At 42.2% G+C, this 72089-nt stretch overlaps 2 protein-coding genes across 6 annotated transcripts; one reads left to right on the top strand and one right to left on the bottom strand.

Moving 5' to 3' along the window:
• Nucleotides 1-2719: 2719 nt before the first annotated feature.
• LOC147605639 (uncharacterized) lies at nucleotides 2720-22250 on the bottom strand. 5 transcript variants are annotated; one of them, XM_086793346.1, is made up of 7 exons: nucleotides 21850-22250; nucleotides 21705-21766; nucleotides 21407-21623; nucleotides 10555-10626; nucleotides 10113-10217; nucleotides 3307-3492; nucleotides 2720-3164 (listed from the first exon to the last, which is right to left on the bottom strand). In XM_086793346.1, the coding sequence occupies exons 1-6, from the start codon at nucleotides 22198-22200 to the stop codon at nucleotides 3310-3312; spliced, it is 990 nt and encodes a 329-aa protein (XP_086649472.1). In that variant the 5' UTR covers nucleotides 22201-22250; the 3' UTR covers nucleotides 2720-3164; nucleotides 3307-3309. The 5 variants fall into 5 exon arrangements, with proteins under 5 accessions (XP_086649472.1, XP_086649475.1, XP_086649476.1 ...); XM_086793349.1 differs by lacking the exon at nucleotides 10555-10626; XM_086793350.1 differs by lacking the exon at nucleotides 10113-10217.
• A 1252-nt stretch (nucleotides 22251-23502) lies between these two features.
• On the top strand, nucleotides 23503-25328 carry LOC147605640 (uncharacterized). Its single transcript, XM_086793633.1, has 8 exons — nucleotides 23503-23991; nucleotides 24079-24207; nucleotides 24291-24377; nucleotides 24508-24630; nucleotides 24731-24793; nucleotides 24894-25045; nucleotides 25140-25272; nucleotides 25314-25328. The coding sequence occupies exons 1-8, from the start codon at nucleotides 23503-23505 to the stop codon at nucleotides 25326-25328; spliced, it is 1191 nt and encodes a 396-aa protein (XP_086649759.1).
• The last annotated feature ends 46761 nt before the right edge of the window (nucleotides 25329-72089 follow it).

Genomic DNA, 72089 nt, shown 5'->3' on the forward strand with positions numbered 1-72089 from the left:
CAAATGATATGTGGTGTACTGGTATGACAACCCCTTTTCTCATGGAGGGTCTTATCCACCTTATCCCGAAAGGTGGGACAAGACCAATATCAAAAAGTGGAGGCCCATAACTTTGCTTAGGTTTGCTTGCAAAATCTTAGCAAAGGCAGGTGAGTATGAGGCTTCAACCTGTTCTTCAGAGAGCTATTCATGATACACAGAATGGCTTCCCTCCAAGGAAGGATTATTTTTAATAACTTTTAACTCTAGGAAGCTGTGGAGTGGGCCAAATCCAACCAACAACCCATTGTGATTATCTTGCTAGACTTGAAGAAGCTTATGATAGATTGCATTGGGACTTCTTGGAAGGCACGATGGCATGGATGTGTTTCTCCCAAGAGTGAATGAGAGGGGTCTCTTGCATGTATAGGGAGGCCCACAACACAGTTTGACTTATGGGGGGCATGGTGAGCGCTTTCAGATCTATCGTTCCATGAGGCAAGGATTCCCCTTAGCTCCACTACTTTACCTTATAGCAGCGGAGGCTATGAGCAGTTTCTCAGGGTTACCCCATGGATTTCAAACCTCAAGCTACCTCTTCGCACACAAAGAAAGAGTTACTGGACTCAAAGTCACCATATGATACTGCTATGTTTTTGGAGGCTTCACATGCATGCTTTCCGCTCTGCCTAGGAGATGTTTAGTTTGGCAACAACAGGCGCCACCATCAATTGGCACAAATTAGCAAGATTCTGGATTAGTGACTCTCCATTGACAGATTGAGATTTGGATGTGAGGTTTACTTGGATTGAGAGAGGATGCACTACCAGATACCTTGGCTGTCAAGTTGGCATTGACATCTCACCTACACAACATTTCGCTCATGTGCTCATGAGCATTAAAAGCAAACTTCAACATTAGACTAGCACAAAGCTTGATTGGCCTCTAGAACCTTGGTAGCTAACCAAGTGTTGCTGGGGCAACTGCCTAGTCAGCCACGTCATGCTGGGTTTTTCATAAGCGATGCATTGGTCAGCTTCGTTTTCCTTTAGTTTGGATTAGATAGCACTATACACACCAAGGCAAGAGTGGCATGCCTTACCATTATTATGCCTAAGCAAGATGGAGAATTAAACATAAGTGACCCGCAAGTGTAGTGTAAGGCTTTACTTTGTAAGCTAGTAGTCAGAGAATTTCTTCTTGACAGCACTGAGCCTTGGAAGAACTTTCTTTTGCATCAATTACAAGGTGCACTCCGATTAGGGGAAGTTATTGGATACAACCCACGATTTATCGTCTTGGATGCAGAGCACCAACCACCTTATTCGCCCTTGGTGAGATCTTTTTTGCAAGCCTCAGATTGCATGAGGAGCTTCTTGCTTAATATTCCCTCGCAGTCAATTGAGGAGGCTTATAGGCAACCCATTGTGTGGAATGACTTGATCTTGGATGAATATAGTAGAACTCTTGGAGCACCCATGCATATCCAATGGGCTACCAGGGCAACTCTTCTCCCCTTGTGTTGGATTGGAAGAGGCTCATGAGTCTCACGGAGGATGAGAGAATGCTTTGCCCCAACACTTGAGAGGCACTAGTCAGAGGATTATGCAGATGAACGCAACCATACCTAACCACTAGATCACACCGAACTTCGTAAAAGGACCTTATTCACTTATGGTTTGGAGTATTTTCAAGGACAAAGGTACCTCTTCAAGTCATGTGCCTTCCCACTTTGGGTGAGGATGACATACCGGTCTTTTATTCCATTCAAGATACATGGCTCTTCGAGAGAAGGCTTGCACATGATATCATTGAGGGTCCGACTAGCGAGAGTGGTGAGCAAAGCGGGGAAGCACATCTATATTGATCCCCTTCAAGCGATGATTACGGACTCTTGCGGCCTCTAGTTATATGATGGGTGCCCTATCAGAGACCTACACTAGGACCCCGATGAGCGGGAGTGGAGAGATGCTTTTAACCCCATGAAAAACGTGCCCTTCTTTACAAAATGCCAATCACTTGGTACTAGGACAAATCCAAAGAGTCCCTACTTTTAGACTGCTTTGGGAGGCTTATGGGATCACCCTTAACATTTAAAGAGCTTTTTGGTGGAGGTTGTGGCACTCTATACACTGTGTGGGACGCCAGACACTTGCTTCTGGGATAAGGCCACCAGATTGGTTGAGATTTCCCCCTTGCTTGGTCTGAAATCTCCCTTGTAAAAAAATTTCTTGATTAATATAATTCTCTTTTCCGGAAAAAAAAAGGGATGAATCATCCACATCTACGTTCTTATGTCATGTGATTGTCTAACAATGCTTACTCGAGAGTAATATATCAAGTCATCTTCCACCTAGGGACTGCAATGAGGTCACACCGCCAACCCATTCTCCCCATGTAAAAGCAAGCATTATGAAACAAATGCTGAGAAACATAAAACATGGTCCTAAGAAACTGTATTCGTCCTTACTTGGCACTAATTATCAAGTGAATCGTTCAACACGGGCTGTGCAAGCATGTGCGTCTTGGAAGGGGTCAAAGATATGAGTTTAGTTAGTTTATTTGTCAACGTTTGGAACGGGTCAGAGACGTAACTTTAATTGTTTTATTTGTCAAGAGTGGATCAATTTACAGAAGTGACGACTAAATCCTGTCACTACGGAAAAATTATATGATTAACTCCTGATTAATTCCTGTCTGACTACGGCATATGGTCCGCTCTAGGTGGTTGAACAAAGCAAAAAAAAAATTCAATACCTTTGCATATCATCAAATATATATATTCCCCTTGTACTTTTTTTCCCCCGGAAACAAGATCCTTTTATCCCCTTGGTACTTATTATACATCATATGACCAAAATGACAATGATCCCGTGTTACTGGAAAAGAGCACACTCAGTGCTGTTCCCATTCCCAATTACCTTTGCCTCAGTCCTTCCCTTGACATGAGGGTGTACATATACAAGCCTCCACAGCTTGCCCACTTCTTCTTGGTAGCTGGTCTAGAATAGGACTGTGAGCTCATCTTTTCATTCTCAAAGACCCTCCCATGTCAGCTTCTCTACTGCATCCATACACCATCGTCGTACACTTCTCCAAGTTCTACTGCTGCCACTCTCCACTCCATAAGAAATTTGCAAGCACTTTCTTAATTTTCCGATCTCCATCTTGCCATCATGTCAATGCTATTTGTGAGCACAAAGAGATATATCAAAGCGTAAAGCTAGAGAATTGTCAAATTAGTTATAGCATGCATGAAAATGTTTGCTTAGATGGCTGCTGTGTACAGACATGCAGGTTTTGTATGGTGGCATGACAATAATAGACCTTTTATTTTGGAGAAGACCTCAGCTTGAGAAAGTTTTCCATACGTTCCACCATAACTGGAGGCCAGCGTCTAATTCTGCGGAGCCAATCTGCATCTCTGTACATAGCACAACTGTCAAATACTTGACCTGCATTGATATTCTCACATGTAAAGCGCCACTGGTCTTCAGCAGCTTGCTCCAAGCCCTAAAATAACACCACACATTAAAGTCAAATCCACAAACTGACATGATCACAAACTTTCCACAGTAATGTTCCAGGTCTATCATGCTTGGCAAATCAACTGCTCTGAGCAACCTTCAGTACCCAAAAAAGTTCAAAAGTGGGAGATTTCAAGGCCCTAGATGCGAAGTAAACTGACTCACTCAAAACCTCTTCTTTCCTAGTTCTTTCATCTTGAATGCACCTTCACAGCTTTGTTTACATTTTGAAGCCAGAAAACAGATTTTAATGATGGCACACCTGGGGTCTTCAAACCAAAATGTAGGCATCAGGACGTTAAATGCCTGGCAATAACTTGGCTTGGCAAGAATTTTCGGGTGTGAAGCAAAAAAACATCTGTCACTCTACTACTACATGTGGTTGCTTAAAGCCAATGCCCCTGCATGGCATCTCAGTATGTTTTCAAGTGTTAAAAAATCAACCCCACATACTATCAAATATTGAATAAGCATATTGGCTTAACTTTCAGCATCTTTCCCAGGACTGTACTCTCGGGGTGTTGTGAAGGGAATTCTGAGAAAACCAAGATAAGGGGGATGGAACCCCATGGTGCAAGGTCTCCATAGACCACACCCAAGGAGCATTTTTAAAAGTGATACTCCCCTATCCTGCAGGGGAAGCGTGATCTCCTAAATGATTCTTAGAATCAAATCACCCATAGAGTGATCGTCCTGGACAACCTCTATTCTTGATTCCTAGAAGCAACGTCTTCTTCTCCATCTATGCAAGGCACAGCCGCTGATCTAGCTCTCTAGAGTAGAATTGTCCAGGAACTTACTTGCCTAGCGTGGTGCGATCGATTAATTTGGTTGGAAAGTTACCCGACTAACCGGATCCACCCGTCCATAGGATAGCGCCGTCAAAGCGTTCCATCCTTCCACTTTCTACCCAACTCACCCATCATTTTTGTTTTCTAATTGGTCCTACCACACTGTGTGACATATATAGACAAGTTTATTAATTAGAGATCTTACACGGTGTTCATTAAAATAGCCCCTTAACTTAAAACAATGATACAACAATATTAGAAAACAAAGAACTTAATAAACAAATAATTACAAAGGTTCAAATCCACCGACTATAGCCAAATCCAAGCTCTCTTATTCTATGTTTTATTTTGCCAATTATCTAGAATTCGGCCTTCCAATCTCCATAGACTAGGCAATCCCTCCTTATTGTTGATAGCCGGCGAGAACTCAAGCTGGCATGTCACCCTCTCAAGCTCTGTCGCTTGATCCTACCGCTCCTCGAAAGAATGTCTACGCGCTAGGATGGGCTTATTTAGCGTACTAGCCCGGGCTCGCAAAACTAGGCAGTATCCATAGTTCCCACCAAACTGGCGAGTTCCAACTTCCCAATGGTACGAGGGATACCTTGGACCGACTCCAAGTCTCGCTAACGTCGCCGCCCGACTACACAAGCACAGGAACGGGGTTAGCATCAAGGCGGGGAGAAGATATACATGTACTTTAATTTAAGCAAGATAGCAACATAATAATTCAATCCAACCTTATAAGATACGAGAAACCACATTATCTTATCGAGAAAGCAACAACTCCACAGGAGATTAGATATTTTAAAAACAAGGGAGAAAAAAATAGCATCCTTTATCTTTCTTAATTAATGCTAACATCAAGCCCGAACACATGTAAATTGCCCAAAAAATCAAGAATGTACAAGCTTTGGAAATGGGGGATTATCCAGTACAGAGGACCAAGTGTTCATATCATGGTCCATGCACTCGAGACGGTTTCTTGGACACAAAAATGGGTTTTGGAGCTCAAGTGTCAAGTGGAAAGTATGTATGGCGAACTCTTGAGGATTTGGGGGAGATCAAGCAATGAAACAGGTTTCTACATGGTGCTTACATGTATTTCTCATGTGGTGGAACACAAAGAGATCATGTCCTAAATTTTAGGAAAAGTTGATATTTTTGGCAATCTCCGATGGAATTTTCATTCGTGTCATTACCTCCGGAATCCGACGGAGATTGAGTATTCCCAAAGTGCCGATGTGAAATTAGCTATCATTTGGGATATTTTTAGAGCTAAAGATTGTGAAATTTTTGGCCTTTGGATTTTGGACATGTGGTAGAAAAGAGAATAAAAGTGAGACAAGTGTCCTCACACTTGTCAATTCAGCTCTACACATAGCATTGTAGCATTTTCTTGCTTATTTGAACATGAGAGAGTTATCTCTTGGACGAGTTTGAGCTTCAAGCAGGTTTTTGGAGGCTGAAAACTCTGATTTTTCTCCATTTCTCTTCGTTTCTAAGCCCACCATAGCCATATCCAGCTTGGGGAAGATGATTTTCACTACTCTACACCATCTTGCACACCCGAGATGGCTGTTTTTCAGCAAAACAATCCTAAAGCTTGCGGAAATTTCTGGTTTTATGTGATATACAAGCTATTATACTCGTTTATGCGCTCATGGATGAGCCATATGGCCTAGTTTACATGTTTTGGCGCTCATGGATGCGACATACAGGCTGTTATACAGGTTTATGAGCTCATGAATGAGCCACATGGGCTGGTTTACAGGTTTATGAGTTCATGGATGAGCCATATGGGCTGTCATACAAGTTCATGCACGTATGGAAGAGCCATGTGGGCTGTTATACATGTTTGTGCGCCTATGGAAGGACATGTTGGATAGCCATATTGGATGAAGGACAGGTTTATGATTGTATATGGATATTCCGGCATCTCCCATGGGGAGAGTAAGGCCCTCGAAGCTTGTACATGTTATATTTCTCCTTGGATAATGAAATACTCCAGGGAGGGGGAGGGGGAGGGGGAGGGGGAGGGGGAGGGGGAGGGGGGAGGCCCATTCCGGCCTCTATGTGGTGTCAGTTGTGCAACTTTTATTTTCAACTTTGTGGATTGTTTAATGGATGTGATTAAATGCCAAAATGTTTAATTGTGCCCATGGTCAAGCGATGCACACCCACTCCCGTGCTTCCCGGGCGAGTTACAATGTAGGTCACCAGTGACCATCCTTGAGCAAAAGGAGGCCAAGAAAGCCATGGAAGCTTGAAAAGCTATGATTGTGATGAGTAATGATTAATTGTGATTTGTATACTTACAAAGTTATCCTTTATACCAAGCCCCATGTTCATACTCACTTAAGTCTTTGGCCCCACACTTGGCCTTGGCCCAAGCCCATTATCCATGGTCTTGTCCTTTTTATTTGGCCCATAGCCTATATGATTATTATATTTACATGTGTCTGGGCTCCCACATCATTACATTTTTTTGTCCTTGCTGCTTGCCAACAACAAGTCGGATAGTTGGTGGGCACGTAGAGAGCCTATGAAAAGGCTAGGTTAGAAAGTAGAAGACCATCTAACCCCCTTTTGAGGCAGGTCAAGAGTTAGGGCTTTTAGGTCTTAGTTTACCTCTTTTGGAAAGCCAAAAGCCACAGAGATTTGTACAGTCATATGGACTGTTTTATGTACTATATAATATACTGAAAATACTATTTGAAGATCATGAAGCGTGGACTCGTGCAATTTGGGCATGTTGCTTCCTTAGCTCTAAAGAAGAAAGGTCCATTAAAGATCATAAAGAAGCTCAATGATGTAGTCTTCAAGCTAGAGTTATCGAGCCATTAAAGGATGCATCCAGTGTTCCATTCGAGCTGTCACAAACCCCTATATTCTAGGGACACGCGGATGCGTGTCAGGCCTAGAAACATGCGGATGCATGTATGTATTATACCTGGGCATGTGTATGGATCATATGAGTGGATGCATATAAGTCCAAGGACATGGCAGGACATTTGTGGACTTTCGGGCGGTGCCCGTGTGGATTCCGGCCATGCACACATGGTGTGTTATGATGGCAGGCGGAATATTTTCAAGTACAAGAATGATGATAGGTGGTTCTCCAAGTTTACATGTGCACAATGCATAAATGATGCATGCTGGGCCTAAAACTGTGGGCTTATGGGTTTTGCAGGTGGTAAGTGCGTCCACACTCAATTTACAGCTTACTTCATTTACTACCAAGGTTTATTGGTTTGCAGGTCCACACTCATTAATAAGTGGCCGGACAACTTATAATGCGTTCGCATTTGGTTGGACCAAAATTAATGAAGTCCGGACAGCTTATGGCCATTTCCCATTTGGTTGGACCTAAACTTATAGAAACAAGACAAATGGAGCACTATGGGCTGGACACCTACCTGGACACCTTATGGGGACACATGTCAGCCAGCATATGTACCCACCAGGCCCTTGAGGTGGCACTGGAAAAAGGCGCCTCCCTCAAGAGGCCCTTTTGGGCTGTTTTATTCATTATTCAACATAGTGAAGAGCTAGTTGGAGCTTTGGGAGTTGCTACAGGGCTGGTTGCTTGCTTCCCGGACTCACACAAGCTTGGACAACGATCCCCACACTCCTAAAGGGCTGGTTGGTAAATTTCAGACCTGCAATTTCTGGTTATTGCGAGTTTTGGGCTGGTTACAGGTGTCCAAAGTCAACTTGGACAGTACAGGACAGCTCTAGGGACCTCCACAAGGCTGTAGGACCCTTTCCAGGTGGATTTCTCGCGACAGAAAGTTGCTGTTTTGGACTGGTTATTGCACAAAACAGGCCGGACAGCAATGGAATATGTGAGCATGGATGTGTCTCAAGGATTCCTGGTATAGCAGGTGCTTAGGGCAAGCATTGGGGACACTTGCTCGCGGAGAACACAGGTTTCTGGATCAGTTTCTCGCGTGGAAACAGGGCCTAAAGATCCATTTACAACATGTGCAGGGCGGAGTACCTGTGAGGATTGTGATACTCTTGTGCAGGGCGGATGTACCTGTGAAGAGGCTTGTGTAGGGCGGATGTACCTGTGTGTAGGGTGGATGTACCTACAGTTCTCTTGTTTGAAATGTATTCATTCATAATGTATTTGGAAGAATCAGGTGCAGGCTGGTGGTGAATCCCCAGGCACCCGTAATCTTGTACTTTGCAGACTCTTTTGGTAATATAACCTAAAGGGGGGGGGGGGGTCAGCCTATCATTGGCCCCTTTATGTGGTGTACTGTCATTTTCAGCTTTGTGGTTGTAATGCTCAAGTGTTAAGTGCTCAGAATCTTGTTCACATTTATACGATTCCAATACACGCGTCTGCCTCCCGTTACACGAGCCACCTTGTGGAGTAGCGTGGACCAGAGGTGCGTGCTTCGCCGGATAAGCATGAACCCGAGTCGGTGGATGAGGAGATCTTGGTGTAGGGGCAGGCCGTTTTGCACTAGCACAAGCATGGTTCTCAAAGGAAACAACTGCAGTATCTCCTCAACTTTAAGGGCTATCCAATCCAGCAGGCCGTCTAATCAGTTCACGGATGAGTCTCACCCATTATTAAGAGCTTATCACGAGGACATGCAACTGAAAACAGCCGCCATGCAAGTGGGGAAGAACGTGACACACCTAAGGGTCTTCAGGTCACACATTCCAGGTGACCACCACTTGACCGATGTCCAAGAGCAGCAAGGTGTCATGTAGATGCAGTCGATCACCAGCAACACCAGTGCATGTGCCACGTGACAGTGCAAGTGCCATGAGGCAGTCAGCCACCTGGGGCAGCAATCAGCCAGCAGTAAACAGGTCGTGGGCAGGTGCTCACTAGGCTGACAGCAGGGCAGCAAGCCAACCTGCATATAGGGATCCTATGTAAGCATGCGTAGGATTTCAGCATTCTCCTCTGGTATTCCTTCAAGCGATCAAGCCTAGCAGAGCATTTCTCTGGAGTACTGGAGTACAGACTGGCCAAGAAGGAGCTACAGCAAGGGTAATTGTGGTCAACATTCGGTCACATAATGTACTTGGAAATTTGTAACATTTTCTTTGTGCATAATACAACACAGTAATTTAGGGCTATTGTGTGTGGCAGTGTTTAAGTTCCGCTGCTCTCTTCTCTCTCTATCCTGAAAACCCTAGCACAGAGGCACAAGGGTTCCCCAGCATAAGTGCATTTTATGATTCCAAACTTTTGAAGTTTTGCATAAATGCTAGATATTTTCTCATACCAATTAAATTTACAGGGTCAGGGAATGCTTCATTAATGCTTAGTTCCCATTGAAGGTCTACTGCATGTTGGATGGCAGCATCTTCAAGTGCCCCTAGAAATCAGACAATTGTGACCACAAAAAAAATCCTCATTTTGGTAATTCTCTACATTACCTATTATTACTCATCCCAGTGCAATTGTCTGCCAAACTGATCACCTTTTGTGGTTTGACCATGCATGTTGATTGTTGATATAGATTTTGAGTACCCTGCTTCGTGCTTTTGCTCTCAGCCTTCCATGACTTCAATGGCCACGGCCCACCGCACCCCCCTCCCCCTCCCCCCCCCCCTTTGCCAACTTTGCTTTTTCTCTAACCTTTTTCAGGCTGCAGCATCCTAAGAAAGTAAGTGGATGCGAAGGAAGTGAATTTAAGTGAACTTTGTGGCACACTGGTTCTATGAGATCAAATCAAAAACCTTGTAAATTAGGCAGCAATATGTATGTGCCATCACTTGTGGCAAACAAGAAAGCATCAAAGAAAATTAAACTACTTAAGCTCCTTCCAAAACATTGACAAACCTGTGACCAATATAAAGCCGTAAGTGCAGCACGCATGTCAATGCTTGCAGGTGCTCTTCGAGCGACTCCCATTAACTCTTTCCTGCCTTTCACCTCATCTCCAAGCTTTGGATCAAAGAAAAGTTGCAAACCTAAGTCACAACAATTTATTCATAGAATGGCACAATACAAAAGACATAGTACATAATTTTATATGGATGAAATCATCTATGCAAACAATCACTCCAAATCATCTATTCATAGAATGGCACAATACAAAAGACATATTACATGTTTTTATATGGATGAGATCATCTATGCAAACAATCACTCCAAATTACTGGTTCTTCCACAATCTTAAACATAAATGAAGGAGCATACAACGTTGTGACGGTTCTGTTGACGCTGGTAAGCTTATGCAAATTCAAATCACTAGAGCTTTAAAAATAGCCTAATCAAATACCTGAATGCGCATGAGGGCAGCATTGCTGGCTGCGTAAATGGCTCCATCCAGCTCCTTTTCCTTCTGAAAACCCTGCCATACTTGCCACATTGGAGCAAATTAATCAATCGGTTAATATTTGACGCTACTTCATGTTATGACAGCAATTGAAATTAAAAGCCTGGCTCAAAAGCATAACGACTCAAGCACCAAATAAGCAAATCAAGAGTACAGTACCCCTCTCCCCTTCTTACAGATACCTCCATTGTGATCGATGGAGTTCAGAGTATGCCTACTCTCGCGCTCAGATAGAGTGGCGTCACATGGAGGACGGGATCCACGCTCACTTGGAGCACCTTCGCCTCGGGACGGATTGTGATTATTTATATACCTAGATAAATCCAGGAACATGCCCAAATTCACCTTTTAGGAACATGCATGTTATATACTCATGGTAGTCAACCCACAAGACTATATAACTATCAACTCCATTATGAATAGTATGGACTAGATACTATGACATCCCCACTAACGTCATCAGTGCCCAATAGTCGGTGTAGAACTCTGTATCAAGATATGCTCTCACACACGCACTCCACACACACACATACACACATAAGAGCATATATTCACACACAGGCCTTCGTACTGAGTTTCTGTCAAACCTCCGGAGCAAGGCAAAACTCAACCATAATGAAGGCTAGCACTAAGGGAAGTAGCAAATAGAAAGAATTAGTACAGCAAATAAGTAGTTGATAGGGCAAATGCACCACTAAAGATAAAAAGAATTAGGGCAATATCAACTAGCCGCAACTCGCACGAAAACTTCACAATGTGAAATCTGCATGTCCGCTAATACGGCTCAATTATATACGTAGATAAATCCAGGAACATGCCCAAATTCACCTTTTAGGAACGTGCATGTTATATACTCATGGTAGTCAGCCCACAAGACTATATAACTATCAACTCCATTATGAATAGTATGGACAAGATACTACAACATCCCCACTAACGTCATCAGTGCCCAATAGTGGGTGTAGAACCTTGTATCAAGATATGCTCACACACACACTCCACACACACACACACACACACACACACATAAGAGCATATATTCACACAAAGGCCTTCGTACTGAGTTTCTGTCAAACCTCCGGAGATGCAGGGCAGACTCAACCATAATGAAGCCTAGCACTAAGGAAAGTAGCAAAAAGAAAGAATTATTACAACAAAGTTCGCACGCTGCATCACCTACAGCCAGTTTACGAGCAGCATTAACTGTTTTTTTGTCTGGGCGCCTACATCAGCCTCTTCGCAACACCTTTGCCGCTTACATCAGGTTCTCCTACATCATCAAGCTGACTTCGTCACCTTCATCAGGGCAACTGCAGCGTTAACATCATCTACTGCTGCTGGACTACATCGCCTACATCAGACTCACTTCATCGTATACATCAAGTGGTCTTCGGCGTTTGCTTCACCACTTATATCGACGCTTTCATCAGGGTCACTCCAGCTTTGTTAATCGCGGTTTATGGGACAGCAGTTCTTTCTGCTTATCCGGAGTCTCACATAGAGCTCCTGTATTGGACTTCATCTTTTATATTCACATCACCATTGTATACTGTGTGTTTTACTCTGATCTTTCATATATTTGGTCCTTTGGTCTCTTTTGCCCTCACATGGTATCAGAGCAATCATGAGCAAAAGGATCGAAGACCTAGAAAGAACACACCATGGATCGTCTACCCTCGATTCCGGAGGATCAGCTTTTCATACCAGATACTGACTCCCCTTATTCCGATATAGATCACACAGAGGATGGAACTCCTCATTCATTGGAGAGCCCTGTTCGAGGTCTTTCATTGGGAGACGACCAGCCTACTTTTACCCACTCACCCTCTTCACCCTTGGCGTATGGTTTTTCTTCTCCAAGCTTATCAGTCGTTACTTCCAGAGGAGGATACATGCCCACAGCCAATGTGCCAGTATTGGACCCACGTATTCAGCCTCAACCGGAGAGCTCTGCCTTCTCATTCTAACCGACAAACTGGACTTCGGTACCGGACTCTTTCTCAGGAAGGACACGTACCTCCTCGATCGTTCGGAGATCCATCATCATCTCTGTCGGTGACCGCGTCAGGTTCGTATGTGCCTATTAGTACGTATGTTCCTAACTCTGCATGGGTATCTTCTTCTATGGCACAGGTTCAACAAACGGTACCATCAACTACCCTCGATCCCTGGCATTCTGTGAACCCTAATAGAGGAGGGTCTAGGAGTATAACTCAATCTCCGACTTCCGATGTTCAAGGAGGTAACACTGTCTTCTCCTCTGGTTCACTTTCTGTTCCAACTCCTAATGTGTTATGGAATACTGTCCAAATTCAAACTCAAAACCCTCCCTCCCAACCCATACCTCTTCCTACTAGTGCCTGCTCCTCTTTTGGGTCCTGCGTATGGTGTCTACCCATCCTAGTTAGCTTTTAACACGACACCCTTTGGCACTGCGGTCTCACCCAGCATTCCAGGGTATCAAGTGGTTTACCAACCCATCTCAGGCACTGGTGTTTTTCCCAATTATGTGCCCTCTCTTGGGTTCGTACCTCAACCTAGTATTCCTCCTATGTTAGAGTACCCAGAACTTGATTCCATCTTATGGAGCACCCTCGACAGGTCCTTCATCCATGCCTAGTCTTGGTGGACTGTCGGATTTCTCTCCTCAACACTTACACTCTGGATATGGCCACCAGCCTTCCTGGACTCCCCCACCATCTTCCTTTCATGTTTCCATGTCCAGAAATGCTTTCACAGAGAAGACTCGTTTTAACGGGTCTAATTATACCTGGGCTAATCTTATGGAACAAGTTTTCACATCCCAAGGTTCCTGGAGCCTCGTAAAGGGCCTTGAACCAAAACCCCACCCTTCCCTAGTACCTCCTTACGTCATTAGCCATTGGGAGGCTAGAAATGCCACTGCTATAGTGGAGCTCATGCAAGGTCTCTTGCCCGAGTTCCATTCTCAACTTCAGCAATTCCCCTATGTCTCTGACAGATGGGCACACCTCGCCGAGAGATATGCCGCACGTGATCGTATGCATCGCATTGATCTTGAGCATCAAATTCAAATTTTCTCTATCAAAGAAGGGGATGACCTGACCGTCAAAGTTGCTGAATATCGGTGCCTTAACGCTGAGTTTTCCACCACTGACTCTGCCAAGTCCCAGGAAGATCAGGTTATCACTCTTCTAAACAAGTTGCCTCCTAGCTTCTTTACTTTTGTCACACAGACCATTAGTTTAGAGCCTATGCCTAACCTATATGAGTGTGAATGCCAACTCTTGCATTTCGCTAGGTTGCATGACCAATTTCATCCCAAGAAGTCATCCACTCCCTCCACTCAAGAGGGGGCCCTTGTGTCCAATACAACCTCTACTCAAAAAGGACAACAAGGGAAAGGGAATAGCAACTTTGGAAATCAAGGCAAATCTTCTGGCAATCACACTGATTCCAAAAATCCTGCCTCCACACCCATTCCCTACTGGCAAAATATTCCCAAAAAGAATAGATTTTGCACCTCTTGCCAAATACCTGGCCAGGTTGATGATGAGTGTATTTTCAAAAACAAGGAAAATAGAGGCAATAACTCCAACCCTGCTACCTCCACCCGCCAAAACAACCAAGGTGGTAGCAATGCCCCAAATTAGCAATCCATAGGGGGTAACAATCCAGCACCTACTCTACCAAGCTCCCCTCCAAGGACCCAACAACAAGGAAATGGTTCTACTTGGCCACGTTCCTCCCACTGGCGGGCTAATAGTCACGTTGCTCATGTCCCACTTTCCCAGTCAGTTTCTTTCACCACTCCTGAAGAGATGTTTGACTGGTCTTCCCTCACGCCTCATCCTGGCCCCTCAACCAATATTGCTCAGGTCACACTTAAGATTGATTCCAGCCACCACTCCACAAAAAGGAAGAAACGAAGGCCTAAACAAGGCCATCCGCAGGGAAAGGCCTCTACCGTCATTCAGATTTGTCAGTTACCTTATGATCCCTCCGTGCCCATTATTGAGGCCCATCCAACTCTTCCTTGTGGTCATCCTGTCACTTGGGTAGTTGACAGTGGTGCTACTCACCATATGGCACGTAATGCTGACATTTTCATTCCTCAGCGTCCCGTTAAGGGAGAAGTTCGATGTGGCAACAACACAATGATGGCCATAAAATCCATTGGCACTGTCTTATTTGACACCAGCGCTAGCCCCAACCAAGCTACCTTGGATAATGTCTATCTTGTCCCTAATTTACCTTCTTTCTGTCTCCCAGCTTACCCAACTCGATCGTGGTGTTTACTTCAACAAACTAGTTGTTGAGGTAATTGATGAGACTACTGGTCTTGTTGTTGCCAAAGGACAAGCTCAAAAGGATGGTTTGTACCAACTGTCCACTTTTCTAACTGAGCCATCTTCTGTTGACTCAGAGTTTCATTGGGTTCCAGCCTATGTAACCCAAGCTCCTTCCGACATTGAACGACTATGGCACTTTCGCTATGGTCATCTACCCTATTCCACCCTCTATGAGCTATATCGAGACAAGTTAGTTGACGGTATACCCAACCTCAAACTGACAAAGGATGTCTGTTAGCCCTGTCATCTGGGTAAACAACATCGTACCCCATTCCCACAACACGCTACTCATCGGGCCTCGGGAATCCTCCGGTTGATTCATTTGGACTTGAGTGGTCAATCCCCAACCCCTTCCTTGAATGGATCTCTATACTACATGCTGATTGTTGATGATTATTCAAGATACATGTGGGTATATTCCCTAAAGCATAAATCTAACGCTTTCCAATACTTTTCCACATGGGTTCGGTTAGTCACCAATCAAATGGGCGTCTCCATTGGGACTACTCGTAGTGACAATGGGGGTGAATTCATCTCCCACCAATTTTCTCAGTTCTTGCAAGATCATGGCATTCAACACCAACTCACCTCCACCAACTCTCCCCCACAGAATGGAGTGGTCAAGCGCAAGAACCGAACGGTCATGGATATGGCACGCTCCATGCTTTTTGCAACTGAGCTGCCTGAACGTCTCTGGTCGGAATCGGTCAACACTGCGGTGTATCTTCTGAACCGTTTCCCCACGGTTGCTGTTCCCCACAGGACCCCATTCGAGGCTTTCTTTGGCGAAAAGCCAACCGTTTCCCACTTTCGTGTCTTTGGATGTCGAGCATATACTCACACTCCGAATGATACAAGAGGCAAGCTTGAGCCAAGGAGTGAGTTGCTCATTTTTGTGGGTTACTCTTCTGAATCAAAGGCTTACAAAGTTTTTGATCCAAGATCAAACAAAGTTTTCGATCGTCGAGACATTGTCTTTGATGAGCGAGACTTACTTCGCCTTCCGCTGCCCATACCAACTGAACAAGAATCTCAGACTATGCCAAATGAATCCCATCAGTTACCTACAAATCCCCCTCTTGAGGAGGCTTCCTCCTCTCGTCAACCACCTAGGGACCCCTCGCTGGTATCAACAAACGATGCGTGATTCTGGTATACTTCCCTTTGATATCCCTTTGGACGGTCCTCGTCGATCCACCAGACTCGCCCCTCGTGCCTCATTTGCCTCTGTCTTTTCTGCAGACTATGTGGCACATGATGAGCCAACTTTGTGGAAAGATGCTATTAAAATTCCATCCTGGAAATAGGCCATGGAACTCGAACTTGAAAGCATTGACCGTAATGGCACGTGGTCCCTTGTGGATCGCCCTCGTCATAAGAAGGTCATTGGAACCAAATGGATTTTCCGCACCAAGTTTAAAGCCGATGGTACCCTAGACAAATACAAAGCCCGGCTTGTCGTGCAAGGCTTTCACCAAAAAGAAGGCATTGATTTCAATGAGACTTTTGCTCCTACTGCTCGAATGACCACAATCCGTCTTTTACTCAATCTGGCTGCCCACCATAAATGGCCAATCTATCAGATGGATGTTAAGAGTGCCTTTTTAAATGGCATTCTTCACGAGGAGGTCTATGTTGGCCAACCTCCGGGATTCCCTCTCCCTGGTCTTGAGGACAAAGTTTTTCGTCTACATAAAGCTCTTTATGGGCTTAAGCAAGCACCCCGAGCGTGGTATCATCGCATCGACAAATTTTTTCACAGCCAAGGTTTTCACCCATCACACTGTGACCCCAATCTCTATATTCACATTGATCAGGTGCTGATTTGCTACCTTGTACTGTATGTCGATGACCTCATAATTTCAGGTTCGCATCAAGCAAAAATGATTGATATCATGGCACAGCTTAGACAAACTTTTGAGATGACTGATGTCGGCCTTCTCTCATATTTCCTTGGCATGGAGGTGATCCAACATCCTGATGGTATTTTCGTGTCTCAACAGAAAGACTGTCTCCAACTCATTACTTCCTATTTTCCTGATGGTGCTATCCCTGTGGCCACTCCATTGGATCCCACCGTTAAACTATCAAAGGAAGTGGACTCACCTCCACATGAAGAGTGAGCCTACCGACAAGTGGTTGGGAAACTTATTTGGCTCACAAATTCTCGTCCTGATATCTCCTATTGTACCTCCATTTTAAGCCAATATTTCAATGCTCCCAAGGAGCCACATTGGATTTCAGCAATGAGGGTTGTTCGCTGTCTAGCAGGTACCTATTTGTATGGACTTCACTACAGTCGCGGGATCTCCTTGCACAATTACACGGACTGCGACTAGGCTCGTGACCTCGATTCCCGACGTTCTCATGGTGGTTATTTGTTCTCCCTCGGATCTGCCCCTTTCTCTTGGTCTAGCAAAAAGCAGGACACTGTTGCAGGTTCTTCAGCAGAGGCCGAATACCGGGCCCTCTATGATGCCACCACTGAGGTTCTGTATCTTCGTCAACTTCTTTCCGACATGAGCGTCTCCATCGACACCGCCTCTACCATCTTCGTCGACAGTCAGAGTGCGATCGCTCTTGCTGGCAACCCTATTTTTTCTAATCGTACCAAGCATGTGGGTGTCCATTTTCACTTTAACAAGGAACAGGTTGAGCTTGGTACCATCCAACTCCAATACATTTCTACGGCAGACAACCAAGCAGACATCCTTACGAAGTCCGTCAACCGCCCCATTCTTGAGCGTCTTCGCAATCGGATTGGCATCGGTCCACCACCATCACCCTCCGCTCATTGAGAGGGGGATCTGTCTCTCCCTTCATTTTTTACCATTTTTGTATAGCGCACATGAGTCAGTGAAAACCCCATGAGGGCACGGCTCCTGTGAAAACCCACTGCATTGCATTTTTTTAATCCTGCATTCCCTATGCACAGCATTCTATTTTATGTGTTTGGGACGCATGTGTGAATGAAAACCCAAAAATGGGCATTCATGCATTGCATTTTTTTCATCCTGCATTCCCTATGCACAGCATTCTATTTTATGTGTTTGGGGCGCATGTGTGAATGAAAACCCAAAAATGGGCATTCATGCATGTGAAAACCTCGTGCATTGTGGCATTCTTCCAATACTTCTCTTTCCGAGATGCCGTACCCTGGTCAAACCACATAAATCCTCATCTTTGACAACCATCTTTTTCCCCTCATCTTCTCTCATGATCCCTTTTTGGTCTGAGAGGGAGTGTGTGAAAATATACCTGAAACATGCAGCCCAAAAAGGGCCGACTTCTTTGTTCAGCCGACTTCTATGCTGGCCACTTCAATTCTCATATAAATATGAGACCATTCGCTTGTTCTCGCAGGACCAACCCACATAAACCAGGCGCATCGGTCGCCTACAGCCGGCTGGTTTGCTGCATCGCCTACAGCCAGCTCGTTCGCTGCATCTCCTACAGCCAGCCCATAGGCTGCATCACCTACAGCCAGCCCATAAGCTGCATCGCCTACAGCAGCGTTAACTGTTTTTTGTCTGGGCGCCTACATCAGCCTCTTCGCAACACCTTTGCCGCTTACATCAGGTTCTCCTTCATCATCAGGCTGACTTCGTCACCTTCATCAGGGCAACTGCAGCGTTAACATCATCTACTGCTGCTGGACTACATCGCCTACATCAAACTCACTTCATCGTATCATCAAGTGGTCTTCGGCGTTTGCTTCAGCACTTATATCAGCGCTTTTATCAGGGTCACTCCAGCTTTGTTAATCGCGGTTTGTGGGACAGCAGTTCTTTCTGCTTATCCGGAGTCTCACACAGAGCTCCTGCATTGGACTTCATCTTTTATATTCACATCACCATTGTATACTATGTGTTTTACTCTGATCTTTCATATATTTGGTCCTGTGGTCTCTTTTGCCCTCACAGCTCCAAGGATTGCGTCTCCCCCTCCGCACTCAAGAGGAACTGCTGGACTCAGAATTCGCAGATGACACAGCAGCTTACCTATCACAAGATGTGGGGAATCTCCAGAGATTCGCTAAGGCGATCGAGATCTTTTGTCACGCATCAGGACCACACATCAACTGGCACAAGTCAGGGTAGGCTTTGCACCCACCCCGACTTGGCGCCCAATTGAGGCTTTCTAAAGGATCCTGAGGGACACTCCAATTCGCTATCTTGGACATTGGATGTCAGGTGGGCATTGATATCTCCCAGGAGAAGCAACTCGCCCCTCTTCTTCTGAGCATTCGAAAGAAGCTTTTGTACTGGATTTCCGAGAGGCTCTCCCTAGCTGGTAGAGTGGTGGTGGCAAACCAAGTCCTTCTTGCCACCATGTGGTACATTACTTCTTGTTGGGCCTTCTCTCGAGCATGTATTGGTAAGGTATAGAGGTTGATCCGGAACTTCTTATTGGCCGGCAGTTACCGGAGGCCTGCCAAGGCCAAGGTGACATGGTGAGTGTCATTCAGCCACGACGTAGAGAGAGCCTAGGTATCATTGACCCTGCTATTCAGAGTCGCGCCCTGCTAGGCTAGCTGATTGTTAGAGGACTCCTTCCCGATGGTGAGCCTTTTGGAAGGACTTCTTCTTGGCCCGGATTTCAGCCCGAGTCTAGGGGACCCTTGGTCGCAGAGTACCAGATGGATCTTCACAAAGATGCGGGCCCGCGGATTTAGCCCAGCCCTTTGAGAACAAATTTGTAGCCAATTTACTCCGAGCTTGGGATCACCTCAGGCCGGCCCTTAGGCAACTACCTCCGGTTGTCTCAAAGAAGCGTCTTCAGCAACCATTGATCTAGAACCCCTTGATCCATTTACCCAATGGCCACATGTGGGGGGGGCAACCTCATGTATCATGGGGCGCATTGAGCTTAGGACCTACCAGGTCGCTTGGAAATTGGCTTGCACACATGCAGTTACCCCCGGAGGTTCAAGCGAGAGACTTGGCAAGGATCCGGGGTAGAGACAAGCTCAATATTGATATCGACTCTGCTATTCCTCGGGCGTGGCTGACACCTATCCCAAACCCGACCCCCCCACTGTGGCTAGGAGTGTTTACTCCTTCTGGCAGTCCACGGAGTGGATGAGGGCAGTGGTTTGCTCACTTTTTCTATTGGTCCCCATGGCAAATTAGAGAGATCCGAGCTCCTCTTCGAGCATTTCAATGGATGCATATTACAGCGGGTGAGGGTGATTGGATTTCAGTCACGTGAACGGTGAGTGGCAAAGACCCCTCGCCGGCCAAGGTGGCTAGAGAGAGATTCTAGCAGCTATGGATATGGGAGAGCCGACCTCTCACACGCCTCCAGTGGGACCCGGGAGAGCCGACCTCTCACGCGCCTCCAATGGGACCCGGGAGAGTGGACCTGGCATGATCCCGCTAATCAAGAGGAGACTCTAGATGCCCCCTTTTTTGCATAAACAACGCGGCTAGGCTGTAGGATTCAGATGCCAAAGATTAATGGCACCGCGACAGCAACAGTACATTCGCAATCGCAAGGCCTCTCCTAGAGTTTCCTCTAAAATTTTTCAAAGACTCTGGGAAAGTTTTTGGCCTTGAAAGATCACCATCTTTCTTTGGCTGATGGCACACAGGAGCTTGGCGGTTGGCACGTGGTTAGCCATTGGTCGACCAGCAGCTTGCACGAGGTGCGGCCACCCTCGAGAGTCTTAGCGACACTATCTCTGGGATTGCCCGAAGGCTCGGCACATTTGGTAGTGGATTCTCCGCATCTTGACGATGGATAGGGCCTCGACCCGGATCATTACATGGGGCACCGTCACATGGGCCACAGAGGCTGAGGTTGTCAGAGCTTATAAGGAGGATGGTGGGGGGCTAGCCCTTCAGGTTTCTCACCTCCGTATTTCGGCAGTACCAATCACAGCCCCATCTGCTGACACTGGAGACCGGCCTCATGTCAAAAATGGGAGATTTGCAGTAGCATTGCAGCTTGCCACATATGGCGAGCTAGATGCAACGAAGCCATTGAGGGTACCCACACTCTGCCTACGGAGTTCATCAAAGTATTTGGTTCAACATCATCCATATCCCCACGGAGTGGGGGAAGTTGCAGGGTGGCTCTGACGGCATGTGGAAGGACCGGGAAACTTTCTTGAGGCTCTAGCGGCCAAGCCCTTTTCTCACCGATAGAGGTGGTGATCCCACTTGGCATTATAGACCACCTGTGTGGTTATCCCCATGAGATAGCCGTCTCCTCATAGAGCGGCCAGTTGGAGGGGAAGTGCATCTTCCTCCACCATTGATTATTTGATCCCTGCCCTATACATGAGGTGAGGTTGTATCTAGCCCTGAGTGATTGTATTTAGCCCATCGTGGCTGTTTTTTCATTAACTAATAGAAAGATCTATTTCCCGGAAAAAAAAAAGGTTTAATACCGATTCATCCGTTGTGAACTTGTATCTATCTATTGTGAAGTGCAATTGTAATGAGAATTAGAGAGAGTACCTGGACACTTAACAAGTAGTCCTGGAGTGCTTCAGAATAACGGCCTAGCGATGCAAAAGCATTGCCTCTGCTGTTGACAATGTATGGTTCCAAGGATCCAGATGCGAGTTGTGCTTGTTCAAGAGCTCTCGTGTAGTCTTGTACGGCATTTTCCCACTCCGAAAGCCCCTCGTATGCTAAAGCACGACCTGAGTACGCTTTGAAATTCTTTGGGTTTCTGGAGTCGGGATAGGAGAGAGAATGAATGGCAAGACTCATTAAAGCTTGGACAGCATATCGGCATAACGAAGATTCTGACCTGCGGACGACCTCGTCGAAATCCGATACCGCCTCTTTGAATCGTTTGGCGTCTATGCGAACCTACAAAAGAATGGAGTGATCTACCTTCAAAATCAGCACAAGCGTGGGCAAGAGGCGCCAGTAGAGAGATGGGGGTGTCTCACCTGGCCTCGGGCCTCGAGCCACTCCGGGTGGTCTGGGTCGAGTGCGACGATGATATCGAAGATTCTGCAGGCCTCGTCCAAACTCGCTTCTCTCTGCGGCTGGTTGGGATCCAGTCCATAACCCCAGGCTTCCGACGCCCGCAGCAGGAGGGGCTCGATCCTGCGGAGCATCTCGTCCGCGTCGCCTGTTGCATGACTACTACCACTGGACACTCCCGCCAGAAGAGCGGCACCTCCTGAAAAAAGAGCTAAGCGCCTTGAGCAGCAGCAGCAGCAGCGGCTTCCTGATTGAAGTCGGGGATGATCGAAGCGCAATGAAGCAAGTACCGGAGCGGTGATAGACGCGGCCATACCCGATAGACAGACAGATTTTTACGTCGAGCAAAGATTGCTCTACATTGTGTAGTTTTAATTTCTTTTGTTAGGTTTTGTTTTTAGTAATAACACTACAACGAAGGGAGAGGTAATATATCTCCTCAATGCTACAAAAAAACTCTTCTTGAAGGGTGTAGGAGGGCATTTCGTAAGGGCATGGTAGGATGTAAGTAAGGCGGTGAGCCTCGTCGCTATATCACACGGTGTTTTTAAGAGGCGCCTCAAGTGGGATCGACGGCTGAGATGAGCGCGCGGATCTCAGCCGTCGGATCACATGCGCGAAAAAGTAAACTAGGACAAGGGCAGGTAAACTGGGAGAAAAAAGGTCGTACGTCTGAGATGAGCGGGCGATTCGTGGCCGTCGGATAACACCGCTAAAACCTAGCTCGTGAGGGATTTGGCGGACGTATGATTTGGAGACGGAGGATTTGGCGGTGCTCCCGTCTGAGGGATTTGGCAGAACATCCAGTCGGTTGCCTGCAGCCGCCCCTGCCCACGAGGAACGACGACGTGATCCGACGACGGTGAACTCCGTGACCTGCACGTCGGCTGCACGTCCTCCGTCACAGAAGTCCGTCCACCGACGGTGATACAACGTGACCTGCACGTCCTCCGTCAGCCGTCCATCAACGATCCTTCAAACGCCAAAATCCCACGGTGCCTTCTTCTTGCAGTCTTCCTTGACCTTTTTTTTAATTTGTTTGGAGACATAGTTGAGAGTATCATCATTTGAACAGTGTTCCAGGGAATACAAATACTTGTCATGCTTGCTAAGCAAGGTTCTTGTTGCTATGCTTAATGCATGCAGTAATATGTGTTCATGCATGCATGACACACTTACAGCTTTTGCCAGGGAATACAAATAATTGTCATGCTTGCTAGGGTGCTTGTTGATATGCTTAATGCATGCAGTAATATGTGTTCATGCATGCATGACACACTTAAAGCTTTTGCCTAGTTTAGTACACAGACCTAGTTTATCCCTAGTTTACTACACAGACCCAGTTTGAAAATCAGCCTTGTTTTATCGATGGTGCTTATTGCATGCATGCTTTATAGCCATGCTTGGGTTCACTTATTGCCATGATTAATGTCTTGTTGCCATGCATGTATTGTAGTAATATGTAATCATGCATACATGACACACTTAAAGCTTCAACCTAGTTTAACCCTTGTGCACTAGTTCTTGTAGTCTTTCTTTTTGCTAAAAGTATGTGGTACCAATTTGTGTATGTCACTTCTTTATATTGATGGTTCTTTGGTACTCATTGCTATTAGATGGCACTTGCAAACCCTCCTTATGAGGAGATTATTCTTCCTTCTGGGAAACTTGCTCGACAATGTCGAGTCTCAGATACGTGTCCTAGATGGAACACGAACTATTGCAAGAGAATTCATATGATTCGCCACTTGAAAGTCGACCATAGCTTAGAGGTGGATATCCCACTTCAAAAGACAGGACGCCCCTTGGGTGGTGGAATGCAAGGAGCTTCAAAGAGTGCTGCAAAGCAATCAAAGACAAGGTTTCTAGATGCACAACGTAAATTTCAAATCAACATGAAAAACAATGAAAAGAAACAAAGACTTTTGGCCGAAGATGCTTGGGAAAAGAAAGCTCCATCCAACTTGTCCAAGAGAGCCTATAACATGCAAAAGGAAGCATTCATCGAGGGATTTGTTGCCAAGGGCATGGAACAATACATGGCGAACAAGGAGAAACGCATTCAAGGGATTGAACGGCGCATTAAAGAGGGATATTCCAGACATGTGAGATTTTCTCTTGTCCTATTAACCTTAATTGTGAAATATATATATATCATGAATATTATTAAGCTCTCATTTTGCATCTTGTAGCGACGCAAAAAAGAAAGTGATGATTGTGACAATGATGATGGTGAAGTGGCTGCTCAACGGATGGAAAACCTCGATGAGGACATATTGACAAGCGACAAGGATGAAAATCAAAAAGAGTCTCCTCCTTTGGTATGCAAGAAATGATTTTTTGATTTTTTTAACTTGTTTGTTGTTTGTTTTCTTTACTTTCATAACATGCCACTCTCTTGAAGGAAATCATTAATGAGGCGAACCATGAGCATGTGGCTCCATCTCAAGTGAAGAAGAGACAAAAGTGTGTTGTTTTTTCTCCTTTGAAGGTAAGAGATGGATGTACTAGTTGGTTAGAGGGCTTCTGATGTACTAGTTAGTAAGAGGGCTTCTTTGTAAACATGGTACTAACCTTAAATTGTATTTACCATGAAACTTTGTAATCTTCCAATTCAAAAGACTCGATCAAAGAAAAATGTTCAAATCCATGATAGTGAAGGCTCCTCACATGGAAACAAAAATATCGATGAGGAAGTGTCGATGAGAAATGTGGAATTCGAGGGAAAAGCCTCCCTTACAATGGTATGAAAATACTACTCTTCAACCTTTGTACTACTTTATTTCTTGTTTTCCTTACACTAATATACATAAATATGCTTTATTTCTTGTTTCCTCACTTTAGGAGAAAATTGTGAACAAGGAGGCTCATGTAGTGCTCTCTAAAAAAAGTAAGAAACGGAAGAAGGTAAGGGGTGGAAGATGTCTCTTTGTACACAATTTAAGAGTAGGCTTTATTTTACATACCATGGCTCCTTATGTCAACTCTTGTTTGTTTGAACTTGAAGGGGATGGCTTGCAATGTAAATGCATCTTATGTTGATATTAGCTCTCCGAGTGAGAGTAAGCCTTCAAATGTAATAATAACAATATCCACTAGTGAGATTAAGACACACAATGTCTTGGGCAAGGTAGAAGATCTAAGTGCGGTCTATGAAAGGTATACTTTATATAACTCTATGGCTTGAATATTGAATTATCTTAACATATGCATGGTTTTAATCTACGCAAGGATTGATTTTTTGGTTATGTAGACTTCAACACGGAGAGACTATTCACTTACACTCTACACGTTGGGGATTCATTGCCGAGGTGGATGTACAATTAGCCAAGTCAATCATGCATGTGGAAGCGTCTACTCGTGTGCTTAACCTATTTGCCATGTCGGTAAATTTTTTAATTTTGAAATGTAGCTTTTGGATTTGCAGCTCAAAGATGCTTAAAGCATGTTGATTTTGTAGGTGGATGGAAAAAACCCTACCTGTAGATGCTCTGGAGAAGGTTTCATTCGTGGATAGTTTGTGGTATGACTATGTGGCTTCACGGCGTCCAATGAGGAATACTTCATTGCAAAATTTCTTTGGACATATTGATCTGAGGAAGCATGTGTTCTTGTTTCTACCTCTAGTACATAGGTAAAGTCAATAGTTTACTCATATTGATGCATGTGTTCTTGTTTTTGTCATGAGTAGACAAAGCACTTACAACTTCATGTTTTTCAGGCACCACTGGACTCTTTTTGTGGTCTATGATTCCCACAGCATGAAGGTGAGAGGCTTGTCATCGAGAAAAAATATTCTCCTGCACCTAGACTCACTACATGTAGGGAATTCGGGCGAGTATGTTTCCATTGTGCAACGGTAAGACAAGCCTCTCACCTTCAGCTTTACTTTGAAGTTCATGAATCCATAATGCTTGGGTAAATGCTAACTAACATTTTACATCTATATATTATTAGAGTTCTTGAGTCAATTTCTTCAAGTTGCACACATGGACCATTACAAGAGTCTCTTGCATGCCCATCCACTGGGTTTGAGTTGAAGTGTATAGAGGTATGTGAAAATTAATTTTGGCTTTCAATATTGTGTCCTTTATATAGCATGATATATGGCATTTTTTGGATTGGATCAATTGAGACATATGTAGATAAACATTGTGGGTGCCAAAACAACCAAATGCAATTGATTGCGGATTTTATGTAATGGCATTTATCAAGAAACTAATCGATGGGAGCCTTATAGGTACACCTCCAAAGCATTGGGTATGCACATGCTTATTAAAAAGCTTCCTTACGAAATCTCTTGCTATGTATGAGCTAAATGTGAATTTGGTGTTCTAAACTCTAACATTGTTTTTTTCCTTGTGTAGCTATCAAAGAAGTGGTTCGACCATGGATATATCATGAAGTTGAAGGATGAGTTCAGTTCTTGGCTCAGCCATGTATTGGACGAGCATCTGCCCTTAGCATCGTGACCTTCTTAGTTTGCTATGTTAGTTTTTTGGACACTTAGTCAATGGAAGGCTTATGCCATTTTATGATATATGACATTGTATGTCTCCACAATAGTGAAGATAAGTCTTATTTTGGGATTTTATAGTTGGTACAAAATTACATTTCGAGATAAGTTGTACACTTCTTGAAAGGCTCACTTCCATGGAATGCTAAATCTTTTGGTTGTAAAGATTTTGTATTAGATGAGTTCAATACATGTGTCAATGCAGTAGTTATTTTTGGTTTACTCCTTGGTTATTACTTTATGCAAAACTGTGCTTTGTATCGATGTGAGGCTACTTGCAAACCTCATTGGCTTTATGAGTCTTCAATATCATCCATTGGCAAATTCAAAGGCAAAGTCCATTGTCGCTTACGCTATAAATATTACGTGAGACTTCCATTTGTACTTCCGCTTGTCCTGGTTTTTGCACAGTCCTAGTTTACTGCACAATCCTAGTTTTTGCACAGTCTTAGTTTACTACACAGTCCTAGTTTACTACAAAGTCCTTACAATCACCATATAAACAAGACATGATCTTGCATTGCAAGCTTGTACTTCCGTTTGTACTTTCACTTGTCCTAGTTTTTGCACAGTCCTAGTTTACTGTACAGTCCTAGTTTATGTGAAAACGCTTACCAAGGACAGATCATACACACATCCAAATGCTTACCAATGAGAGATCATACACACTTACCATTGAGAGAGATCATACATACATCCAATGCCACACAAATACTTCCATTTGTACTTTGGCAGGTCCTAGTTTTTGCACAGTCCTAGTTGACTGCACAATCCTAGTTTATGTGGAAAGGCTTACCAATGAGAGAGATCATACATAGATCCAATGCCACACAAATACTGAAAAATAAGACAGTACTTGCCACCATTTCACAACATTTGTACTTTGGCTTGTCTTAGTTTTTGCACAGTCCTAGTTTACTGCACAGTCCTAGTTTATGTGGAAAGGCTTACCAATGAGAGAGATCATACATACATCCAATGCCACACAAATACTTGAAAAATAACACAGTACTTGCCACCATCCTCATATATCAAGTGTACAATGGCATAAGTCTAACGCGCGATGCGTATATCTTTTCGAGGACTTGTCCACTTGGAAGAGTCAAAGAAAAGTGTCTCTCCTCATCCTTACAATCACCATACAAACAAGACATGATCTTACATTGCAAGCTTTGTAATCCATCGCATAATAGCACATCCTTGTTTATGAGGATGCCTTCAACACCGACGGGAGCATGTCTTTCAGTTAAAGGCAATAAACCATGGCAAGTGTGACAAGAGAGGGTAGAAAGGGGGTCTACCATCAATGTTTTTGTGCAGCAATGTGGGCACCAAATACGTGGTCTTTTATCAAAGTGAATACGATGTCTACCACGTTGATGTTTTCTTCTCAATACACCGGTTACATGAGCTCGTTTGTTGGGGGGACACAATTCAGCTTCCTGAAATGAAGTTGGAATGGTATTGAAAGGCTCTCTTGGCCTTCCATGGCCAAGCCTAGTTGTCGTCACATGTGCTTGAATTTGACGAACACTCCCTCTTGTAGGCATGTCAATCTCCTTTGGCTTGATAAGATTTGTAAGGTACTCCTTTGAGGTTTGTAGCTGTGTCAAGCATAATTCTTTTTCTGTAGAGTCCTTTGTGTCCAATTCTTCCTCTATTTGACTTAAAATTCTTCTAAATTCCTCAATGCAGAGATGAATGTCTTCACTTGTGTTGGCCTCTTTCATGTCCATCTGATTACAAGGGCTTGCAGAAGTCTCACAAATCTCATGATCCATAGAAACCATTCCCAAGGTGCGTGCATTGTCAATAATGGGAAGAAAGTTGTATAACTCAGGAAAGTGATGCCTCATTATCAATCTTATGCCATATAAGTGCTTGCAGTCACTTGTCCAATCGGGGCAATCACAATAATTAGATTGCATACTCACATGATACCATTGGCTTGAAGAAGAGGTGCTTTGAATCTTGAACGACAAGGCCATTTCATTGATAACTTTCAACGATGAGGGGTCACTTTCAAATCGTTGTAATATTCTCTCCCCAGCATACAACCTTGAAGTGTGCATCTTTCACGATCCATGAATACTAAAGCGCCCAGAATCGGCTAGATCAAGAAATACAAATGTCAAGAAGAGGATTTAAGATACTTTAAATGAATACAGCAAAAATGTTAAAAGAACTAGTGATATTACCTATTTCTTGCTTTTGCTTGAAGAACTCAAGCATAGTTCCACCCATGCGCCTGCCAGTCTTTGAATCGCCCACAAGAGCATGTATAAGTTCAAGCATGGACCGGTTGATTTGTGCATCCAAGAGAGTGTATTTTATGTACTGCCATAGGCGCTCCACCAAGTTAGTAGTATCAACATTCCCATAAGAGAACAATCGGCCAAATTTTGGCCATCGCCTTCGCCATACACAAGTAGACCCACACCAACCATTTGTTACATATCGAATGATATTGTCATGTGCATTGTAACATTGTAAGAAATGTTGATACTTCTGTTCAAATTCCATTTCTGTAACCGAGTGCATGAGATTTGACATTGATGTGTAGATCTCATCTTGCAGTTCTTTGGGAACCTACATTTTTCACATTTTTGTTAGAGGTTAAATTATAACCCAAAACTCATATTAAATCAAATATCCTAAGCTACTCTCAATTACGCAGTCCTAGGTTACTGCACAGTCCTAGTTTACTGCACAGTCCTAGTTTATTGCACAGTCCTAGTTAATGCACAGTCCTAGTTTACTATCCAGTCCTAGTTAATGCACAGTCCTAGTTTACTATCCAGTCCTAGTTTACTGTATACCCACAGTCCATAGCCTTGAAATATTGTAATCTCTTACTTGTGGTAACAAATTCTCAACCCAAGCTTTCTTAGCATGGAACCAACATAGGATGACATGGCATGCAACTTGTTGGCGAGTTTCTTGCTCTTGTTGAACCCAACAATGGGGATCTTCGTCAACCACCTTAAGCAATGGCTGTAGTTCTTGTGGACACTTGTCAATGACTAGAGCTGTAGGACGAATATCTCCCATTCTTGAAAAAACCATTTTCATAGTAATCTCCAAGGCAATGCTCTCTTGATGAGAGCCTGGGTCATTAGTGCACATCATACACCACACTGGAATGCCAACTCCAAGTTGGTTTGGTAGTACAGCTGCATATAATGGTAGTACAGCTGCAAGTTGGTTTGGTAGTACAGCTGCATATAATGGTAGGCCAAATTTATTTGTCTTGAAAGTACTATCAATAGCCCATGAGTTATGCAAGGAGAATCGAAGTGCCATTTGTAACATCCACGTATCTTGAATAATAAGAATGAATGGTTTGTCTTTGTCTTCCTTTGCTTGAGGATTGTAGGGCTGACAATATAGCACCTATATCCACGAAACATGCAATAAAGAATGTATGGTAAGAAATAAAGGAACTCCAATGATGTCAAGAAAAACCACCAAACTTACCTTGTTTTGTGTCTTTAGTTTCAAGCATTCCATGTACATCAATGCCCAATCATCTTCTGTAGCTGTCTGCAATAACATGAATGTCAAGAATATCTATTCACATAGAAAAGAAACCAAGAATGTCAATGAGTATTAGAATGCTACCTTGATTGCGTACTTGGTATGACAACATGGAGACCTCTTTTGGAATCATGAAAAACCTAAAGATCGTGCGATCTAGGTCTGAAGATTTCTCCATATGCAATCTCTCTTTTGAGAGTGACATCCTTGCTACATGGCGAGAGCTACCAATGTCAAACAAATCCTCTATACAATGCTCAATGACAATAGGATGGACTGGCAAATGATATGGATCATTTCGAGTGCCAGGAACATGTCCCTTATGAGAAGCATATAATGAAATAATTGCTTTGTCTTTTGTATTCAAATACTCCACTTGTACCTTAAATGGACAGTGACACTTCTTTGAGGTCCTCAATCTCCTTAGTGTCCCCTTTTGACTAGGTTCTCCACCTCTATGCCACAAGTAATCAACAACCCTCTTTGATGGCCCTTGGTTTTTTGTTGAGCGAACTTTCACAAGCCTCACTTTGTGCTCTATCATTATCTCTATCAAATGCCTCTCCACATTAGAGCTATCAATATTCAAAATGGTCGTGGGTTCTCTTTTTGGGTTCTTTTGAAACCAACGTGGAATAGAATCTCCATCAACTCCTTTTACCATGTTTCTGCAAGCACAAGAATTAATGAAGTCCTTTACATAAGAAATAGGGATTCCATGTTGACGAATGTCAACACACCATGTTTCTTTAATGGTTTCAAGGGTTTCCTTTATCCCTCTATGATCTCCACACTCCAATATATTATGACATGTCATGACAATATTTTCCCATTCCTCTATGCATGATATCCTTAAATTTGGAAATGACTTTAAGCAAAGCACAAGGGAGCCATCTTGATTTTGATCCAAGCAAAGGTTTTCCTTCATTCGCCTCCATTTCTTCAGATCAAGGATTCCTCTAGAATCAAAAGTCTTAAGACTCTCAATGGTCATCGACAAATTCCCTTGAATAACACTGACCATCACATCATAACTTCTCCTATCAAAGGAGAAATATATAGGCGATAGATAAAGCAGTGGATTAAGTGACTCTTTGGCACTTTCTTCAATTTCTTTGCTTTCAACCCTTTGTGCAAAGAAACCATCCTCTTCTTGACTCCAACTAGATTCTTGGCTACTTGTATCAGGCACCAAGTATTCTTCGATCGTAGTTTGCTCACTTGGGCCATCTTCAATCCCAGGATCTTCAATCCACAAGCTCATCCTACACATACATGGACATATTTAGAAATTTATCATGTTTGAAAAAGGAAAAAAATTTTCTTAATATAATGCTATTCATCTATCCCTTTGACCGTCGTAGTTTACTCACAGTCCTAGTTTACTACACAGTCCTACTTTCCCTACTTTTCTTAGTTTACTGTGCAGACCTTGTTTTTTGATTTTCCTACCACATATCAAATAGACTGAGTGATTTAGAGACAAGGGAGAGAGAGAGAGAGAGAGAGAGAGAGAGAGAGAGAGAGAGAGAGAGAGAGAGAGAGCAAATTACCTTCAATGTTTAGTGCTAAGCAAGCTTCTTTGAGTAAAAGGGATCAAAAGGGATGGTGGAAGGAACATATGACAAGGTGGAAGCAGGCATTTTTTGAATGACAATGAAAGATGCTCAAACCTGATTAATTGACCACTACATGCAACCAATAGATTTCTTAAGAAGAAAATCTTGAAAATGATTAAGATTCAAAAATCTCTAAACCCAATAGAGGTTTGGTTGTTTTGGCACCTACAATGTTTATCTTAATTTGTCTCAATTGATCCAATACAAAAATGCCATATATCATGCTATACAAAGGACACACTATTGAAAGTCAAATATAATTTTCACATACCTCTATACACTGTAATGCATGCCGAGTGGATGTTCCGCCAAATCCCTCAGACGGGAGCACCGCCAAATCCTCTGTCTCCAAATCATACGTCCGCCAAATCCCTCACCAGCTAGGTTTTAGCGGTGTTATCCGACGGCCACGAATCGCCCGCTCATCTCAGACGTACGATCCTCGATTCCCAGTTTAGCTGCCCTTGTCCTAGTTTACTTTTGCGCGCACATGATCCGATGGCTGAGATCGATTCCCATTTGCGCTTCGCTTGCCCTAGTTTACTTTTTCGCGCATGTGATCCGACGGCTGAGATCCGCGCGCTCATCTCAGCCGTCGATCCCACTTGAGGCGCCTCTTAAAGACACCGTGTGATATAGCGACGACGGGCGGTGAGGGCCTTTTTGTCCATTGCAATTGCAACGATCTCATGCCAAGGCATGCTCGGTTGGAATGGGCATTGGGGTAACATTTCGAAGGTAAGGAAAAACATTCTACCTAGTTGAATTTCCTCCTGCTTAAGATAAGCCTTGAGCTTAAGAAACCTATTGTGGAAACTTCACTTGCCCTTGATTGACTTTTTGTCTCTTAAGAAGATAAAAGTGAGTATTTGTTCTTCTATCTTTTGATATGGCACACCTACTATTTGATTTCATTCAATGACTTTTGGGTTTCCAAAAATGCATGTTCCCTATGGCAAAGATATAATTAATATATATGCCTATATAAAAATACGACCAACCCCTTCTCTATATAGTTCGTCACTCATCACTGTGAGTTTACTCCCTAGCTTCTACTAGCATACAGTCTTCGTCTTTCCGAGTAAGCCATTGAAGCTCCCCTTATAAGAGCAAATGGGTGTGGGGCTTTGCCATCTATTGTATCTGTTTAGTAATACACTATTCTTCTCAATTTCTATTATTGTGTAATTTGAGTTTTAATTTTTGTGGTGTGAAAGATCCTACTCTCTTATGAGCATTCTCTTATATACACTACACTTGTATCTACTTACATGGTATCAGTGCTCCAACTCGATACTAGTTGTTAGGAGAAATAGCATCTTTTGCTGCAAGACCCCACCCACAATCGATGCTGATGGAATGCTTATCCTCTCTAGAAGTTCAAGCTCCAAGCTATCCTGTCCTCTTATGAGCTTTCGGACACCATTGTTAGTGTTGATGTTCCCCCCCACCAAGGAGGGATGTAGACAGCAATCCTATACCACACCAACCATGCATGTAGACGGCTCGATACAAAACTTCTTTGCTAGATGTTATCTCTGGGTGTTCAAGCCCAAGGCTATCCTATCCTCATGTGAGCTTTAAGACACCATCGTTAGTGTTAATGTCCCCTCCCCATCAACGAGGGGTGTAGACAATAATCCTATACCACATGTTATCGACCTTGTCCAAGCTTGGAGACAAAGGGATGCAAATGCTCTCTGCACCGACATCACTAGCATGGATGATAGTAGAGCTAACCATGGTTCAGCATGCCTCTACAAACAGTAAAAGCATGTGCTTCAGGAATCAACTTCAACGAGAGAAGTTGAATGAATAAACCAGAATCAAAGTCCGTGACTAGATGGCTACAAAATCGATATGAGTGTGCTCTCCCCGGATCACTTGTCAATGTCTAAGGGTGTTGCCAGGCCTACTCCTCTCACATTTGAGGAGTTTAGCTCATTACTTCGGGATGAAGGAGATGTGGATGCACAGTAAGATCAAGCTTTCTTTACTAATACAAAAAGAAGAAGGGTAAGGATTCCAACTCTTCACATTATAAGAAAAAGGTTAAATACTTTTACTTTAACAAGAAAGGACACATAGCCAAGGAATTCAAGAAAAAGTAGGCAAATGCCAAGAATGGCACTCTCAAGACTAAGGAAGAATCTAATCATACAGTAGAAATAGAGCTATTCATTACCATTGAAAAAAATGTGCAGCGAGAGATAGCTAATTGTAATGAAGGGATTTTAGTGTGCACATACATATGGGGATGGGCCTAGGCACATGGGGGCTTCGGGGCATTTACACATATGACGTGTAGGGCATATGGAGCCTTAGGACTATAAAAGGCACTAGCCCTAGGATATTGTACCCTTTTGATACATTTTTTCGTGATATGATATCTTGTCTTCTTAGAGCTTATGCCCAAGCTTCCATGGCCTTCTTGGCTGTTGCCCTGGGATGGTGACCTACACCCATGCCTTGAGTATTGCCTTAGGGTGGTGACCCACACCTATGTTGTCACTCCATGCCTTGAGTGGCCAATCTTCTTGCAATGGTATCACAGCTCTTGGCTCAGATCCTTGCTTAGGGAGTTGATTAGATAATAATCATTTTGGGATTATTTTTAATCCAATTTTTATAATGCATTTTCTTTATCATGATTTGTGATAATTATTTTTGGATTATTGTTAATCCAATTTTTCATAATGCATTTTCTAGATCATGATTAGTGTTAATCATTTTTTAAATTGATTTTTTACAAAGTTTTCAAATTAGCTAATTTCTTGATTTGAGAAGATTAGCAATGAAACTTGTATTAATTATTTTCAAATTTGTATTAATCATTATTTTCAAAACCCCAATCCACTTTATAGTTTGATTTCTTGAAGTTCTTGATCTTGATTTCTTGAAATTTTCTTGATTTTTTAAATCAGGGTTTACATAAGTTTCAACAACAACCAATATTGTGTGATTTCTTGCTTAGGTAGCATACTTTTTCAGAGATTATTCCTTAGAGCCCTTATTCTTTAAGATTGTAATCCTAGATTACCAAATCTTTGAGTTCTTGAAAGAATATTGCAAGGAGAAGGTTGTTGTATAGAATCTTGGTGTAGTTTCAAGAAGTGTGTAGAAATTTCATATTACTGTGAAGAATCTTCAAATTGTTGTGCAAAGTTTTCCAGGCTATTGTGCAAAGGTTTTGGTTCCTGTGCATAGTTTTTGGAGCAGTTTATAGTTTTCAAAGATTGTTGTGCACAGTTTTTCAAAGATTTTGTGTGGAACAGTGCAGAGTATTGAAGATTGTGCAGAAATTAATTTATTACAAAGATTTATGTGCAGATTACTGGAAACAATTGTAAGCATCTAATCCCTACTCTCTGATATCAATCTTCTTGATTTTTATGCAAAGTTTATAAGATCTTTATCAAGATTAAGGCACAAGGAAGACAAAACATGGAAGTGTTGCAAGACTTGTGAATCTTGCTAGAATTCAAGCAAAGAGAGTCGTTTACATGTAACCTTAGTCCATGCAAAGCAAATCTTGATGCCTAGAAGCTATAAGATTGTTAATCTTGATGCCTAGAAGCTACAAGATTGTTAATCTTGCAAGGTTTATGTAAAATCCATAACAATTTGATGCTTAAGAGCAACTTGAACAGTTTCTCGGCCAAGATTGAGCAAACAGTGCAAGATTAGTACTTATCTTATGATAAGTGATTAATTTTGGTGAATTTGGCAAGTCTTATGTCAAAGGCAAGATAGTTTCCATGTATGTATACAAAGATTGGTGAAATGCAAGATAGATTCAAGGCTTGAGGCAAGCAAGAAGACCTAAACATTCACAAACAGGTGGTGTAAAGTCCATACATACATTGTATTCAAGATTCTTTCATAAAGGATCATTGCCCTTGGTTACAGGCTCAGCAAGAACATTGCTCTAGTGTTTGTTGGCATAGAAGATTCTTTCAAAAACATCATTGCCCTTGGTTATAGGCTCAGTAAGAACACTGCTCTAGTTATTGTTGGCATAGCCATTCTTGGTTTTACTACTATCACCTCAGAGGACATTATAGGGCCTTGATAGCAACAACAAAGCTTAACATCATCACAAACAACCAAGCAACTCTTAACAATAACAACAAGCTCACACAATCTCTCATTGAGCTATAGCAACCCTCAAACAGTGGTTTGAAGTACCATTGGAATGCAAAAAGGACAAAACATCATAGCCTCGTGGGGCTCAACAAACAAAAAATACACAATGTTTGTGCATCAAACTAATGAAGAATATAATGGGGAGAGGCTAGGTTATGATTACTTCCCATCAAACATTCATCATGAAGAAGAGGTATTAGAAGGTTCAACTGAGAGCTTCAAAATAATTTATCTAAGGCTCACAAACAGCTTTGGTTTAGCCATCAACGAGCTTCAAAACACTACTTAACAAGTGGATCAATAGAAGCATTATGAAGTTTCACAAGTTGCATCTACCATGGATTGGATGAATCACAGTTTTGAACGAGTGGCGCGGACCAACAAATATTAGGAATTGGATGAATCTATGTTCATTCTTGTGAGAGCTAGGACAAAGATACTAACATATATACGCCCGTGGAGAACTTAGATCAAAAAATGGCAAGCAGTGAGTTCATCAGGCAAGTTCGGCAAAACGAAAGGCAAAGCAGTAGCTGTTGATGCACCTTGTTTTCTCACATGTTTCCACATAAGTCCTGCAGTAGAGGTAGAAGGAGAAGACAAGCCATTGCTGCGAAACTCAGGTGCCACAAGAGGCAAGGCGTCCCCATTTTTGTGAAACTCAGGTACTCTCCTTGTACCGGGTTGGGTTGTGTTGCTGTTGCCGTGTTGGTCACTGCTGCATAGCATCCAGCTCCCAGCCACAAGCTGCAGCACACGACACAGCATCACAACAGCCGCGTTTCAACAGTGTCGAGCGTCAAAGAAAGCAACAGCGGCAGCAGCTATAATCGCTCTTGGCACACGACACAGCATCACGACAGCCGCATTTCAGCAGTGTCGCGCGTTAAAGAAAGCAACAACTGCGATCAGTCTCTTGGCACACGACACAGCATCACGACAGCCGCAATGAGTAGCTATAATCACTCTTGCTTGAGGCTAAGCGTAGGCAGTTGGCTTTTAGCAACGCGTCAATCTTCATCACAGTCAGTGTAACGCAGCTTCTCGTTTTGTTTTCTTCCTGGGGCAGCAATGGCTTCATTGTCTCTTTGAGGCTTTACGTAGATCAGACGCAGCTCTATGCAGATTACAGGCTCTTGCTCAGTGCTCAGTGCTCAGTGCTACAGCGCAATGTGCCCTCATGTACAGCGCAGCGTAGGAAGCAAACATTTAGCTTAGCTTTGGCATTTTGCAGAGAGAGAGGGAAAGAGAGAGAGCAACAGCGCTAGCTAACATTTTTTAAAATTTAAAAAAAAACAACAGAGAGAGAAGCAGCGTTTTTTAAATTTTTTTTAAAGAAAAACAAACAAACAACATCAGTGAGCTCTTTAGGCTCTCAGCAGAATTGGGTGCTTGCGTTTGAAGGAAGGAGAAGGAGAGAGTAAAAAAAACCTGGCCGCCAAGAGAGAATGAAAGGACACGTTTTGTTTCGTTTTGCCCTTACTTCACCAACTTAAGGTTAGGAACCCTTTTCACATTGTGATCTCCACACTTCCCATTAATTGGCCATTCACATTCTTTCCATTGCCCACAATCCATAGATATTTTGATCGTCTTGCCCATTGTAATTTCCACACTTTGACCATATTAGCTACTCTTTATTTTCCTTTAGGCTTTAAGTAAAATTTTTATTCCATTTTCACACCTTGGTGACGTGGGGTGTAAACATACACGCATACATGTCGTGGGCACCTTGGTGGGCATGTAGAGTATTTGTGGTGTCCTCTCATGTAGTGGGTAGATTTGGGGATTTTTAGCCATTGTTCACACGCGCCCTACTCCGTGGTTTGGATTTGCATGATTTTGGGCACTTGTGTGGTGATTCCTATGTGGTTTTGGATCTTGTTCACACACAAGCACATTTGTGTGAGGTGTTCACATGCTTAGGTTTTTTTGGGGAATATATGCTATATTTTAGTTGCTCACATGCGACGTGCGTGTCTTGAGTCTTACTCACATGCCTTGGACTTCATTTATGACTTTTCACACTTGTGAGGTGTGATTCATACACTTAGCATCTGTGGAGTGTGTTCACATGCTTTTCGATTTGTTTGGGTTTGTTCACGTGCTTTTATGCATTGTGAGCCTCGTGTGATACATGAGTACATTTTTGTGAGGTGTTTGCACGCTTCGAGCTTACATTGGGGATTATTCACGTGCATTGTGTGAGATCCTGATACATTGTTCACATGTTTGGGGATTTGGTGAGTTTATTCACACACGCCTCATACTTTGGGTATTTTGGATGTTTGTATGTGGTGCCGAGGTGCAACATTATTTATATATGCCATGTAAGCGAGCTATATGCATATCATGATTATCATATATTATTCTGATGAGCACATGGCTATGTACATGTGTGCGTCTTTCCATACTTTGTATGGGATCAGGTGAGGAGCTATGGTGCCTATTTGGATTTCATTGGTCGATTTGGGACCCTTTGCACATATCAACACTTTTGGGAGGAGTGGTATGTTTGATCCATATCTTCCACTGAAGATGGTGATGGTGATGATGATCATGCTACGACTATAGATAACTATATGGGTGATGATGATCATAGTGATCATTCATGGGTTACATTTAGTAAGTTATGGCATAATAGGATTGGATCCTTGGAGGACGTGTATCGAGCATGCTTACACTTTCATCGCTATCACAATGGTGTTCACATGGGCCTTGATAACTTCTATGACTCACCCGCGACATCGACTAGCCATCATCTCATTGATTCTCATTTACTTAGACCGACTCATTCATTGTATTATGATGGAGATGATGAGGATGATGATGTATTGTATACACAGACATGATGATATTGATGTATTGCACACACATGCACATGATCATAGTGATATATGTGCACAAGATGTCACTTAACATAGGTGCACATGATGATGTTGTATGTGATAGTGATGTGTGTGAGCTAGATCATGTGGGCATGATCTCGAGGACAAAGATGGCAGCGATCATACCAAACATCGACACTTCTATGCCTATCATCTTTCCTATGGATCATGAGGATACTCTAGTTAATCATGGTGACATTTTAGAGGATCGTGTGCATTTGATTAGTGACACATCCATTAGTGCATTTGATTAGTGACACATCCATTAGTGCATTTGGGATGGGTGTATCCATTAGCACACTTGAGGATAGTGATACTCCACATACGAGTGTAATGGAGACACCTATGAGTATAGGCCTTAGTTACTAGTGCTAGATGCATCATGCTATTCTTATAAGATTTCTATTTGTAGAGATATCACTGAGATAGGGCCACTACTCCTAGTATTCATAGCATTCTTGGCAGTGTTCGTGTGTATAGAGTTCATGCATTTGAGCAATCAGGGATAGTGCATGAGAATAGTGATGATTTTTATCAGATTAGAACTCGTAGGAGAGGTAGGGTTGTGCATATGGATCTAGAGAGCTTTGAATTTGATTTGGGCATTTTCGATTAGAGAGATTGACCTATCTTTGGATATAGATTATACATGGATTCCATTGATGGATACAGAGCATGATCGAGATTTGCATTTGATATAGACATCTCCTTAGATCCTATACTATTGGAGATAGACTTATCATGGGATTTAGGTCACATAGGGGCATCATTGATGAAGATAGACCACCTTTATGAGGATGACCTTGGAGGCCTTGGGGATGCCATAAATGATGATTTAGGAGATGATACCATTTATCTTTCATGTGAGGATACCTCTTCATTTTTTAGTGATGCCTATGATGATGTTGATGGTTATGATGATATCTTGGATTATCATACACACATAGAGTGTCTTGCACATGAGGATATAGTTCATGGGTCAGATCACACTCATGCACATATAGATGCAATGGATCATGCCTTTGACTTTTCAAGTAGAGCTATGGGGGTTGATGATGGCATGTGTTTCCATTTGATCCTGCATGAGGCTGATCTTGACATGAGTTCATTTGTATTCCAACCATGGGTATCTACATGATCCTATGATGTTCAGAGCTGGGATATTCATCTTTGGGTACATTCTATGCCACTTGAGATGTATGGTGGATGACTATGTGGCATGACACTCAGATGTGCCTACGACACACCTTAAAAAGCTTGGCCTACTCGATGATTCTTTTGTGCCAGGACCATTTTTCATTTTGACCATGTGTGACGGTTAAATTCGGTGGACTCCACGGATGTCAGGTTTGCATTATGGTCATGAGGATGGACTTATGAGTTTCCCCTTCAACCCAGGAGCTACTACATCAACATTGGAGATACGTGATGTGCACCATATCTATTTGTTTGACCCAAGAGGATTGACCAGTCGCATCATCGACATTGGCTCTCTACATTTTCCATTCAAACTAGGTGGTTCAAGGGCTATTGCTTTGGAGTCTACATGGCTTGGATTTCTTTTTTATCTAGGCGAATGTGGTTGTATGGATTACTTCATCTTCAGGGAGACATTCGTATCTTTTCCATTTGACCCTGGAGGATACCCAACTAGCCTCATCATCGACAGGAGTCCTTTATCTTTTTCATTTGACCCCAGGAGTCATGAGATCCATGTATTGGTATTGATGCTCTACGATGGTGACATTTGGTCATGTGTTTGGTTCTTTGTATATAGCCTTGGTATTTGTTTTATGCACGACCACCCTTTGATTTCGAGGACAAAATCATTATAGGAGGGGATGGTTTGTAAAATGAATGGATTTTAGTGTGCACATACATATGGGGATGGGCCTAGGCACATGGGGGATACGGGCATTTACACATATGTTGTGTAGGGCATATGGGGCCTTGGGACTATAAAAGGCGCTAGCCCTAAGATATTGTACCCTTTTGATACCTTTTATTACGACATCCTGTCTTGCTGGAGCTTATGACCAAGCTTCCATGGCCTTCTTGGTTGTTGCCCTAGGATGATGACCTATACCCATGCCTACTCCATGTCTTGAGCATTGCCTTAGGATGGTAACCCACACCCATGTTGTCACTCCATGCCTTGAGTGGCCAACCTTCTTGCACTAATGCTACAACACATGTTGATTCTTGGTGGATCTCATCAACATTGGGGCTTCTATGCACATGACTAGTTAGACATAAGGATTGGTCTTCCTCCCTAAAGCCTGTAGGAATGACACCATGGTGGTAAAGTAATGATGCAAAGTGCTTAATCAAAGGTTCAAGATCTGAAGAAGGTTATGCAAAGTCTTTCAAATGTTCTTTGGGCTCAAAAAATGAAGAGAAACGTCTTTTTTGTCTTGGCCATCACAGACCATGACTTGCAGGCTTAGTTTAATAAGAATGGTGGGGCAGTCATTCTTCTTTGGGTTCAATAAATAAAAAGGAATAAGGTCATCTACGTAAAGAGAATTACGAGGAATAACTTATACAAGCTGTCGACATTTTGTAGACGATAGTCAAGTTTATTTGGGTAGTATAGTCAAGTTTATTTGGGTAGTAGCAAGTTTATTTGGGTAGTAGCAAGTTTATTTGGGTAGTAGCAAACTTTTACATGAGAGATATGGACATCTCAATAGATATACAAAAGGGTAAGCTAGTTGGGCATTTGCCACCAATTTCTAACATCCTGGATATATGTCAAGCTTGCATAATTAGTAAGAAACACGAAAAACCCTTTCTATAAGAGGCTAGTTTAGGGTCAAGGCTCCTCTTATGTTGATCTCTGTGGAAAGATGAGTACTATTACACTTGGAGATTTTTCCTATTTCTTCACAGTGATAGATGATCTTATATTGATCTCCGTGGAAAGATGAGTACTATTACACTTGAAGATTCTTCTAGTGATAGATGATCTAGGAAGATTTAGGTATATTTCCTTGAGGAAATTCTTGGGATTTTGGAAAGTTTAAGGAATTGCTTACACTGTTTGAAACTGAGATATGAACTACATTGAAGCAATTGAATAAACCAAGGAGTCTAATGTATTGTTAGGTTTATGTAAAGATAAAGGCATGGTGTTATAAAGCATAAGAATCGAACCATTGTGGAGATGGCAAGGAGTATTCTTAATAGACTGAGGAGTCTGATGAATTGTTAGGTTTATGCAAAGAAAGAAGCATCAAGCAAAATGGTGTTATAAACCTTAAGAATCGTACCATTGTGGTAAGAAGTGTACCATCAAGGAGTATGCTTAATGGTAAGAATACTCATGAATCCTTTTGGATTGAGGGGCAGCTAGTACGGTTGTGTACATTCTTAATAGGAGTGCAACAAAGGCCATCAAAGGATAACTCAAGTACAAACCTACTTGGATAAAAAATCTTCAGCTCTATTGCACATTTGAAAGTTTTTTGTGGGAATGTTATGTACATTTTCCAAATGCTCAGAGAACCAAACTAGATGCCAAAAGCTATATGTGCATCTTCTTGTGTTATAGCATGGAGTTGAAGGAATATCGGATGTATGACCCTTAAGAAAAGAAGATCATAGTGAGCCATGATGTGATATTCTAAGAATAACCACATCAGATGGAGGAGGAGCTATATTAAGTGCATCTTCTTAGGTTTCAACATGGAGTCGAAAGGATATTAGCTCTATGACCCTCAAGCAAAGAACATGGTAAGATGTGATGTGGTATTCCACGAGCAACTACGTCACATATAGAGGAGGAGCTTTTATCTTCTTCATCATGTGACAAGGAATCACCAAAGCAACAAAACCTCCACATACAGCATAGGCTTCCTCATATTCCGATGGAGAGCAGCTTGTACCATTTCCTATGGAGTGGATTTTGAAGACAAGGAATAAGAGCATGATATTCCGATGGAGAGCAGCTTGTACCATTTCCTATAGAGATGGATTTTGAAGACAAGGAATAAGAGCATGATATGCCACAAAAGAGTAAGCCATTTTCTAAAAAGTGGTATAGGCAATTTCTGGAATGGAGAAAGACCTCTAGCCCACCATCGAGGATGTGCCTCAAGATGTTCACAGATCCACACGGTCAAAATATCAAAATAGGCCTCAAGATAACCTTGTGAACTATGTTTTCATGTTAGAGGTACTCAATAAGGATTTAGATAATCTTGTGAACCAAGCTTTCATGTTAGAGGCACTCAAGGTTCAGGAGCCTCCCACATTTGTTAAAGAAAAAGGGGATCTAAACATGATAACAGGCATGCAAGCAAAATATGATTCCATTCAGAAAAATGAGGACCTTTTCCTCCAAGGCACAAGAATAGCAAGCATGGAAGCATAATATGACTCCATCCAAAAAAAAAGACCTTGTGAATTTTCCTCCAAGATGAAAGATAATTCGCACTAAGTGGGGGTAAAATACATATCTGATAGTACTTTAGAAAAGTACAAGGCCTGGCTCATTGTTGCCAAAGGTTTTACACAAGTAGAAGAAGGTTTTCACCTTTAGGAAACTTTTGCTTCTATAACCATAATTTGCACCATCGTGCGCATGGGGGGTGGTATGTTCTCTAAATGGATGTAAATATGGGAAGCAAGAGATATATATGGAGCAACCACCAAGGTTCATGGATCTCAATTCCAAAAGCAAAGTTTACAGGTTATGAAAGGCACTATATGGTGGACTAAAACAGGCCCCACAAGCATGGTACCAAAGGATTAATGCTTATTTTGTGAGTATTGGTCTCTTACGCAGCCTTATAAATGGAAATTTATGTCTTTTTATGAGAAAAGAAAGTATATGGTCATTATTCTCTATGTAGATGACCTCATCTTGAGACAGGGGAGGATCACCATAAAAGATCTCATAGATGTAATAATAGCATGCTTAGTGTAGAGTTTGAGATGTTGGGCTGATATGCAATAGCATCATTGCTTAGTGTGCAAAGTTTGAGATGTTGTGGGTTGATACATTATTATTTTGGGGATTGAGGTTTGTCTGGCAAAAGCTAGATAACATTTTCATCTCTCCGCATTATTATGCAAGTGAGATACTCCAAGTATTTGGCATGACTAAATGCAAGATGGTTGGTACCTAGTAGAAATTCTTCTTCACAGATGTAGTACAAGTGACAAAATGCAATGGAGATTCTTCATAGACCAAATGCAAGGCAACTCATACCTAATGGAGGTTCTTTAGACCTTATGGATGAGACCTTATATAAGAAGTTGTGGGTTGATGCATTATTATTTTGGGGATTAAGGTTTGTCTGGTAAAATCTAGATGCAAGTGAGATACTCCAGGTATTTGGCATGACTAAATGCAAGATAGTGGGTACGTAATAGAAACTCTTCTTCACAGATGGAGTACAAGTGACAAAATGCAATGGAGATTCTTCATAGACCAAATGCAAGGCAACTCATACACCTAATGGAGGTTCTTTAGACCTTATGGATAAGACCTTATGCAGCAAGGCAACTCATACACCTAATGGAGGTTCTTTAGACGTTATGGATGAGACCTTATACAAGAAGTTATGGGTTGATGCATTATTATTTTGGGGATTGAGGTTTGTCTGGCAAAAGCTAGATAACATTTTCATCTCTTAGCATTATTAGGCAAGTGAGATACTCTAGGTATTTGGCATGACTAAATGCAAGATAATTGGTACCTAATAGAAATTCTTCTTAACAGAACAGAGTACAAGTGACAGAATGCAATGGAGATTCTTCATAGACTAAATGCAAGGCCATCATACCTAATGGAGGTTCTTTAGACCTTATGGTATACAAGAAATTGTGGGTTGATGCATTATTATTTTGGGGATTGAGGTCTGTCTGGCAAAAGCTATATAACATTTTCATCTCTCAGCATTATTATGCAAGTGAGATACTCCAGGTATTTGGCTGCATGCAAGATAGTTGGTACCTAATAGAAATTCTTCTTCACAGATAGAGTACAAGTGACAAAATGCAATGGAGATTCTTCATAGACCAAATGCAAGGCAACTCATACCTAATGGAGGTTCTTTAGACCTTATGGATGAGACCTTATACAAGAAGTTGTGGATTGATGCATTATTATTTTGGGGATTGAGGTCTGTCTGGAAAAAGCTAGATAACATTTTCATCTCTCAACATTATTATACAAGTGAGATACTCCAGGTATTTGGCATGACTAGTACCTAATAGAAATTCTTCTTCACAGACGGAGTACAAGTGACAAAATGCAATGGAGATTCTTCATAGACCAAATGCAAGGCAACTCATACCTAATGGAGGTTCTTTAGACCTTATAGATGAGACCTTATACAAGAAGTTGTGGGTTGATGCATTATTATTTTGGGGATTGAGGTCTATCTGGCAAAAGCTATATAACATTTTTCGATGAAATAAAAATACTCAAGCGGGGATACTTTTGGGGTACACGCTAGGGTAGTTAGGACCCAATTTGGTGTTCTCTCTCGTTTTTTATATTTTTGGTGGGATACACATCTTGATGTCTGCGTCTTCTCATTTCAGTGGTATCAGAGCTGGCGTACGCTCCGTCAAAAGGTGTTTGTTTGGGGGGACACTCAAATGGGCTAGGAGGACATATTGGTCCCTCTCCCACAGAGAGCAGCGCACGAATGAAGACCGAGGACCCACGGGCATATGTCTCCACGAGAGAGAGTGGCAGAATAGCGGGCACTAGGCACCGCATCATCTGACGAGTGCACCAGCCCAACGATCAACAAAGGACAAGAGCGCCGCGATATCACCAACCGATAACAACTAGCGAGACGGACATACAGCGGGGCGACCGCTTAAGCGACGAATGTCAACTAGCCCAAGCGCATGCGTGTCTCCTAAGAAATGAAGGCAAATAGAATCCCATTTTTCCCTTATACCCTTGCGCCAGGCATGGAAAGGCACTATGTGGGATTAATCAAAACTGCGTGGTGGCAGTGTGAGATGAACCGTGAGATGAACCGCGAGAGAGGAGAAGAAAGAGAAGAAGAAGGAGAAGGAGAGAGGAGGAGAAAAAGAGGAAGAAGAAGAAAAAGGAGGAAGAAGAAGAAGAGAAAGGAGAAGAAGAGAAAGAGGAAGAAGAAGAAGAGAGAAAAAGGAAAAGAAGAAGAAAAATAGGAGAGAGAAGGAGAGGAAGAAGAAGAAGAGGAGGAGAGAGAAGAAGAGGAGGAGGAAAGAGGAAGAAAAAGAAAAAGAAGAGGAGCAGAGAGAAGAAAAAGGAGAAAAGATAAAAGAAAAAGAAAAAGAAAACAAAAGAAATAAAGAGAGAAAGAGAGAATTATTTTTATACTCTCATCGTTGTAAAGGTTGGACTTAATGATGTGCCGAATAGATATGCAAGGATTCATGACTGGAGTAGACTTTCAGATTATACACCTAACCTAGACTAACATTATTATAGGCTGTGTGATTATTACTTAAGCAGTTTATGTTGTAATCTTGAAAACGATAGACTTGAGTTTGTGAATGAGTGTACACATGTTGTAATGTGTGGTGTAAGCATGATGTGTAGGTTATACCAATGATCTCTACCATGGAGACATGTTGAGTTTTAAGCAATTATTATCTCGACCTATACATGATAAGTCTTCATCTTTACCCAATAATTATGTTTTTAGTTATTCACAAATTGTTTTAAATTCTCTCTTTCTCTTAACCTTTTCATTTTGTAGCCAACAATACACCAAGGCAATACTCTCTTACTTTTGGATTTTATTTTTATGTCATCAAGTTTTATTTAATATTTGTTATTTCACTTGGACTCGATGATGATGAAGAAACAAGAATCCATTCTATCCTATTAAAGTTATGATTGTTGTCAATCACTATATGTGCTTAAATACTGCAGGGAAAACATCTATCCTTACTTGTGGATTTTATTTTTTACGTCATCAAGTTTTATTTAATATTTGTTATTTTACTTGGACTTGATGATGATGAAGAAACAAGAAACCATTCTCTCGTATTAAAGTTATGATTGTTGTCAATCACTATATGTGTTTAAATAATATTGCAAGGAAAACATGTATCCTTACATGTCATATATAAATAATTCTTTTAGTTGAAAATTAAATTTAACTTAATGGTTTTATAATTTTGTATTAACATGTAAAAAAATGTACATGTATTGTTTTTCAGAAGTAAATGAGCCTATTTGATTGTCCCAGCTTAACTCTAATTTTTTTCGATCTTGAATTCATAGACCATACGTGAAGAAAAATTGGGATTGATATTTAAGCATCTGGAAAATTTTTGATTATTTTATGATAACCTTAATTTTGAATGCTTTGTATTGCAGGTGATTTCGTGCGAAATACAATTTGCATTCAAGCTTTATGCGATAGTCATCACACTTTGTGTGTGAGTCACAGCTATGTGCGTCACCTAAGGGCGAGTGACTATAGTGGGAAGTAAGTCAAGGCTTTGTGCGCCACCTATGGGGTGTGAGACTTCACTATAGCTTAGAGCGCCACTTCTTTCTAGTGACTATAGTGGGTAGTAAGTTGAGGCTTTGTGCTCCACACCTATGCGGTGTGAGACTTCACTACAGCTTGGTGCCCCACATCTTTCTCTTTTGTGGGGGTACTCAAATCACGGCTTTGTGCGCGACACCTATATGGTGTGTGACTGAACTATAGCTTAGTGCGCCACATATGAACTATAATTACTTCTACAAAGCTATTGATCTATGATCTTCTACGCAATTGAGGTTAGTTGCTCTTCAAATGTGCTCTTCAAACGGGAGTACTATCATAGGAGTGAGATTTTTGAAATATTTTATTATCCAATTTTTGTAAAAAGAAAGCTTGTAGAGCAAGCTTGGACTAAAATAGCCATGTAATCTATTTTTGATGGAATAAAAATATTATAAAAATACTCAAGCGAGGATGCTTTTGGGGCACACGCTTGGGGGGGCAATTGGGACCCAATATCGTATTCTCACTCATTTTCTGTATTTTTATGGGACACACATCTCAATGTCTGCGTCTTCTCGCTTCAATGTGGTTAGTAGAGTAAACCAAAGGTAACTGTTTTTTATAACGTGAAGTCTTTGCACAAAGAGCTATGAGGTCTAAACGGTGGTTTTTTTTTGGAGAAACCAAGAAGAAGTAAAACCAATTCTAGAGGAGTAGCCACGAAATCCCTTGAGTATTATAGAAAGACCCTTGACTCTTGTAGGAAAGCATAGTTAGGGACTTGATAATTTTTTATAGGAAGAAGGACATACGCTAGCTTTTGTTTTTCCTTAGCATTGGATGAGGGATAGACACTTGTTTTTAAGCTTGTTATTAATGGAATAAGAGGATTAGGGAATATTCTAAAAATTATTATTAATAGGATGATCTTTATTCCCCGAAGGTATTGCTCGATTGGATTCCTCAAAATCTATTTGAGGTATCTTCCATGTTGGAATCTAAGGGGTTTATCAAGAGTAAATAAGTTAAGGTCCTCTACTTCTTTGTTCAAGTTAGGAGCTTACCTTAGCCTTGTCGAAGCATGTGTTATTGGATCTTGCCTTAGAGCTACAAATTGTAACTTCCCTATGTGGGTGCACTATCTCATCTGTCACATCCTCACTCCGTTTTCACACCAAAATGCCCCTTTGCCAATAGGGTGAAGGAAGAGCTCTCTATCCCTTCATCCCTTTACCTTGGAAAGTCTTCCCTTGTCTTTGAGATTGTTATTAATGGAATAAGAGGATTAGTGGCTATTCCTAAAACTATTATTAATAGGATGATCTTTATTCCCCAAAGGTATTGCTCGATTGGATTCCTCAAAATCTTTTTATCTTCCATGTTGGAATCCAAGGGGTTTATCAAGAGTAAATAAGCTAAGCTCCTCTACCTCTTTGTTCAAGTTAGGAGCTTACCTTAGCCTTGCCGAAGCATGTGTTGTCTCGAAGCTTGCCTTAGAGCTACAAATTGCAACTTCGCTATGTGGGTACACTATTTCATCCGTCACGTCCTCACTCCCTTGTCACACCAAAATGCCCCTTTGTCCAATAGGGTGAGGGGAGAGCTCTCTATCCCTTCACCCCTTTGCCAAAGGGGTTAAGGGATATCTCTCTATGCCTAGATGGAGGTAACAAGAGATGGTCCTTAGTTCTTTCTTACAAAAGGCAAAGGAAGAAGAAGCTAATAGAAGAGGAAAACCTATAATCAAATCTATTCAAACAAGCATCCATCTAGCATGTAGGAATCCAATAGCATGTAGGAATCCAATAGCATGCAAGAAAGAAAGAAGAGAGAAGAAGGGGAGCTCATAAGTAAACTATTGTATGAGAGTGATTAACTATTGTCAAAAATGACTTATATACAAGTGACTAGTTTTTACACTAGGCGAGCCAAACCTAAACATGGTATGGCCTCTATCACTAGTCTCAAGTAATTATGTATACTAAGTCCTTAGATTTTTCCTATTTAACATTAAGCACAAGGTAAGGTTACTTTATATATTCTAGTGCTATCTTACAAAAGATAAGTGAGGGAATAAGAAGATGGCAAGGCACCTTACGATAGGTCAGGTGGATTAAACTATGCTAACCTACGATGTAGTTTAACATACCTTGATTCCTAAGGATGACCATGTCCTCACCCACCCAAGTCGGTGGTGAAGTTGCTGGAATGGAAAGGTGTGGATGGCAAAAAGTTGGCATGCGAGATTAAATGGTATGATTTGGGACCAATCCACAACTAGATAACGGGCAAAGTGGTTAGAAGCTTTGGGTAGCTCTGGTGGTATAGGCAGCGTGTTGAGGCGACACAGAAGTGACCGACGATGTAAAGTTTCTTCATAATGCGAGGTCTCCTTTTGTTATGAAAATGGCTTGGACCCTTCAAAATTAGGTAGTTGGTAGAAGGGGTCTGCACCTTGTGATTAGTAGAATGAGCACCAGTACCACCATGGACTCATTCGCGTAGGTAAATGGTGGTCTGTATCTTCTTAGTATATATAACATAGTATTATACCCCGAGCTCATAACGTGATGCCTAGAGACTAGGCTTCTTCGTGGCAAATACATCGGCCAAAGCAAGGTTTTGTTAGTGTTGAAGCGGTGGTTTCATGCTTTGAAGCTTGTTGGAGGGTGATGGGTCCGTCATACCATGGCGGCCTAGGCTTACGTCCATCATGGTCTCCCTCCCATCCAAAGATGTTAGGTTTAGATTGCCGTTGATCTAACCTAGTTTTCTCTTGACCAAAATCACCAAGAATCTAGTTGGATAGTTAGACAAATGATGGGTAGATTACCCTGATAAGAGATCAAGGATTCTCATTATGAAATTAGGGATTAAGGAAAAAGGGTTTTGTGGAACCAATCTCAAACTGGGAATTTTACTTGCATAGAACCTCTGTTTTCATTTAAAGGACTGTTTTACGCCAGAATGCTGGAGGAAGCATTTGGCATGTGTTTTACTAAGAGGAGGTTCGTTGCAACAGCTGGCGGGGAGTCATCGAGGGATGTCGATAGTGGCAAAGCCTACTAAGGTCTTGACCAGCCTCGATACGGTTAAAATGGTACGCTTTCGGTACGATGGGCGAGGACCAATGAAGCGGTCTTTGAGTGAAGTGCTAGGACACCTAAGTAGGATCCTAGAGGGTTCTAACCACGTGATGCATGGGCTCGGGGTTGCTAGGACACCCATGGTGCATCGAGGAAGATTCGGATGGACTAAGAAGAATGACTTTTGTGAATCAAATTTTGATATTGGATCTCGCTGGTTGGCCAACTGGTCTTCAACGGAGAATCCAGGGGACACATTTTGTAATACAATGGACTCAAAATTTTGGAGGATGATGATCAGTAATATTATGATTTTCATTGAAGGATTGTTTTAAAGACAGTCGAATCTGTTATAAATGGCAATTTCATATCGGGTGTGTACGTGGTATGCTTACTTTAAATTTTGCTTGAAAGGCCGCTAGGGGGCCTGGGAACTCTTTTCCTCGGTACCCGGGCAAAACATAACCAAATCTTTATAAAGGAATCCCACCAATACATCAGGTGGTTGGCTAACCCACAAGCTGGATCAGGGGATTCCTACGATACCATTAAGTTACATTAGATAGATTAAGTCCTGAGAAGACCCTTGTTCTGTGGGAGGGAATCAGGACTGTGCCTCATTAAAGGACTGTGCCTCATTAAAGGAGGAAAAAAGTGGTGATTCTATGGACCAAGTGCAAGTCTCTTCTTTGATCTAACCATGTGACTTCAGGTTCGATCAGATCAGTTTGAATAGTTAAGACTTTGACTCGTTAGATTAATTCTCCCATTCGAAGATTTTCCCTGAGGAATCGCCTGTGCCTTCCGGGCGAGGGAAGTTTTTCTGGGTTCGGTTTCAGAGGAACCGTCGGACTAGTCTCTTGTCTGAACATCCGTGGGCGAGGCCCCGAGTGTGGATCCTTGCCTCGCGTGAGAGGCTGACGGTGCTTCCGTCGCCAACGTCCTCGGAGGGGGCTCCGTGGAGAAGGGGCGGGGGTCTCACAACTGGTATCAGAGCTTTCTTGAAAGATAATAAGGAGAAATGAATTCTTATCAGAAAATTATAATAAAAACTGAGAAAGAGCATTTACATATTGTATTTTCATTCCTTAAGCTTCATTAATGAAGATTTTTAATCAAAGAATTTGATTTTATAGATGGAAGTTCCGCACTTATCTGGTGTTCCTGACCTCACCCAGTCACAAGACATGACTGTGTTCGCCTTCGAGCATCTCATCTCTTCCGCTACAACTCGAACGAGCCGAGCCAGACTCGCAGGCCATTTCGAGGATCTGTATTTCCCAAACCCAGTGGAGAGACGGCAACACAAGTGGTTTACAGGGTAGTATGTCCATGCCTCTTGCGACCAACGTGCGATGCTGAGGCAGAATCTCTCATTAACCATGATTCTGATGAGACTGAAAGTGATACATGGTGTTATTTTATACCACTCAACGCCTCAAAACTTTAGACTTTCTTGCCAGATCTACAGACTCCTTAGTCGCTTTATTCCTAAAAGGAGAAGACAATAGCTCCCTTGGCAGTAAGGAAACATTTGTATCAGGGCATGTCTATAGCCCAGTTTCGCTGATGACACGGAAGCGATATAGTTGTATATGCCTTTATATAGTGTCACACTTCCACACACTGGTACAAATACACCCAGAACACCAGACCCAAGAGCATAAACAAAACTTTATTTCAGAACAAGTCTTCATCTCTTCAAAGTTGGATATCCATTATATCCTCAGAACCATCCTCCTCTAACTGCCCACTCCCTTTCATCTATGTAAATTACAACTGACCAGTACCCTGCATCACTATCAGAGTATACAATCTCAAACATTGAAGGATCTTCAAAATACAGTTCATGGATATTTGGACCAAGCTCCAGAACAAGATACATATCTGTGGTGGGCTACCCTCAAAGCTTATTTAGATTTACAAGACTATATATTTTAAGACTGTGAAACTGAAGGCACCAAGGAATGAGGAAACTCATGGATGAACCGAAACATTCCGGAACTTCATGGTCCTCACAGAAAAAAAACTTCACCATAAGTGTTTATTCTCCCTTAGTAGCATCATAGTTTTCCCGTTCAGATCACCAGCAACAGTAGATTGTAAGCCACCATCTTTAGCACCGCAGCTTCTCGAGTTCACTTCAGTAAGGTTATCAATATGAGCCGCAACTTGTAGCTACACGGGTTCTCTATTACATGACATCCTCAACTCTCTCTCTCTCTCTCTCTCTCTCTCTCTCTCTCATAAAATCAGCATCCTCATGACCTCTTCCCTTCACTCTCTGGAACAAAATGAGCAGCATCTACTTCTACTTCTCGGCAAGAACTGCTTAAAATTTCATCCTTTGTGTTCTTGAATGGTGATCTACCTTCGAGTCCCTTTTGCTACGACTGGTTCACTGCTGACGCTTAGCCCATGAGACTACTGAAAAAAATATGACATCTTCTTGCCTCTTCTTTCACAGTCGGGGTCTTGCTCTCTTCTTAGGTTCTCTGCAGTTCCCACTCTGTCTCTTCCTTTGCTCCCCTGCAGAGTTGATGCCCTTCTCTCTTTCTCTATTTTTTGCAGTGGACATCACCCTCTATCCTCCTCTGCTGCGCTACCAGCCACCACTGCGCCAAAACACACCAATTTTAGAACTCCCCGTCACACGAGACGGCAGCCCTACGAGAAGCTCCTTCTCTGACGTCGTCACTAGCCGACCTTCTCTCACTAATCCTGCAGTCGACATTTTCCCTCCTTCTCTCTGCTTACGGTAGTCGGCGTTCCTTTCCTCCACGGCTCCGCTCTACTGATGTGCTCTCCTTTTTTGCTTACAGTCGGAGTCTTCCTCTCTCTCCTTCGCTGCCCTCTACAGTTCCCCGCCTCTCTTTTGTTGACGTACACGCTCTCCTCTTTTTGCCAGCCAGCCATCGTGCCCTCGTTCTGGAAGAACCCGCCATCTTGGCCCAAATCGGCATCCTTCTTCCGTCGAATGCTCTTGCGCCATCTCCTTCGCTGCCATGCATACACGTAGCCACCTTCTCGAATTTCCTTAAACCTTGGACATTTTCACCTTTCATACACATATAACATTGGCCCCCTCAATAATTAATTGCCCTCATGCCCATGCACACGTTCGAATACAACTTACAAGTGCCCATTTTACTTTTGGGACACGCACACGTACACCCGAAGGTTTGCTAACAAAAATAATAAATTCTCCACATCATGTGAATGATGCAAGGCCTGATGGTTATGCCTCCACTCCTTCTGCTCGGCAGATTTAATCTCAACCAAAACTCAAAGCTGACCAAAACTGATTACATTTTTTCCTGAAACTCTCAGTACTCTGCACAGTATGTAGATATCATCAGCCTCTATTTTTGTCCACACATATTTAGCAACCCCCTATTTCTATTGAGACATTCATGTCCAGCAGCTGTACAAATAGGGATGTAATATCCAGATCTTCCTCTCTGCTCTCTACAACCTCCTGACATGCATTACAAACTTTCTGGTCTTCTTCTTTCAAGGCTAACATCAATCGAGCAAGATACTTCTTTAGTCGCAAACCATTCACTCTTCTTTTATGCTTCTTTCCATCTAAATCAGTAAGCTGATAGCTTCCATTATCAAACTTTTTTTCAACTTTGAACGGTCCTTCCCACTTTGTCTGGAATGCAATATGAAATGTACTGTCCACTTGCTGTTATATATGAGAACTAGATCACCTTCTTTGATTTCTTTCTGCTTCACCTCCTTATTCTCTTTCTCTTTCTCTTGTCTTTTCAATTGCATAGCAGCATAGTGATCAAAAGCTAGCTCTCTGTCTAATTGGACTGTTTTGCAAGGCCAGCAATCTTTCTCTATAACAGTTAATAGGTTCATGTCCTTCTTCAATCAGAAACTTCAAAGCTGGAATTTCTACATCAATAGGCATGAGTGCTTCTTTCCCATAAACTAAATGAAATGGTGACAATTGTGTACCAGATTTCATTGCTACTCTGTATGCCCATAGTACACGATTCATCTCTACATCCTAATTTTTGACATGGCTTTCTGTGATTTTGGTCATCATCAGCTTAAATTCACCATTGAATCTTTCATTCAAGGCATTGCATTGAGGGTGATAAGGAGTAATATACTTGTGGTTGATGTTTAATCTTCTGCATAAGTGGTCAACTACCTCTCCTCAAAATTTAGGACCATTATCTGATAATAATATCTCCAGAGGAATACCAAATCTGCAACATATATATTCATACACAAAATCAGCCACTTCCTTACTATCTACTCTCTTCACTGCCTTCACTTCTGCCCATTTTGATAGGTAATCCACCGCAGTAAGCATATAACACTTTCCTCTGGTCGTCTTGGGAAGTGGTCCATCCAACGGCATCCACCTCCCATCTCTCAAAAATGTCATAAACCAGCATGATATTTCTTGGCTCCATTTTTAAGATTCTTTTCTCCATTCTCTGGCACTCATGGTGGCAAGATCTGCACCAGTGCTGAATATCCTTCTGGATGCAAGGCCATACATAACCCTCCAGTAATATTTTCTTCAAGGTGATCTTAAATGCATAATGACCTCCACAAGCTCCCTCATGACTTGAAAATAAAATATAATATATTTCTTCCCTCCAGGGAATTCTTCTCAATATCTGATCAGCCCCTTGCATATACAATTCATCCCCAATCATGACATAATGCTTACTCTTTCTGATAAAATGATATTTTTGGCCTTTTTTGAGCTCTTCAGGCAAGCGACCTGAGAGTAAGTAATCCACCACCTTAGATAGGTATTCCCTCCCTCTGTATAATGGCTCTTCAATTTTTGCAATTACTGGATCCAGATCAATTACCTCCTGGGCTAACTCATGTGCAATATGATTGTCCTCCCGCCGCACATGTTGAATACTCCATGCTGTAAATTGATGCAGTAGCCTCCTAACATCAGCCAAGCACCTTTTTAATCTCGGATTCTTTGCTCGCCAGCTACCCAAGACCTGCTTTGCTACTAACAGGGAATCTCCTTTTATGATTAGCTTCTGAATTTTCTGTTTGAGAGCATCCTACAGCCCCTGAAATAATGCTACGTATTCAGCCTCATTATTACTATCAGCTTCCAGATGTATCCCATCCTTTAGAATCAGCCCGCCTTCTGAATCCTGGATTATATAACCCCCGATGGCCTGATGTATACTCCTCTTATATGAACCATCAAAGAACAAAACATGAGCTCCGGGAATGATAATTTGTTCCTCTTTTTCTATCTTTGAATCCACTTCCTTTACCAGGATTGGGCCTTCCTTTTATGTTAGAAGATCTGCTAGAGTGGCCTTGCAAGTATCTTCAAATCAAAAATGAGAAATCATATTCTTGAAGCTCCACTAACCATCGCATCATACCTTTTGAGAGCGAAGTACCATTCACCAGCTGAGGGAGAAGAGTATAGTTTGTCAGAACCACAAATGGTCTCATCAGGAGATATGACCTGAACTTCCTGCAAGCATATACCAGACTTGACAAAACCAATTCAGCCTCTCTGCTTCCGTCTTCACCCTACTTGCATAATATACAGGTCTCATGTATCTGGACTCATCCCCTCTCTACATTAAAATTGCTCCAACCACATCCGGACCAAAAGAAGGATTCGCATAAAAGACTTGAGAGAAATCTGGGGCTTTTACACTGGAAATACCTCCCAATACCTCTTTCACTTTCTCAAACACTTTCTCGCATTCTTCATTCCATTGCAATGATTCTTTCTTCATGGCCTGTTGAAGAGGATAAAGCAATTGAGATATTAAACGAATAAATCTTGCCATATATTTTACCTTCTGGACAAAAGTCTGCAGCTCAGCTGCCTGGATGTTGATGGTGCAGATAATAAGATAAGAGCTTTTATCTTCTCTGGATCAGGTTCAATTCCATTTTGAGATATCATATATCCCAACACCTTCACTTTTAAACATCCTAAATGACACTTTTTAGGATTCAGCTGTCCATCTGTATCATCCATTTTAGAAAATACTTGCTCCAATTTATTACCATGCTCCTTTTGAGAACTATATACACATATATCAACCAAAAAAGCTCTCACAAAATCATCTGTAAGAGGTGCAAGTATTCTATCAGTATTCTTTTGATACCATGAGGGTGCATTTTTCAAACCAAATGGTACTACTCGGTAACAAAAGCAACCCCACGGCGTAATGATAGTGGTTTTAGCCTGGTCCTTCTCAGCAATTGAGATCTGAAAATACCCAGAGAAGCCATCGCATACACTATACCTCTCATACCCAGCCACCCTGTCCAAAATATCATCAATAAATGGCAGAGGATAGTGGTTGCTTTTTGTTGCAGCATTTAGAGGCTTGTAATCGATATAGACTCTCCATCCACCTGTATGCTTTGGAGTAATGACCACTGGATTTTTCCAATCTGAGTGATCTACTGGATAAATTAACCCTGCTTTTAATAACTTACTCAACTCCTCTTTCAACACAGGCAATAGCTCTCTATTTATTCTTCTTAGCTTTTGAAACACTGGCTTCACACCCTCTTTCAATACTATAGGCATTGGTTCACATTTGAATCCTCGGATCTCTTCATATGAGGTAATGAGTAAATTTGGAAATTTATGTATTATCTTCATATACTCCTCTTTTTCCACTAGCTGCATTCTGGGATTCAGCATACCCTGTAACAGCTTCTCTCTCTCTCTGCACTGGGTGATGGAGGCTACATTAAGCTATCCATATCTTCAAGTCTGCTTTCTTCTTCCTCCTTTAACATCTCTTCAGTTAGCATTACATGCTCATTTCCTTCTTTCACTAAAAATGATATCTGACCCTCATCATCAGAAGTAGAACTTTCTTCCTCAGTCTCACTATCTGTATACTCATCAGCACTTGTTTCTTCAGGCTCACTTTTCATTTCCAGCTTGCTACTCATATTGAACTTCTTGGCTCTTCCTCTCTTGTTATGTACGGTTATAGTCCCCCTTCTCCAATTTTGGATGGCACCCACCTGTCTGAGCCAAGGCCTGCCTAAAATTGGTGGATAAGCTCCTAAACCAACCGGCATAATATGATAGTTTATGCTGCAAATCACACCAAAAGCAGTCACTGGTACTGCTGTACATATACCCAGACACTTCACTTTTGCATGATTTGCCAAACGGAGTCTTTAATTTGAACTAGCATTCAGCTTTAACCCCAATCTCTCTATGCACGACTGAGTCATTACACTGATTTGTGCACCGCCATCTACATATGCCTCTCCAACACTCACACCTCCACACCAAGCATCAACTGACAGACAGATATCAGGAAGGTCTTCCAGAGACATCAGCTCCATTTCACCTTGCATGGGCTCCTACTGCTCATTTGCTTTCCTCGGATTTGCCAACCTCTTCCACTCTCTCTTGAGCTTCAGACACAATCCAAGCAATTGGGCGAAAGTTATATTGGCTGCCCTTCCCTTTAAATCTCCCATCAGGGTATATTCCTCGTGACCTTGACCAATACGCAAATCTGAAGTTTTGTAGCGTCTTCTTGGCTTCCTTTTCTTCTTCTCTGGGGATGAGGGCTTATGTCAAATTGGACATGTTTTCCTTTCTTAGAAGACGGTTCAGCTTTTGCCATTGTACTTCTTGTCCTCTTGGCTATAGGCATAATCTTTGGGATGGTCTCCACTCCTATCAAGCTAAGGGCCGGTCCCTTTCCTTTATCTTCCCATTTAACTCCACTGGTAGAGTGTTGATTTGGATCTTTTACCTCAACACTGTGATCTTCTGATCTATCATTAGTTCTTCGCATCACGGGATACATTCCACCACCTGCCCTGGGCGGTTTATCACACTGAGGGCTGATATGTCCCCGCTCCCCGCAGTTCTAGCATTGGACATTGCTTAAATAATAGCCCGTCCTCTCCCTGATCCTCCCATATTTCCTTCACCTGTTAGCATAGTGTCTCTTTTATTATTTGGGGCACCTCGGCTTCTTTCCCTTCCACCTACTTCCATCCAATTCAAACTTAGAGACTTTATGAGTTTCACTGCATCATGAATGTCTTTCTTCAAAGTATCCTCCTATTCAAGAACAACAGCAGCTTCTCTTTCAGTATGCATACTCTCAATCTCTGGCATCTTCACAAATTTCTTTGGCTCTTCCTGTATTCCCATCTGCCTCAGACGCTTCACCTTCCACTCCTTCTCTCGAGCAACTCTGACAGCCTCCTCAAAGCTATCCAGGTTCTTCAGCTCCACCTTCACACCCGGTCTCTCTTTATCATCTACAGGGGTACTTCAGGAATCAAAGCCTCATATCATAGACTCCACAGTCTACCAAACTCTATCAGATACTGATTCACATCATGACCATCCTTTTGCTGATTTTTACACAACTCCTTCCACACATCATTCGGACTTTTTACACGGGAAAACTATCCCAAAAATGCCGCTCTGGCTACACGGTACTCAGGATCCTGTTGATGAGCATTCCTGTGTGTAGTCTCAAACATCTCTAGCCATGCTTTTGCATCACCCTGTAAGCAATAAGTCAAAATCTGAGAAAGGATCTCCGAGGTTGCCCTGTCTTTCATTAAAGCTGTAAACTCCATCTTCTCTTGAAACCTGATTGCACTCTCTTGTGGCAATCCCCAATACTCTGGAAAATCTTGAGCCATATTCCAAATCTTTCTTCACACAAGCCCTTGTCTTCTTTCACAAACTGAAGGAAATTTCTTCCTCTATGGAGGCACCAAAAAGTGATGACACGGAAGCGGTATAGCTATATATGCCTTTATAGAGAGTGTCACACTTCCACACACTGGTACAAACACACCCAGAACACCAGACCCAAGAGCATAAACAAAACTTTATTTCAGAACAAGTCTTCGTCTCTATACAAAGTTGGATATCCATTATATCCTAAGAACTATCCTCCTTTAACACCCACTCATAATCTGCCCACTCCCTTTCATCTATGTAAATTACAACTGACCAGTACCCTGTATCACTATCAGAGTATACAATCTCAAACATTGAAGGATCTTCAAAATACAGTTCATGGATATTTGGACCAAGCTCCTAAACAAGATACATATCTATGGTGGGCTACCCTCAAAGCTTATCTGTGGTGGGCTACCCTCAAAGCTTATTTAGATTTACAAGACTATATATTTTAAGACTGTGAAACTGAAGGCACCAAGGAATGAGGAAACTCATGGATGAACCGAAACATTCCGGAACTTCATGGTCCTCACAAAAAAAAAACTTCACCATAAGTGTTTATTCTCCCTTAGTAGCATCATAGTTTTCCCGTTCAGATCACCAGCAACAGTAGATTGTAAGCCACCATCTTTAGCACCGCAGCTTCTCGAGTTCACTTCAGTAAGGTTATCAATATGAGCCGCAACTTGTAGCTACACGGGTTCTCTATTACATGACATCCTGAACTCTCTCTCTCTCTCTCTCTCTCTCTCTCTCTCTCTCTCTCTCTCTCTCTCTCTCTCATAAAATCAGCATCCTCATGACCTCTTCGCTTCACTCTCTGGAACAAAATGAGCAGCATCTACTTCTACTTCTCGGCAAGAACTGCTTAAAATTTCATCCTTTGTGTTCTTGAATGGTGATCTACCTTCGAGTCCCTTTTGCTACAACTGGTTCACTGCTGACGTTTAGCCCATGAGACTACTGAAAAAAAATATGACATCTTCTTGCCTCTTCTTCCACAGTCGGGGTCTTGCTCTCTTCCTAGGTTCTCTGCAGTTCCCACTCTGTCTCTTCCTTTGCTCCCCTGCAGTTGATGCCCTTCTCTCTTTCTCTACTTTCTGCAGTGGGACATCACCCTCTATCCTCCTCTGCTGCGCTACCAGCCAGTGCGCCAAAACACACCAATTTTAGAACTCCCCACCACACGAGACGGCAGCCCTACGAGAAGCTCCTTCTCTGACGTCGTCACCAGCCGACCTTCTCTCACTACTCATCCTGCAGTCGACATTTTCCCTCCTTCTCTTTGCTTACTGCAGTCGGCGTTCCTTTCCTCCACGGCTCCGCTCTACTGATGTGCTCTCCTTTTTTGCTTACAGTCGGAGTCTTCCTCTCTCTCCTTCGCTGCCCTCTACAGTTCCCCGCCTCTCTTTTGTTGACGTACACGCTCTCCTCTTTTTGCCAGCCAGCCGTCGTGCCCTCGTTCTGGAAGAACCCGCCATCCTGGCCCAAATCGGCATCCTTCTTCCGTCGAATGCTCTTGCGCCATCTCCTTCGCTGCCATTCATACACGTAGCCACCTTCTCGAATTTCCTTAAACCTTGGACATTTTCACCTTTCATACACATATAACATTGGCCCCCTCAATAATAATTAATTGCCCTCATGCCCATGCACACCTTCAAATACAAACTTACAAGTGCCCATTTTACTTTTGGGGCACGCACACGTACACCCGAAGGTCTGCTAACAAAAATAATAAATTCTCCACATCATGTGAATGATGCAAGGCCTGATGGTTATGCCTCCACTCCTTCTGCTCGACAGATTTAATCTCAACCAAAACTCAAAGCTGACCCAAATTGATTACATTTTTTCCTGAAACTCTCAGTACTCTGCACAGTATGTACATATCATCAGCCTCTATTTTTGTCCACACATATTTAGCAACCCCCTGTTTCTGCTGAGACATTCATGTCCAGCAGCTATACAAAAACAGGGATGTAATATCCAGATCTTCCTCTCTACTCTCTACAACCTCCTGACATGCATTACAAACTTTCTGGTCTTCTTCTTTCAAGGCTAACATCAATCGAGCAAAATACTTCTTTAGTTGCAAACCATTCACTCTTCTTTTATGCTTCTTTCCATCTAAATCAGTAAGCTGATAACTTCCATTATCAAACTTTTTTTCAACTTTGAACGGTCCTTGCCCACTTTGTGTGGAATTTTGTCTGGAATGCAGTATGAAATGTACTGTCCAGCTTGCTGTTATATCTGAGAACTAGATCACCATCTTCGATTTCTTTCTGCTTCACCTCCTTATTCTCTTTCTCTTGTCTTTTCAATTGCATAGCAGCATAGTGATCAAAAGCTAGCTCTCTGTCTAATTGGACTGTTTTGCAAGGCCAGCAATCTTTCTCTATAACAGTTTAATAGGTTCATGTCCTTCTTCAATCAGAAACTTCAAAGCTAGAATTTCTACATCAATAGGCATGAGTGCTTCTTTCCCATAAAGTAAATAAAATGGTGAGAATTGTGTACCAGATTTCACTGCAACTCTGTATGCCCATATTACATGATTCATCTCTACATCCCAATTTTTGACATGGCTTTCTGTCATTTTGGTCATCATCAGCTTAAATTCATCATTGAATCTTTCATTCAAGCCATTGCATTGAGGGTGATAAGGAGTAATATACTTGTGGTTGATGTTTAATCTTCTGCATAAGTGGTCAACTGCCTCTCCTCGAAATTCAGGACCATTATCTGATAATATCTCTAGAGGAATACCAAATCTGCAGCATATATATTCATACACAAAATCAGCCACTTCCTTACTATCTACTCTCTTCATTGCCTTCACTTCTGCCCATTTTGATAGGTAATCCACCGCAGTAAGCATATAACACTTTCCTCTGGTCGTCCTGGGAAGTGGTCCAACTGCATCCACCCCACATCTCTCAAAAATGTCATAAACCAGCATGATATTTCTTGGCTCCATTTTTAAGATTCTTTTCCCCATTCTCTGGCACTCATGGCAAGATCTGCACCAGTGCTGAATATCCTTCTGGATGGAAGGCCATACATAACCCTCCAGTAATATTTTCTGCAAGGTGATCTTAAATGCATAATGACCTCCACAAGCTCCCTCATGATTTGAAAATAAAATAAAATATATTTCTTCCCTCCAAGGAATTCTTCTCAATATCTGATCAGCCCCTTGCATATACAATTCATCCCCAATCATGACATAATGCTTACTCTTTCTGATAAAATGATATTTTTGGCCTTTTTTGAGCTCTTCAGGCAAGCGACCTGAGAGTAAGTAATCCACTACCTTAGATAGGTATTCCCTCCCTCTGTATAATGGCTCTTCAATTTTTGCAATTATTGGATCCTGATCAATTACCTCCTGGGCTAACTCATGTGCAATATGATTATCCTCCCGCCGCACATGTTGAATACTCCATGCTGTAAATTGATGCAGCAACCTCCTAACATCAGCCAAGCACCTTTTTAATCTTGGATTCTTTGCTCGCCAGCTAAACAAGACCTGCTTTGCTACTAACAGGGAATCTCCTTTTATGATTAGCTTCTGAATTTTCTGTTTGAGAGCAGCCTGCAGCCCCTAAAATAATGCTGCATATTCAGCCTCATTATTACTTTCAGCTTCCAGATGTATCCCATCCTTTAGAATCAGTCCGGCTTCTGAATCCTAGATTATATAACCCCCGATGGCCTGATGTATACTCCTCTTATATGAACCATCAAAGAACAAAACATGAGCTCCGAGAATGATAATTTGTTCCTCTTTTTCTATCTTTGAATCCACTTCCTTCACCAGGATTGGGCCTTCCTTATATGTTAGAAGATCTGCTAGAGTGGCCTTGCAAGTATCTTCAAATCAAAAATGAGAAATCATATTCTTGAAGCTCCACTAACCATCCCCTCTCTGCATTAAAATTGCTCCAACCACATCCGGACCAAAAGAAGGATTCACATAAAAGACCTGAGAGAAATCTGGGGCTTTTACATTGGAAATACCTCCCAATACCTCTTTCACTTTCTCAAACACTTCCTCGCATTCTTCATTCCATTGCAATGGTTCTTTCTTCATGGCCTGTTGAAGAGGATAAAGCAATTGAGATATTAAATGAATAAATCTTGCCATATATTTTAACTTCTGGACAAAAGTCTGCAGCAGCAGCAGCAGGTTGATGGTGCAGATAATAAGATAAGAGCTTTTATCTTCTCTAGATCAGGTTCAATTCCATTTTGAGATATCATATATCCCAATAGCTTCACTTTTGAACATCCTAAATGACACTTTTTAGGATTCAGCTACCCACCTGCATTATCCATTTTACAAAATACTTGCTCCAATTTATTACCATGCTCCTTTTGAGAACTATATACACATATATCATCCAAAAAAGCTCTCACAAAATCATCTGTAAGAGGTGCAAGTATTCTATCAGTATTCTTTTGATACCATGAGGGTGCATTTTTCAAACCAAATGGTACTACTCGGTAACAAAAGCAACCCCACGGCGTAATGATAGTGGTTTTAGCCTGGTCCTTCTCAGCAATTGAGATCTGAAAATACCCAGAGAAGCCATCGCATACACAATACCTCTCATACCCAGCCACCCTATCCAAAATATCATCAATAAATGGCAGAGGATAGTGGTTGCTTTTTGTTGCAGCATTCAGAGGCTTGTAATCGATACAGACTCTCCATCCACCTGTACGCTTTGGAGTAATGACCACTGGATTTGCCCAATCTGAGTGATCTACTGGATAAATTAACCCTACTTTTAATAACTTACTCAACTCCTCTTTCAACACAGGCAATAGCTCTCTATTTATTCTTCTTCTTCTCAGCTTCTGAAACACTGGCTTCACACCCTCTTTCAATACTATAGGCATTGGTTCACATTTGAATCCTCGGATCTCTTCATATGAGGTAATGAATAAATCTAGAAATTTATGTATTACCTTCATATACTCCTCTTTTTCCACTGGCTGCATTTTGGGATTCAGCATACCCTGTACAGCTTCTCTCTCTCTCTGCACTGGATGATGGAGGCTGCATCAGGCTATCCATATCTTCAAGTCTGCTTTCTTCTTCCTCCTTTAACATCTCTTTAGTTAGCATTACATGCTCATTTCCTTCTTTCACTATAAGAATGATATCTGACCCTCATCATCAGAAGTAGAACTTTCTTCCTCAGTCTCACTATCTGTATACTCATCAGCACTTGTTTCTTCAGGCTCACTTTTCATTTCCAGCTTGCTACTCATATTGAACTTCTTGGCTCTTCCTCTCTTGTTATGTACGGTTATAGTCCCCCTTCTCCAATTTTGGATGGCACCCACCTGTCTAAGCCAAGGCCTGCCTAAAATTAGTGGATAAGCTCCTAAACCAACCGGCATAATATGGCAGTCTATGTTGCAAATCACACCAAAAGCAGTCACTGGTACTGCTGTACATATACCCAGACACTTCACTTTTGCATGATTTGCCAAACGGAGTCTAAAATCTGAACTAGCATTCAGCTTTAACCCCAATCTCTCCATGCAGGACTGAGTCATTACACTAATTTGTGCACCGCCATCTACATATGCCTCTCCAACACACACACCTCCACACCAAGCATCAACCAACGGACAGATATCAGGAAGGTCTTCCACAGACATCAGCTCCATTTCACCTTGCGTGGGCTCCTGCTCATTTGCTTTCCTGGGATTTGCTAACCTCTTCCGCTCTCTCTTGAGCTTCGGACACAATCCAAGCAATTGGGCGAAAGTTATATTGGCTGCCCTTCCCTTTAAATCTCCCATCAGGGTATATTCCTCTTGACCTTGACCAATACGCAAATCTGAAGTTTTGTAGCATCTTCTTGGCTTCCTTTTCTTCTTCTCTCGGGATGAGGGCTTATGTCAAATTGGACATGTTTTCCTTTCTTAGAAGACGGTTCAGCTTCCGCCATCGTACTTCTTGTCCTCTTGGCCATAGGCATGATCTCTGGGATGGTCTCCACTCCTATCAAGCTAAGGGCCGGTCCCTTTCCTTTATCTTCCCATTTAACTCCACTCGTAGAGGGTTGATTTGGATCTTTTACCTCAACACTGTGATCTCCTGATCTATCATTAGTTCTTTGCATCACGGGATACATTCCACCACCTGCCCTGGGTGGTTTATCACACTGAGGGCTGATATGTCCCCGCTCCCCGCAGTTCTAGCATTGGACATTGCTTAAATAATAGCCCCGTCCTCTCCGTGATCCTCCCATATTTCCTTCACCTGTTAGCATAGTGTCTCTTTTATTATTTGGGGCACCTCGGCTTCTTCCCCTTCCACTTGCTTCCATCCAATTCAAACTTAGAGACTTCATGAGTTCCACTGCATCATGAATGTCTTTCTTCAAAGTATCCTCCTGTTCAGGAACAACAGCAGCTTCTCTTTCAGTATGCATACTCTCAATCTCTGGCATCTTCACAAATTTCTTTGGCTCTTCCTGTATTCCCATCTGCCTCAGATGCTTCACCTTCCACTACTTCTCTCGAGCAACTCTGACAGCCTCCTCAAAGCTATCTAGGTTCTTCAGCTCCACCTTCACACCCGGTCTCTCTTTATCATCTGTGGGGGTACTTCAGGAATCAAAGCCTCACACCATAGACTCCACAGTCTACCAAACTCTATCAGATATACTGATCCACATCCTGACCATCCTTCTGCTAAATTTTACACAACTCCTTCCACACATCATTCGGACTTCTTACACGAGAAAACTGTGCCAAAAATGCAGCTCTGGCTACACGGTACTCAGGATCCTGTTGATGAGCATTCCTGTGTGTAGTCACTAACATCTCTAGCCATGCTTTTGCATCACCCTGTAAGCAATAAGTCAAAATCTGAGAAAGGATCTCCGGGGTTGCCCTGTCTTTCATTAAAGCTGTAAACTCCATCTTCTCCAAAAACCTAATTGCACTCTCTTGTGGCAATCCCCAATACTCTGGAAAATCTTAAGCCATATTCCAGATCTTTTTTCACACAAGCCCTTGTCTTCTTTCACAAACCGAAGGAAATTTCTTCCTCTGTGGAGGCACCAAAAAGTGATGACACGGAAGCGGTATAGCTATATATGCCTTTATAGAGTGTCACACTTCCACACACTGGTACAAACACACCCAGAACACCAGACCCAAGAGCATAAACAAAACTTTATTTCAGAACAAGTCTTCGTCTCTATACAAAGTTGGATATCCATTATATCCTTAGAACCATCCTCCTTTAACACCCACTCATAATCTGCCCACTCCCTTTCATCTATGTAAATTACAACTAACCAGTACCCTGCATCACTATCAGAGTATACAATCTCAAACATTGAAGGATCTTCAAAATACAGTTCATGGATATTTGGACCAAGCTCCAGAGCAAGATACATATCTGTGGTGGGCTACCCTCAAAGCTTATTTAGATTTACAAGACTATATATTTTAAAACTGTGACTGTAGGCACCAAGGAATGAGGAAACTCATGGATGAACCGAAACATTTCGGAACTTCATGGTCCTCACAGAAAAAAAACTTCACCATAAGTGTTTATTCTCCTAGTAGCATCATAGTTTTCCCGTTCAGATCACGAGTGACAGTAGATTGTAAGCCACCATCTTTAGCACCGTAGCTTCTCGAGTTCACTTGAGTAAGGTTATCAATATGAGTCGCAACTTGTAGCTACACGGGTTCTCTATTACATGACATCCTCAACTCTCTCTCTCTCTCTCTCTCATAAAATCAGCATCCTCATGACCTCTTCGCTTCACTCTCTAGAACAAAATGAGCAGCATCTACTTCTACTTCTCGGCAAGAACTGCTTAAAATTTCATCCTTTGTGTTCTTGAATGGTGATCTACCTTCGAGTCCCTTTTGCTACGACTGGTTCACTGCTGACGTTTAGCCCATGAGACTACTGAAAAAAAATATGACATCTTCTTACCTCTTCTTCCACAGTCGGGGTCTTGCTCTCTTCCTAGGTTCCGTGCAGTTCCCACTCTATCTCTTCCTTTGCTCCCCTGCAGTTGATGCCCTTCTCTCTTTCTCTACTTTCTCCAGTGGACGTCACCCTCTATCCTCCTCTGCTGCGCTACCAACCACTGCGCCAAAACACACCAATTTTAGAACTCGCCGCCACACGAGACGGCAGCCCTACGAGAAGCTCCTTCTCTGACGTCGTCACCAGCCGACCTTCTCTCACTACTCATCCTACTGTCGACATTTTCCCTCCTTCTCTCTGCTTACGGTAGTCGGCGTTCCTTTCCTCCACGGCTCCGCTCTACTGATGTGCTCTCCTTTTTTGCTTACAGTCGGAGTCTTCCTCTCTCTCCTTCGCTGCCCTCTACAGTTCCCCGCCTCTCTTTTGTTGACGTACACGCTCTCCTCTTTTTGCCAGCCAGCCATCGTGCCCTCGTTCTGGAAGAACCCGCCATCCTGGCCCAAATCGGCATCCTTCTTCCGTCGAATGCTCTTGCGCCATCTCCTTCGCTGCCATGCATACACGTAGCCACCTTCTCGAATTTCCTTAAACCTTGGACATTTTCACCTTTCATACACATATAACATTGGCCCCCTCAATAATTAATTGCCCTCATGCCCATGCACACCTTCGAATACAACTTACAAGTGCCCATTTTACTTTTGGGGCATGCACACGTACACCCAAAGGTTTGCTAACAAAAATAATAAATTCTCCACATCATGTGAATGATGCAAGGCCTGATGGTTATGCCTCCACTCCTTCTGCTCGGCAGATTTAATCTCAACCAAAACTCAAAGCTGACCCAAACTGATTACATTTTTTCCTAAAACTCTCAGTACTCTGCACAGTATGTACATATCATCAGCCTCTATTTTTGTCCACACATATTTAGCAACCCCCTATTTCTACTGAGACATTCATGTCTAGCAGCTATACAAAAATAGGGATGTAATATCCAAATCTTCCTCTCTGCTCTCTACAACCTCCTGACATGCATTACAAACTTTCTGGTCTTCTTCTTTCAAGGCTAACATCAATCGAGCAAAATACTTCTTTAGTCGCAAACCATTCACTCTTCTTTTATGCTTCTTTCCATCTAAATCAGTAAGCTGATAGCTTCCATTATCAAACTTTTTTTCAACTTTGAACGGTCCTTCCCACTTTGTCTGGAATGCAGTATGAAATGTACTGTCCAGCTTGCTGTTATATCTGAGAACTAGATCACCTTCTTCGATTTCTTTCTACTTCACCTCCTTATTCTCTTTCTCTTGTCTTTTCAATTGCATAGCAGCATAGTGATCAAAAGCTAGCTCTCTGTCTAATTGGACTGTTTGCAAGGCCAGCAATCTCTCTCTATAACAGTTAATAGGTTCATGTCCTTCTTCAATCATCAAAAACTTTAGAGCTGGAATTTCTACATCAATAGGCATGAGTGCTTCTTTCTCATAAACTAATGAAATGGTGAGAATTGTGTACCAGATTTCACTGCAACTCTGTATGCCTATAATACACGATTCATCTCTATATCCCAATTTTTGACATGGCTTTCTATCATTTTGGTCATCATCAGCTTAAATTCACCATTGAATCTTTCATTCAAGCCATTGCATTGAGGGTGATAAGGAGTAATATACTTGTGGTTGATGTTTAATCTTCTGCATAAGTGGTCAACTACCTCTCCTCGAAATTCAGGACCATTATCTGATAATATCTCCAGAGGAATACCAAATCTGCAGCATATATATTCATACACAAATTCAGGACCATTATCTGATAATATCTCTAGAGGAATACCAAATCTGCAGCATATATATTCATACACAAAATCAGCCACTTCCTTACTATCTACTCTCTTCATTGCCTTCACTTCTGCCCATTTTGATAGGTAATCCACCGCAGTAAGCATATAACACTTTCCTCTGGTCGTCCTGGGAAGTGGTCCAACTGCATCCACCCCACATCTCTCAAAAATGTCATAAACCAGCATGATATTTCTTGGCTCCATTTTTAAGATTCTTTTCCCCATTCTCTGGCACTCATGGCAAGATCTGCACCAGTGCTGAATATCCTTCTGGATGGAAGGCCATACATAACCCTCCAGTAATATTTTCTGCAAGGTGATCTTAAATGCATAATGACCTCCACAAGCTCCCTCATGATTTGAAAATAAAATAAAATATATTTCTTCCCTCCAAGGAATTCTTCTCAATATCTGATCAGCCCCTTGCATATACAATTCATCCCCAATCATGACATAATGCTTACTCTTTCTGATAAAATGATATTTTTGGCCTTTTTTGAGCTCTTCAGGCAAGCGACCTGAGAGTAAGTAATCCACTACCTTAGATAGGTATTCCCTCCCTCTGTATAATGGCTCTTCAATTTTTGCAATTATTGGATCCTGATCAATTACCTCCTGGGCTAACTCATGTGCAATATGATTATCCTCCCGCCGCACATGTTGAATACTCCATGCTGTAAATTGATGCAGCAACCTCCTAACATCAGCCAAGCACCTTTTTAATCTTGGATTCTTTGCTCGCCAGCTAAACAAGACCTGCTTTGCTACTAACAGGGAATCTCCTTTTATGATTAGCTTCTGAATTTTCTGTTTGAGAGCAGCCTGCAGCCCCTGAAATAATGCTGCATATTCAGCCTCATTATTACTTTCAGCTTCCAGATGTATCCCATCCTTTAGAATCAGTCCGGCTTCTGAATCCTGGATTATATAACCCCCGATGGCCTGATGTATACTCCTCTTATATGAACCATCAAAGAACAAAACATGAGCTCCGAGAATGATAATTTGTTCCTCTTTTTCTATCTTTGAATCCACTTCCTTCACCAGGATTGGGCCTTCCTTATATGTTAGAAGATCTGCTAGAGTGGCCTTGCAAGTATCTTCAAATCAAAAATGAGAAATCATATTCTTGAAGCTCCACTAACCATCGCATCATACCTTTTGAGAGCGAAGTACCATTCACCAGCTGAGGGAGAAGAGTATAGTTTGTCAGAACCCCAAATGGTCTCAACAGGAGATATGACCTGAATTTCCTGCAAGCATATACCAAACTTGACAAAACCAATTCAGCCTCTCTGCTTCCGTCTTCACCCTACTTGCATAATATACAGGTCTCATGTATCTGGACTCATCCCCTCTCTGCATTAAAATTGCTCCAACCACATGTATCTGGACTCATCCCCTCTCTACATTAAAATTGCTCCAACCACATGTATCTGGACTCATCCCCTCGCTGGACTCATCCCCTCTCTGGACTCCAACCACATTAAAATATACAGGTCTCATGTATCTGGACTCATCCCCTCTCTGCATTAAAATTGCTCCAACCACATCCGGACCAAAAGAAGGATTCACATAAAAGACCTGAGAGAAATCTAGGGCTTTTACACTGGAAATACCTCCCAATACCTCTTTCACTTTCTCAAACACTTCCTCGCATTCTTCATTCCATTGCAATGGTTCTTTCTTCATGGCTTGTTGAAGAGGATAAAGCAATTGAGATATTAAATGAATAAATCTTGCCATATATTTTACCTTCTGGACAAAAGTCTGCAGAGCAGCAGTAGGCTGCCTGGATGTTGATGGTGCAGATAATAAGATAAGAGCTTTTATCTTCTCTGGATTAGGTTCAATTCCATTTTGAGATATCATATGTCCCAATAGCTTCACTTTTGAACATCCTAAATGACACTTTTTAGGATTCAGCTGTCCACCTGCATCATCCATTTTACAAAATACTTGCTCCAATTTATTACCATGCCCCTTTTGAGAACTATATACACATATATCATCCAAAAAAGCTCTCACAAAATCATCTGTAAGAGGTGCAAGTATTCTATCAGTATTCTTTTGATACCATGAGGGTGCATTTTTCAAACCAAATGGTACTACTCGGTAACAAAAGCAACCCCACGGCGTAATGATAGTGGTTTTAGCCTGTCCTTCTCAGCAACTGAGATCTGAAAATACCCAGAGAAGCCATCGCATACACAATACCTCTCATACCCAGCCACCCTGTCCAAAATATCATCAATAAATGGCAGAGGATAGTGGTTGCTTTTTGTTGCAGCATTCAGAGGCTTGTAATCGATACAGACTCTCCATCCACCTGTAGGCTTTGGAGTAATGACCACTGGATTTGCCCAATCTGAGTGATCTACTGGTGGTGGATAAATTAACCCTGCTTTTAATAACTTACTCAACTCCTCTTTCAACACAGGCAATAGCTCTCTATTTATTCTTCTCGGCTTCTGAAACACTGGCTTCACACCCTCTTTCAATACTATAGGCATTGGTTCACATTTGAATCCTCGGATCTCTTCATATGAGGTAATGAATAAATCTGGAAATTTATGTATTACCTTCATATACTCCTCTTTTTCCACTGGCTGCATTTTGGGATTCAGCATACCCTGTACAGCTTCTCTCTCTCTGCATTGGATGATGGAGGCTGCATCAGGCTATCCATATCTTCAAGTCTGCTTTCTTCTTCCTCCTTTAACATCTCTTCAGTTAGCATTACATGCTCATTTTCTTCTTTCACTAAAAATGATATCTGACCCTCATCATCAGAAGTAGAACTTTCTTCCTTAGTCTCACTATCTGTATACTCATCAGCACTTGTTTCTTCAGGCTCACTTTTCATTTCTAGCTTGCTACTCATATTGAACTTCTTGGCTCTTCCTCTCTTGTTATGTACGGTTATAGTCCCCCTTCTCCCATTTTGGATGGCACCCACCTGTCTCAGCCAAAGGCCTGCCTAAAATTAGTGGATAAGCTCCTAAACCAGTCGGCATAATATGGCAGTTTATGCTGCAAATCACACCAAAAGCCGCACTGGTACTCCTGTACATATACCCAGACACTTCACTTTTGCATGATTTGCCAAACGAAGTCTAAAATCTGAACTAGCATTCAGCTTTAACCCCAATCTCTCCATGCAAGACTGAGTCATTACACTGATTTGTGCACCGCCATCTACATATGCCTCTCCAACACTCACACCTCCACACCAAGCATCAACCGACAGACAGATATCAGGAAGGTCTTCCACAGACATCAGCTCCATTTCACCTTGCGTGGGCTCCTGCTCATTTGCTTTCCTCGGATTTGCCAATCGCTTCCACTCTCTCTTGAGCTTCAGACACAATCCAAGTAATTGGGCGAAAGTTATATTGGC

This window comes from Cibotium barometz, chromosome 59 (genome assembly GCF_041138505.1).
Source record: "Cibotium barometz isolate CiBa-2024 chromosome 59, ASM4113850v1, whole genome shotgun sequence".
Classification (NCBI taxonomy): domain Eukaryota; kingdom Viridiplantae; phylum Streptophyta; class Polypodiopsida; order Cyatheales; family Cibotiaceae; genus Cibotium; species Cibotium barometz.

Bases quoted from the DNA above. Each gene is read 5' to 3' on its own strand.
- LOC147605639 (XM_086793346.1), bottom strand. From the start codon at position 22,200: ATGGCCGCGTCTATCACCGCTCCGGTACTTGCTTCATTGCGCTTCGAT. The intron at 10,627-21,406 runs GTACTCTCTCTA...CAAGTATGGCAG, and splicing joins ACTACTTGTTAAGTGTCCAG to GGTTTTCAGAAGGAAAAGGA. The intron at 3,493-10,112 runs GTTTGTCAATGT...GTGTTATTTTAG, and splicing joins CGGCTTTATATTGGTCACAG to GGCTTGGAGCAAGCTGCTGA.
- LOC147605640 (XM_086793633.1), top strand. From the start codon at position 23,503: ATGGCACTTGCAAACCCTCCTTATGAGGAGATTATTCTTCCTTCTGGG. The intron at 23,992-24,078 runs GTGAGATTTTCT...TGCATCTTGTAG, and splicing joins AAGAGGGATATTCCAGACAT to CGACGCAAAAAAGAAAGTGA. The intron at 24,208-24,290 runs GTATGCAAGAAA...ACTCTCTTGAAG, and splicing joins AAAAAGAGTCTCCTCCTTTG to GAAATCATTAATGAGGCGAA.